Raw genomic sequence first — 72,089 nt, 5'->3', positions numbered from 1 at the left:
AAAGTGTATTTTAAAGTGTATTTTAAAGTGTGGTCACAAGGTGGCGGTATCACACCAGAAAAGCTTAAGAGTGCACTTGAAGTGCCCAAGGGGGGTTATGTCAGAGGAGGAACTGGTGATGGCATCAAGAGGATTCATTTGAAATGCATAAAGGTTTGATGTTAGACTGGTGTGTGTGAGATGTTACAGGGAGGCTGCTGAATAGATCAGGAGAGCAGAGAGAGGGGAGATTTGAGCCCATCCTGGCAGCAAACAGGCCAAGTTGAGCTGAGAGTGGAGGGGGGAGGATAGGGGTGGAGGGGTGAAGCTGAAGGTTTGAGTTTGCAGTGGAGACGTCTGTGGGAAAGTACCTGCAAGGATGTAAGGCAACAGCAAAGCGGGTTGCTGTGACCTCTCCAGAAGATTGTTGGATCCAGGCCTGCAGTGTAAACATGAGAAAAGGCTATCAGCCTCTGTGCTCAGTCTTCCATCCGGTCCCACGTTTTGGCAAAAACAAGGGATGTTGAAACATTCCTCCAGAAGAGATGGGGCGGTTGGGAATGGGGGGGATTTGGCGCCTTGATGGGCAGTGGTGTTATGTAACAAAGTGTCAATACTTAAGTACAGTACTTATCTGTATCCGAGTATCTGTACTTTACTTGAGTATTTATATTGCTTTCAACTTTCACTTTTACTCCACTACATTTCCCAAATAAAATTGAATCACTTTACTTGCAATTGGTTGTGCAATGGAGGAGAGCACATAAAACAAACACATCAAAACATACACAGTAAAAGTAAAGACAATAAATAAAACATACACAGTAAAAGTAAAGACAATAAATAAAACATACACAGTAAAAGTAAAGACAATAAATAAAACATACACAGTAAAAGTAAAGACAATAAATAAAACATACACAGTGAAGTGTAAAGTGCATTAGCGACACCAGCGATGGCTACCTTTTCCTCACACAGGGTGGAGGAGGGAGATGACAGAGGGAATGAAGGAGTGCTTATCACCGTTAGTTTTGATTGGTGGAAGTGTGATGGTGGAAGTAACAATCTGACAGGATGGATTTAGCTTTCTTACATGTTACATGTTACACGTAAAGATCCTGCAGAGTTACCTGAGTAGTGCCAGTCATTTTGTTACAGACATTAACCACCTTAGTTAGCACATTTTTGTGTTTGACCTTGAGACTGAAACCAACAACAGATAAAAGGAAAGTGAGCACAGACTCAATAAAACAGGTAAAAAAAAAGTCAGAATCAGACTCAGAATCAGAAAGACTTGAATGATCCCCGGGGGGAAATTGGGAATCAGGGTCTTGTCGACCTGGAACTGAGCACGTTTCCTGAGACACTGCTGGCTCTTCTTGTAAACCATGTCAGCCATTAGTTATTAGAAATTGGGTAGCCTGCACACAAGCAGGTTTGTCAAATCAGTGCTCCTAGTTTGCTAGTTACGTTCATCATGATGCAACATAACGTTGTTTGCCAAACGCTTTCAAGCTCAAAAAGTAGAAGATTTTCACTCAAGCCCAGGCATGTCTTTTGCTTGCTTTTCCATTAACAGCATTTACTTGTATACTTTCAATACTTAAGTACATTTAATATCAGAAAATTACTTTTCATACTTAGAAAATATCAGGTACTTTAAGACTTGTACTTGAGTCATATTCTAATAGGTGACTGACTTTTACCAAAGTCTTTTTCTGGGAAGATATCTGTACTTTTACTCGAGTATGGCTTTCGAGTACTTCACCACGGTTGGTTTGTTTGAGTGGGTATAGTGTTTGGGTGGGTATAGTGTTTGGGTGGGTATAGTGTTTGGGTGGGTATAGTGTTTGGGTGGGTATAGTGTTTTGGGTGGGTATGGTGATTGGGTGGGTATAGTGTTTAGGTGGGTATAGTGTTTGGGGGGGTATAGTGTTTGGGTTTGTTTGGGTGGGTATAGTGTTTGGGTGGGTATAGTGTTTAGGTGGGTATAGTGTTTGGGTTTGTTTGGGTGGGTATAGTGTTTGAGTGGGTATAGTGTTTGGGTTTGTTTGGGTGGGTATAGTGTTTGGGTGGGTATAGTGTTTGGGTGGGTATAGTGTTTTGGGTTTGTTTGGGTGGGTATAGTGTTTGGGTTTGTTTGGGTGGGTATAGTGTTTGAGTGGGTATAGTGTTTGGATTTGTTTGGGTGGGTATAGTGTTTGGGTGGGTATAGTGTTTGGGTGGGTATAGTGTTTGGGTGGTATAGTGTTTGGGTTTGTTTGGGTGGCTATAGTATTTGGGTGGGTATAGTGTTTGGGTTTGTTTGGGTGGGTATGCACTGTACGTCTCAGGGAGATGCTTGTCTATATCTCGTTGTTGGAGTAATTTAACAATGACAATAAATAAACTTGAACTTGAACTTGAACTTGAACTTGAACTTGAACTTGAACTTGTATAGTGTTTGGGTGGGTATAGTGTTTGGGTTTGTTTGGGTGGGTATAGTGTTTGGGTGGGTATAGTGTTTGAGTGGGTATAGTGTTTGGGTGGGTATAGTGTTTGGGTGGGTATAGTGTTTGGGTGGGTATAATGTTTGGGTGGGTATAGTGTTTGGGTGGTGTCGAGAAGGTCGCCACCGATGAAAGGTCAGCGACCTAAGGTTACGAGGTCAGCTCACTGGGCACCTGATAAGAAGTTTCCTGAGACACTGCTGGCTCTTCTTGTAAACCATGTCAGCCATTAGTTATTAGAAATTGGGTAGCCTGCACACAAGCAGGTTTGTCAAATCAGTGCTCCTAGTTTGCTAGTTACGTTCATCATGATGCAACATAATAACGTTGTTTGCCAAACGCTTTCAAGCTCAAAAAGTAGAAGATTTTCACTCAAGCCCAGGCATGTCTTTTGCTTGCTTTTCCATTAACAGCATTTACTTGTATACTTTCAATACTTAAGTACATTTAATATCAGAAAATTACTTTTCATACTTAGAAAATATCAGGTACTTTAAGACTTGTACTTGAGTCATATTCTAATAGGTGACTGACTTTTACCAAAGTCTTTTTCTGGGAAGACATCTGTACTTTTACTCGAGTATGGCTTTCGAGTACTTCACCACGGTTGGTTTGTTTGGGTGGGTATAGTGTTTGGGTGGGTATAGTGTTTGGGTGGGTACAGTGTTTGGGTGGGTATAGTGTTTGGGTGGGTATAGTGTTTTGGGTGGGTATGGTGTTTGGGTGGGTATAGTGTTTGGGTGGGTACAGTGTTTGGGTGGGTATAGTGTTTGGGTGGGTATAGTGTTTTGGGTGGGTATAGTGTTTAGGTGGGTAAAGTGTTTGGGTGGGTATAGTGTTTGGGTTTGTTTGGGTGGGTATAGTGTTTGGGTGGGTATAGTGTTTAGGTGGGTATAGTGTTTGGGTGGGTATAGTGTTTGGGTTTGTTTGGGTGGGTATAGTGTTTGGGTGGGTATAGTGTTTGGGTTTGTTTGGGTGGGTATAGTGTGGTATAGTGTTTGGGGGGGTATAGTGTTTAGGTGGGTATAGTGTTTGGGGGGGTATAGTGTTTGGGTGGGTATAGTGTTTGGGTGGGTATAGTGTTTGGGTGGGTATAGTGTTTGGGGGGGTATAGTGTTTGGGGGGGTATAGTGTTTGGGTTTGTTTGGGTGGGTATAGTGTTTGAGTGGGTATAGTGTTTAGGTGGGTATAGTGTTTGGGTGGGTATAGTGTTTGGGTTTGTTTGGGTGGGTATAGTGTTTGGGTGGGTATAGTGTTTGGGTTTGTTTGGGTGGGTATAGTGTTTGGGTGGGTATAGTGTTTAGGTGGGTATAGTGTTTGGGTGGGTATAGTGTTTGGGTTTGTTTGGGTGGGTATAGTGTTTGAGTGGGTATAGTGTTTGGGTTTGTTTGGGTGGGTATAGTGTTTGGGTGGGTATAGTGTTTAGGTGGGTATAGTGTTTGGGTGGGTATAGTGTTTGGGTTTGTTTGGGTGGGTATAGTGTTTGAGTGGGTATAGTGTTTGGATTTGTTTGGGTGGGTATAGTGTTTGGGTGGGTATAGTGTTTAGGTGGGTATAGTGTTTGGGTGGGTATAGTGTTTGGGTTTGTTTGGGTGGGTATAGTGTTTGAGTGGGTATAGTGTTTGGATTTGTTTGGGTGGGTATAGTGTTTGGGTGGGTATAGTGTTTGGGTGGTATAGTGTTTGGGTTTGTTTGGGTGGCTATAGTATTTGGGTGGGTATAGTGTTTGGGTTTGTTTGGGTGGGTATAGTGTTTGGGTGGGTATAGTGTTTGGGTTTGTTTGGGTGGGTATAGTGTTTGGGTGGGTATAGTGTTTGGGTGGGTATAGTGTTTTGGGTTTGTTTGGGTGGGTATAGTGTTTGGGTGGGTATAGTGTTTGGGTGGGTATAGTGTTTTGGGTTTGTTTGGGTGGGTATAGTGTTTGGGTGGGTATAGTGTTTGGGTTTGTTTGGGTGGGTATAGTGTTTGAGTGGGTATAGTGTTTGGATTTGTTTGGGTGGGTATAGTGTTTGGGTGGGTATAGTGTTTGGGTGGGTATAGTGTTTTGGGTTTGTTTGGGTGGGTATAGTGTTTGGGTGGGTATAGTGTTTAGGTTTGTTTGGGTGGGTATAGTGTTTGGGTGGGTATAGTGTTTGGGTGGGTATAGTGTTTTGGGTTTGTTTGGGTGGGTATAGTGTTTGGGTGGGTATAGTGTTTGGGTTTGTTTGGGTGGGTATAGTGTTTGAGTGGGTATAGTGTTTGGATTTGTTTGGGTGGGTATAGTGTTTGGGTGGGTATAGTGTTTGGGTGGGTATAGTGTTTTGGGTTTGTTTGGGTGGGTATAGTGTTTGGGTGGGTATAGTGTTTGGGTTTGTTTGGGTGGGTATAGTGTTTGAGTGGGTATAGTGTTTGGATTTGTTTGGGTGGGTATAGTGTTTGGGTGGGTATAGTGTTTGGGTGGTATAGTGTTTGGGTTTGTTTGGGTGGCTATAGTATTTGGGTGGGTATAGTGTTTGGGTTTGTTTGGGTGGGTATAGTGTTTGGGTGGGTATAGTGTTTGGGTTTGTTTGGGTGGGTATAGTGTTTGGGTGGGTATAGTGTTTGGGTGGGTATAGTGTTTAGGTTTGTTTGGGTGGGTATAGTGTTTGGGTGGGTATAGTGTTTGGGTTTGTTTGGGTGGGTATAGTGTTTGGGTGGGTATAGTGTTTGGGTGGGTATAGTGTTTGGGTTTGTTTGGGTGGGTATAGTGTTTAGGTGGGTATAGTGTTTGGGTGGGTATAGTGTTTGGGTTTGTTTGGGTGGGTATGCACTGTACGTCTCAGGGAGATGCTTGTCTATATCTCGTTGTTGGAGTAATTTAACAATGACAATAAATATACTTGAACTTGAACTTGAACTTGAACTTGAACTTGAACTTGAACTTGTATAGTGTTTGGGTGGGTATAGTGTTTGGGTTTGTTTGGGTGGGTATAGTGTTTGGGTGGGTATAGTGTTTGAGTGGGTATAGTGTTTGGGTGGGTATAGTGTTTGGGTGGGTATAGTGTTTGGGTGGGTATAGTGTTTGGGTTTGTTTGGGTGGGTATAGTGTTTGGGTGGGTATAGTGTTTGGGTGGGTATAGTGTTTGGGTGGGTATAGTATTTGGGTTTGTTTGGGTGGGTACAGTGTTTGGGTGGGTATAGTGTTTGGGTGGGTATAGTGTTTGGGTTTGTTTGGGTGGGTATAGTGTTTGGGTGGGTATAGTGTTTGGGTGGGTATAGTGTTTGGGTTTGTTTGGGTGGGTATAGTGTTTGGGTGGGTATAGTGTTTGGGTTTGTTTGGGTGGGTATAGTGTTTGGGTGGGTATAGTGTTTGGGTGGGTATAGTGTTTGGGTTTGTTTGGGTGGGTATAGTGTTTGGGTGGGTATAGTGTTTGGGTTTGTTTGGGTGGGTATAGTGTTTGGGTGGGTATAGTGTTTGGGTTTGTTTGGGTGGGTATAGTGTTTGGGTGGGTATAGTGTTTGGGTGGGTATAGTGTTTGGGTGGGTATAGTATTTGGGTTTGTTTGGGTGGGTACAGTGTTTGGGTGGGTATAGTGTTTGGGTGGGTATAGTGTTTGGGTGGGTATAGTGTTTGGGTGGGTATAGTGTTTGGGTGGGTATAATGTTTGGGTGGGTATAGTGTTTGGGTGGTGTCGAGAAGGTCGCCACCGATGAAAGGTCAGCGACCTAAGGTTACGAGGTCAGCTCACTGGGCACCTGATAAGAACCGCAGGTCACCTGACAAGGGTCGCCATTCCGCTAATCGGACGGATCCTGTACGCCATGTGATTAAAAAGAGATGATCCAAAAGTAGCAAAATGCGAGCACACTCGGAGAGTGAAGAAAGAGGTCCGGTGCACGGCACGGGTACAAATTAAACAAGAATAAGCCAGCACTCAAAAAAGTCCTTTTGAATATTTAATTTACCTCAGTCAGGATAGAACGGCACATACATGTTTCGGCCTGACGGCCTTCCTCAGTGTGGTGCAGTACAAGGCGGAGATGACGTTTATAAAGCATCACACCGGAAACAGCATCAATTATGTAAGATTACAATACACAATTAAATAAACCGGGTAAATGCACTCAAAACAGACGGGGAGAAGCTAGATAAAGACCAGTCAATATCAAACCTCATTGATAAATAGAAAACAAGGAAATATATTACAAACCTAAAAAGAGATGAACAATCCCACAAGAACGGTCGTATGGTAACCAAATGCTTGATGCTAGAAACTAAAATATGAGCGAGTGATTAATGGCGATTAAACAAATGTAATAACCTTTTAAATAATTAACAAAGGTAACATCCTCTTATAACCAATGTATTAAATATATCCTGAGCAAATGTAATAGAAAGAATCAACTGTACTATGAATGAAATTCAGAGAACAAGGTTAAGAGTCAGGCCGTGTGATTAGTCCCAGATATGGGGAAACTGCATGGAGGTATATTCGATTACTGTGTTGTCATGTAAACTGTAAAGACAGTGTCTATAAGGTGTCTTTAAGGTTCTTCCTTCTTACGTGTTTCCTGTGCGACTCATCCCCCTCACGTATGGCACACCCTGCCTTGTTAGCTATGGACTGTACATCCTGCCTTGTTAGTCATGGTCTACTGGGAATGGCTACGTCCTTCCTGTCACTGTTTATAACAGTGTGTGGTGGTTTGATATGTCACTGTTTATAACAGTGTGTGGTGGTTTGATATGTCACTGTTTATAACAGTGTGTGGTGGTTTGATATGTCACTGTTTATAACAGTGTGTGGTGGTCTGACATGTCACTGTTTATAACAGTGTGTGGTGGTCTGACATGTCACTGTTTATAACAGTGTGTGGTGGTTTGATATGTCACTGTTTATAACAGTGTGTGGTGGTTTGACATGTCACTGTTTATAACAGTGTGTGGTGGTTTGATATGTCACTGTTTATAACAGTGTGTGGTGGTCTGACATGTCACTGTTTATAACAGTGTCTGGTGGTCTGACATGTCACTGTTTATAACAGTGTCTGGTGGTCTGACATGTCACTGTTTATAACAGTGTGTGGTGGTCTGACATGTCACTGTTTATAACAGTGTGTGGTGGTCTGACCTGTCACTGTTTATAACAGTGTGTGGTGGTCTGACATGTCACTGTTTATAACAGTGTGTGGTGGTCTGACATGTCACTGTTTATAACAGTGTGTGGTGGTCTGACATGTCACTGTTTATAACAGTGTCTGGTGGTCTGACATGTCACTGTTTATAACAGTGTGTGGTGGTCTGACATGTCACTGTTTATAACAGTGTGTGGTGGTCTGACATGTCACTGTTTATAACAGTGTGTGGTGGTCTGACATGTCACTGTTTATAACAGTGTGTGGTGGTCTGACATGTCACTGTTTATAACAGTGTGTGGTGGTCTGACATGTCACTGTTTATAACAGTGTGTGGTGGTCTGACATGTCACTGTTTATAACAGTGTGTGGTGGTTTGCAGCACCTGTCATCATGCATGCAGTGGAAACATCGCATGAAATGCAAGTCATCTACATGCCTCATAGATTGCAGGCTGTTTATAGCCGCTGTGGGCACTTCGAGAATGTAACAGGTCGCAATGACCTGCTGCCCCCCCGCCGCCGCCCCTCTAGAGTTGCCACATCCCCTGCCCTACTCTGCCTCTGATTGGTTGGGTTTAGGCATGAGGAGCGATGATTAGTTAAGGGAAGGGGAGGACTATCAGGGTAAGCCAATCAGAGGCAGAGTAGGGCGGGTCATGACAAGAAATTTGATGCTCTCCAAAACAACAGCTCCTCAGAGCGTCTTGCTTCGCTGAGGGTGAGTTGTGTGGAAAATACCACTGCATTCTTTTTTTGTTTTCCTGTGAAATTGAGCCGTTTATGTTGTGACATTTATACATGTTTACTGTTAATACTGTTACATTACCCAGCTGTTTTGTGTTGTAACCTTTATACATATTTACTGTTAATACTGTTACATTACCCAGCTGTTTTGTGTTGTAACCTTTATACATATTTACTGTTAATACTGTTACATTACCCAGCTGTTTTGTGTTGTAACCTTTATACATGTTGTTTACTGTTAATACTGTTACATTACCCAGCTGTTTTGTGTTGTAACCTTTATACATGTTGTTTACTGTTAACACATTCACTGCCAGCCGTTTTTCAATACTGTAGTTAGCTTCTGCCAAGTTTTTTTTTTGAGGAGCCGAGGATTCGTTTCTGTTAGGATTTTGTAAACACACAATATCTCAAAAGAACTAATAGAATGTGTGCTTTCTCTGTCTAAAAGAGTTTGTAGAGTTAGTAGTTATGTAAGCATTAGCAGTTGAATACAGCATGGTTGTAGCGTCTGAAAATTTATTCTGTGATAAACGGCTTTTTGTGAAATTCGATAGAACAGTCACTTTAACCATTCATTTTTGGCATCAGTAAGACGTCAGACATCTAAACAATAGTTTTGAACAGTCATTTCCTCCATAACAGCAGGAAACACCCCTCTCCTTCAAACTCCTCCCTCCGTGTGTGTTCTTCTTGGCTGCAGCGGGCGTGTCACAAGCTTGTTTCTGTTGCTGCTGTAACCTCGCGTCACCAGGCTCACTGCTTTGCTGCTACTGTGCCTGTCTGCTGGCGGCCGCTGTGCAAGTCTGGATGTTTCTTGGAGTTTCGGTTGAGAGCTTTGATGAAGCTTTTGCGATTCTGGTCATATTTATGCTGCGTGTTTCAAAGTGTGTTCCACCCGTAATCTATTATGCAAATTTGCAATCCCGCACCGCCAGCAATCAGCGCGAAAACGAAAGCGTTTTCGGCAATCCATTTTCATGAGAATGGCTTCCTCACACTGCTTTTTGCTTGCCTTCCTCTAGTCAGGAGAGCACTGTCGCCACTTAGTGGGTCGGTGGAATGGGTTGTACACGTTCGGTGGCTTCAATATTTATATAAGAGATGTAAAAGGGTTAGATGCACATCCCACGGTCAAAAAAAAAAAATCATTTTTTTGACGTAAAAACACGTCATTGGCAGTCAACCGTTGGATTTTGTTTGACGTAAAAACACGTCATTGGCAGTGAACGTGTTAATACTGTTACATTACCCAGCTGTTTTGTGGTGTAACCTTTATACATGTTTACTGTTAATATACTGTTACATTACACAGCTGTTTTGTGTTGTTTTAACATAGTAAAAAAAGTTTTGTCAACGTTTCCATTTTCTAGGCATTGTCACTTTCTAACATTAGGCACCGTTAGCTACAGCAGGCTGCCCTGTGCCGACGTGTCAATTCTGATATGTTGCCTTGCAGAGCAGAAGGCAGCTCATGTGGGTTGTATTGTCTTCTGCAGGAGTAAATTCTAAATATTCCATTCTAAATATAGCTGAACCGTTTGGTTTGACGAAGTAAAACTATTTTTATACGCATTTTACGAAATGTCCATGGGAAAATAAATGGCGGATGAAAATCTCTGGTACAGTGCTGAAGCAGGATGTTGGCGGTCACTTTGCCTCTCTATTGCAAACATCGCACCACTCTTTATTTTATTATACTTTAAACAGTCCTCTACACTACATTTCATCATTTTTATGTTAACATGACTTTTTGAAACTTCCTTGAACCGTATATGGCAGTTTTACGCTATGCCCAGATGCAACTATTTATGCTAGATTAAAAGATTAATAAAAAAGTTAAACAAACTAGAATCAAAACGCTGAGCTGCAGCACAGCAGTGCTGTAACTTACCAGGTGAGCTATCGTCATCGTCAGTGGAGTTGGGACAGTTTAAAACACGAAACACAATTTATTCGCATTCAAACCTTAATCTCGAAGAATGTAGTGTAGCGTGCACACCAGCAGTAACGTTAAAGGAGAATTCCGTTTTTTTACACCCTGGATCTTATTTCCAGCTTTAAATATAATGTTTAAGTCACCCTGACAACTTTGGTTTGATTTGCATCAGCAGATACGATAATCAGTTCTGAACTGTGACCTGAAAACGAGGAAAACAGGGCATCTGAAATCATTGTATTTATGTCATGTCAAAAGCTTATTTTAAGACACAGCGCCTCAAATGCTTATTATATCATATAGAGAGAACATGAATTAGCGATGTAACATACTGCTGTCAGTCAGCCTGCTCTGTTTGCTGTCCGTCACATAGATAGCAGCTCCTGCTGTATCTACCACTGCTGTTTGTAATCCGTATGACATTATTCCATACGGGTGTCAATTGAATTCAAATGAATCGTCCATCATCTTGAAATCAGATAATATCTGCTAGGCTAGACTAGGCTGCTACACAACAAACTGAGTCAACTATGACCTGCCCAGGATGTGCTCCTCTTCTTCTTCTGTGCTTCTCTTCTTCTTCTGTTACCAAACAGAAGATATAAGATATCTATGATATAATAAGCATATGAGTAGCTGTGTGTCAGAAAATAAGCTTTTGACAAGACATAAATACAAACTAATGCAAACTAGGGGGGAATTCCCCCCTTATGTTCTTCAGATAAGATGGATTTATAGGCTGGGGGGGATCTGTAGACTTTGAGAAGGATTTATAGATTTTGGGGGGAATACAACCAGAGTTCTTAAATGCAAGAGGTGGTGGCACGGTGGCAGTACAGTACACAAATGACATGAACATTTGGACACTTATTCAGCTGGTATCTTGCATGTTGCGTTCAGGCGCACTGTAAAAAAATATATATATATATATATATATATATATATATACTGTATACAATTTTAAGAATCGATTCTTGGGAGTTTGGAATCGATCCAGGAATCATGGCATTAAGAATTGCGATCCTTTCAGAATCGATTTTTTGGAGCACCCCTAACAATTATACTCGAATGTTCGCGATATAGTCATTTACTACATCTCACGTGGCACAAGCCGCGATACATCGAGTATATTCGATATATCGCCCAGCCCTAGTCCCAAGGCATTGGGCTCTGTATGCAGATAATAGTTGTGTAGGGTGCAGCCGCGCTGGAACTACTTTTAAGTAGGGGGTGCTGTAAGGATGGGCAGTGCTGAAGGAAATTTTACGTTTTTTGGACTTTTAGCCATATTTAGAGGAATATTTAATTTTAAATTAACATTAGGATTATAGTGATGTCATTATTCAGTATCTTCTCCTCTTCTCTGCAGCATTACTCAATTTACCCTCAGGAATGAGGGACAGTGGTTATTTTCTTTTTCTTTCATTATATAAAAAATAATAAACATTCCAGTCACCAACATTGGTTTCCATATTCCCATTTCTTTTCACAACTATATTTCAAATATAGTTCAATGTGTTTACTTTATATCAGTAAATTATATTTGCACACAATCAGTGTTGCAACCAGCAGTCACTGTGTGAATTACAGTGGCTTTAGACATAAAATGCATTCAACTAAAACGTCAAAATAAATATCTGAGTGCTCTGAGTGACTTGACATATCCGAGAAAACTTTATTTCTAAATCATTTTAACCTTATAAACTGCTCAACATTCATACCACTAAATACGTTCACATAGCACATGGCTATTAGCTTAACAGGCTAACTCTTAGCACACAAGCTTCATTAGCACTGGGCTATCGACAATTTACATATATAAACCCATTCCCAAAACGACTTGACAATGGACAGTAGTTTACACCTTCACTTAGCTCTTTCCCCCACCCCACATTGACAATTACAATCCCCAAAACACAATAGGACCAAATTCAGTTCACTAAAGCCACGAAAATAATGTAAATAAATGCGGTCGGCCATCTCATCTTGTCCCATCCGCTCCCATTATAAAGCTGTTAGCCAAGATCTGTGAAGATCGAAACGTTGCAAATAAAGAACCATTGATGGAGCCTCAGTGTGCGGACTTTATCTTTTTGTTACACTTTCTAACGTTAGGCACCGTTAGCTACAGCAGGCTGCCCTGTGCCGAGGTGTCAATTCTGATATGCTGCCTTGTAATAAAACACTGAAAATCAAATTTGCATTAGACATGGGGGAAATGGCAGCCATCTTGGAATTGGGGTCAAATCTGACTTCCCTCCACATCTGAAAATAAACCTTATGGTATTCACTCACTATGTGAGAAATGTGTTTCTGTGAAAAAGTGCACGATTGCTGTGCTTATCCGCTGCAGTATTTCAGCCTTTCTCTAAATGAATGTTGGTATTGGCAGTAGAAGCTACAAACACATTTCAATAATGAGAGACTAGTAGAAAGTATAACAAGCTTTAATGATACAACAAATTCATTTTGGCGTATGACTCCATGATATGATGACGCTCTCCTGAGATGATGAGAGGGCGTCGTCAGTGAAGAATAGGATAGGAAATCCCCCATAGGGAATTCTTCAGTCAGGAGTCATGACCGATGGTGGTGGTCAGGGGAGGAGGTGGGGCGAAAACATCTGCTTCAGCGATGATGATCAGCAACTGAGAATGACACATGGCACATACACAGCACATAGCAAACAGAGTAAAACATGGACCCTGATATACTATGCTGATTAGGTGATTGGGATCAGCTGGAGAGGAATACCTTGGGTTGATTGGTTATTTTAATATATCGCTTTTAATATATCCACCTCGGGAGCATTATGCAGTGTGCGGACCTCTATCTTTTTTCTTAAGTTATCTCATTTGGTCCAGCACCTGTTTACTAGGATGTGCGCGCATTCCACTTTTTTCTTGATTGGTTATTGCCACATGTGTGGTAAACTGTGAATGGGTGAGGAGACAGCATCAGAGAAAGGGGGCGAGCCTAACAATGAATGGGTTATACAACCTCAAAGAAAGGGGGCGTGCACTGTGATATGACGAGAACTGGGCGTTGGCTGTTAAGTAGTCTTCATTATTGAAAATAGTCCAAGACATCATTAGTGAAGAAATGATTTGGTAAGGAATATATATGGAGATTCTTGCAATATGCCCTAACTAGTAGCATGCGACATGCGTGAACATAACTTACCCCCCCCCCACCAAAAAAATAAAAAAATAAAATAAAATAAACAATACAAAAAAACAGTTAACACAACTGTAAATGTAATAGACAGCAATACAACATCATATATCGCAGCAGCAGCCATCATAACTGTATAGCAATAATCTCACAGGTTCATCTCACATCTTGTTATGCCTCCGCCGGCGATAGCCAGGCCGAAGGCATTATGGATCCGGGTTGTCCGTCCGTACGTCCGTCCGTACGATGTTCGTTAACGCGATATCTGAGGAACGCCTTGACGGAATTTCATCAAATTTGCCTCAAACATCGACTTAGACTCAAGGATGATCTGATTAGATTTTGGTGGTCAAAGGTCAAGGTCACTGTGACCTCTCAAACGCCATTTTACAGCTTGTTAACGCGATATCTCACGAATGCCTTGACGGAATTTCATCAAATTTGCCTCAAACATCGCCTTAGACTCAAGGATGATCTGATTAGATTTTGGTGGTCAAAGGTCAAAGGTCAAGGTGAGCTCTCAAACGCCATTTTCAAGCTTGTTAACGCGATATCTCAGGAATGCCTTGACGCAATTTAATCAAACTTGTCTCAAACATCGACTTGGACTCAAGGATGAACTGATTACATTTTGGTGGTCAAAGGTCAAAGGTCAAGGTCACTGTGACCTCTCACACACCCAATTTCCAAGCTCTGTAACGCAACATCACAGGAGCGCCTTGACGGAATTTCTTCCAATTTGCCTCAAATGGCGATTTGGACTCAAGAATTAACTAATGGCGGAAGCATAAGTCCGCGTTGCGGTCGTTCTAGTTTAATTGAGTTATTGACATGGGAATAAATGATGAGTAATCCAGAACAACAAAGTGTTGAAAATAGCATGATTATGTTGTAAATGTATGAAATGTATAAATTAACTTTCAAATAAACTTGTTTTTTGTCTTTGTAGATAATATGGCTCAAACCCCATATGAGGCTGTTCTCCTTGAGACTCAGGTCTGCAGCTCTCTGACTCCTAACAGACCTACTGCTCCATCACATCGACTGGACAGCAAGACTCAGGATACAGATAAAGGCAAAAAGCCACAAAAGGAGGAGGCTTCTAGTTCTCTGAATGGAGTGAAAAAGGCAGTGGTCGTCTTGAGCAGACTATCTGAGCAGACCATACGTAGTGCTCTTCATCTACCAATGTCTCAGCTGGACAACAGTGAAGAGGAGGACCTGAGCATCTGTGACTCTGACACACAGTGGGAACCTAAAGATAACTTGAGTTATTCTGATTGGTCCATCTTAAGCTCAGAGACTAAGTCAAACAAGAAGAGAGGAACGCATCGGAAAACTAGAAAGTTCAGCACGAATGATCCAACAAAAACATCTAAACCACGAGCAAACACTGACGCCAAAAGGAACGCCACGACCACATCACAAGGAAACACGGATGTTGTGAAGAAAAGAGCTAGACGAACAACTGCCAGAGTGCAAAAGCCAAACAAAGGTAACCTTCCAGCTCTTTCAGTTTTTGAGTATAGAGTCCACTACAGCCATAGATATTATATTACTATAGATACATCACTACAGCTGTGCCTGAAAACTATTCCTTATGTTTACACATCACTCCTGCTGCTCAACGTGATTTCAGTGTGCAGGACAATTCTGGTCAAATATTAGATATCAATCAATCAATCAATCCATCAATCAGTCAATAAATTGGCCGATACCGATAACCGATATTAACAATGCTGTTATGGTCGATAACCGATATTTGCCGATGCCGATATGATCTGTATAAAAACACGTTATATGATCATCAAATTGTGTACATATGGAAAAACACATGTAAAACAGTGAATTTGAAAAAGTCATGCATTTCTTTATTTCCAAAACATGTGGAAAAGCCCATAAATCATAGATTCACCGCATTGTTTCTTCTCAATGTGAAAATGTTGGCTTATACCGATAACCGATATTAACATTGCAACATCGGACCGATGCCGATATGTTAAAAAATGACTAACGAACAAGGAGGGTGTTAAGTGAAATTCATTCCTATAATACCAGATCTGCCCAATATTCAATTCAGAAACCTATTCCAGGAAGCCAAACCCAAACCTCATTTTGTAACACTGCTATCAACTTTTGGAATAATTGACCTGTTTCAGTGCAAGGCATAAACACTGTGAATGTCTTTAAACGTGCTCTCAAGACTCATCTGAGTAATTGCAACACCTTCGCTGAGATTCCATTTGTATATATCATATATTTTTTGTGTCATCGATAGACAGTTCTTTTTTCTGTTTTTCTTTTATAAAGTACAATTGTGAAGGGGGGCATGGTGGCTCAGTGGTAGAGCTGTCGCCTCACAGCTAGAAGGTCCTGGGTTCGATTCTCACCCGGGACGCTGTGACCGCTGAAGGAATGCGTGCCCGTCCACATGTCCTCGAGTGCCCACCGCCCGGGTGGGGTTGTCAAAAGGGCCTTTCTGTGTGGAGTTTGCATGTTCTCCCCATGCCCCCTGAGGGTTTCCTTCATATAGGAACCCCTCACCAAAACATGCAATATCCTGGTTGCTAATGTGGTTCCTCCTCTGATCGTTAAGGGCGCCTGTTCGGAGGGAGGGGAACTGGTTGGAATAGCGTGAACCTCCCACGTGCTATGTCCTACCGGTGAAGCTTCCCCTGTCAGGTGAAAAGAAGCGGCTGGCTAACTGCCCATGTCTCGGAGGAAGCATGCAGCCAGTTTCGGCTCTCCCCAGATCGGCAGAGGGTGGAGTAGCAACCAGGATAAATAAATTAAATTAGCACTAATGGGGGATAAAAATGGGATAAAAAAATTGGGAAAAAAATTAAATAAATAAAAATAAATAAAGTACAATTGTGTAATACTAAGGTTTTGATATTTGAAGGACCCCAGTGGAAATAAGCAGGCTTCTAGTTTGTAACTTTAAGCTGCTTTACTGGGCTATCCTTGGATCATTTTACTCTTCGATTTACATATTGTGTACTTTTTTTACTACTGTATTAATGTACATTTGTAATGCTTTTATGTATTCTTGATCCGAAATAAACCAAACCAAACCAAACTAACCGATATGATTGCCGATATATTGTGCATCCCTATTGTTTTTATGTATATAGTGCCAAGTCATAATAAGAGCTATCTCAAGGTGCTTTTTAAATATTGCAGGTAGAAGACCAGGGACCCTACAGTATCTTTGCAAAAGCGGTAATTTAGCGTTTGCGCTCGTTTAACGTCGTGTGCAATGCAAATTGGGGGTGTGCACAAGAGCTTGCCTGTTATAATTATACTGGACATAGGCGTGCCACATGCCAAACCAGGCGTTTCAGCGCAAAAATGTGGGATAGATGCCATTATCCTATGGTCAGCAGCGCGCAATTACTTTGCGCTAAGAGCTTTGAAAAGCACCTCTTATGCGCTAAATACCTCGCTGCACTTGAGCGCACCATCATTTCCGTGCTGCACAGCGCAGTTCAAAGAAAGATTCCTTTCGGATATGTCATTACGCACAGCCTTGCCATGCCAGGACATCAAATTCTGTTGCTGAAATTGGGTATTAGCAGATAATTCAGTGAGGCAATCAACTATAACTCACTGAGAAACTTTTATCACATCGTAAAGAGGAAAATGAATTGAGAAAACTGGTTGGACAATGGACATAGGCTATTCACCTTCACCTATCCCATAACCCGGAGGGTCGTTGGCACCACAGACAATCTGTCAATAAGCTCTCTCCATCTCTCTCTGTCCTCGGCTCGAATGAGTCCCCTCTATTACGCATGGAGAGAATTACAGCATATTGCATGCCTCGCTCAAACAGCGATCGCCAGACGGGAAGCTGATTGGTTTTAATTGACGTAATGCCCAGGCATTGCCTGGCCACACCTGTGAATAATTCTGGTACTTAAGACCGTCCAAATCCCGTTTGCGCTGGTATTTTGGGGGCGCAGATGATTTGGCACGGCTCTAATTTGCGCCTGCGGCAGGTGAAGTGAACGTTTCAGCATCCCCGCCGAGAATGGCATCCCCAACATATTTTGGGGGTGTTTTAACTGAGAAAACAGGGAGGTCACGTCTACCCAGACAATTATATCACTTTTAAACAGTTACATTTCTGTATAAATCATTACAATATGCTCCCGTGAGGTGGGGATGCGTTTAGCTGCTGCCGGGCCGGGGTGTATATTTTTGTATACTGTATTATGTTTCTGTTCTATTTAGGGATGTCCGATATTATCGGCCTACCGATATTATCGGCCGATATTAGCATAAAAAAATCGATATCGGAAAATATCGGTATCGGTTTTCATGCCGATTTTTTTTTTTTTTTTTTTTTTTTTTAAATACAGGGGGAGTCTCAGTGAGAGCAATGCTCTCTTTTTCAGGAGTGCCCTGTTCACATTCACACACACATTCATACCTGGAAGCTGACCAGTACAACCACAGTCTGATCTGTTGGCCACTGAGCAGCTCCACTGGAGCCGTTGGGGTTAAGGGCCTTGCTCAAGGGCACCTCAGTGGTGGTAATGAGGGAGGGGCAAGCGCTGCCTTTTCACTTTCCCCACCCAGATTTATCCTGCCGGTCCCGGGGATTGAACCGACGACCTTCTGGTCACAAGCTCGCTTCTCTAACACTTACAACTTTAACACAACATGCATTATATATTAAACTCTTCAGCTACATTAAGCTACATTATGTAACTTGTTACGTGAAATTTTGGTGGAAAAAAAGCCCGCTTATATCGGTATCGGTTGATATCGGTTGATATCGGTATCGGAACTTAAGAGTTGGACATTATCGGATATCGGATATCGGTAAAAAAGCCAATATCGAACATCCCTAGTTGTATTACATGTTTTTATGCTATGGACTCTTGGAAGAATAGTCCAATAGGGCTAAAAGAGATACAAACAAACAAACAAACAAACAAAACCAATAATCATCTGACATCTCACATCTTGTTTATGTTGTTAAATGTATGAAATGTATCAATTAACTTTCAAATGAACTTGTATGTTGTCTTTGTAGATAATATGGCTCAAACCCCATATGAGGCTGTTCTCCCTGAGACTCAGGTCTGCAGCTCTCTGACTCCTAACAGACCTACTGCTCCATCACATCGACTGGACAGCAAGACTCAGGATACAGATAAAGGCAAAAAGCCACAAAAGGAGGAGGCTTCTAGTTCTCTGAATGGAGTGAAAAAGGCAGTGGTCGTCTTGAGCAGACTATCTGAGCAGACCATACGTAGTGCTCTTCATCTACCAATGTCTCAGCTGGACAACAGTGAAGAGGAGGACCTGAGCATCTGTGACTCTGACACACAGTGGGAACCTAAAGATGACTTGAGTGATTCTGATTGGTCCATCTTAAGCTCAGAGACTAAGTCAAACAAGAAGAGAGGAACGCATCGGAAAACTAGAAAGTTCAACACGGATGATCAAACAAAAACATCTAAACCACGAGCAAACATTGATGCCAAAAGGAACGCCACGACCACACCACAAGGAAGCACAAATGTTGTGAAGAAAAGAGCTAAACGAACAACCGCCAGAGTGCAAAAACCAAACAAAGGTAACCTTCCAGCTTTCAGTTTTTGAGCGATAGAGTCCACTACAGCCATAGATATTATATTACTATAGATACATCACTACAGCTGTACCTGAAAACTATTCCTTATGTTTACACATCACTCCTGTCCCCTTGGCTCCATTGTGTCATGGAGATGGATCCAGAAACATTATTTTTGTAGAATATCCCAGCAAATATTTTCATGTAGAATGACCGTCTTCTGCACATCAAACCAATATTCGTCGATTCAGGTTTTATATTATACCGTGATAGTGCGCTAACTTATCCACTGTGCCATCAAATTGTTTCAAAAAGTTTCATTGTGCACTTTGGACATATAAGATTTCAGAGTTGTAGTCGAGTCCGCCTTGGTCGAGTCCAAGTCCAGATCGAGTCATTGGTGAATCGAGTCCGAGTCGAGACCGAGACCGAGGGGGGTCGAGACCGAGTCGAGCCCAAGACCGCAAAATTACAAGTCCATTTCGAGACCAATACCACACCATAGCAATGTGCTATCCAAGGCTACTATTGTATTTATCATCATCATCATCATCATCAGTACTGTAAATGGGAGCTGGGGCTCTGTCTGTTTGTTTCTTTGTTTGTTTCTCTGTCCCACTGTGATGTCATAAATCCCACTGTGACATCATCCGTGATGTCATAAATCCCACTGTGACATCATCAGTGATGTCATAAATCCCAGTGATGTAATAAGTCCCACTGGGACATCATCAGTGATGTCATAAATCCCACCGTTACATCATCAGTGATGTCATAAATCCCACCAATTACATCATCAGTGATGTCATAAATCTGACATCATCAGTGATGCTGGTCTCATTGGCCACACAGCAGCCGAGTTGCAGGGCCAGCTTGGCGAGCTGCAGGGGCAGTTGTTTCTCTGTTTGTTTCTCTGTCCCACTGTGATGTCATAAATCCAAGCCCCCAGGAATAACGCTGGGCTGTGAAGCCATTTGAACATGGTGGCGAAGCTCTGTATTGCAAGTCACGTGACGCCATGCAGCCCAGAAAGCAAAATTCCCATCCACTTGCATGGGGACCCCGGCAGCTGTTAAACCCAGGGGAATTTTTTCCGGGTGTCACTCAAAGTATAAAACGACTCTTTTAATTATCAACTAATTTTTTATGGTTCATTTTTTTCTTCAGAAGCCACTAAGAGCCGTATACGGGGGTATTTTCTTCTTGTAATACAATCCATGGGTGGAAGGGGTGGGAGATGTCATGGAACACGTCATGGCACACATGCGCACTTCGCCTTTAGCCGCATAGTCAGGAAGTAAAACCAGGAAGAAAAAGCCCCCATGATGGCTTCATGCGCCAATGAGCAACCTCCGTCCGAATGCATGGGTGGGCGTGGCACGTCCCCTATCCAGTTCTTTTAATACATCCATGCATAAATCCCACTGATGATGTCACAGTGGGATTTATGACATCACGGATGATGTCATAAATCTGACATCATCAGTAATGCTGGTCTCATTGGCCACACAGCAGCCGAGTTGCGGGCAAGGCTGGCAGCGGCCGAGCTGCAAATGCGAGCTGCAGGGGCAGCTCAGCGAGCTGCAGGATGGGCGACGGCGCGCAGTGGCCGAGCTAGCGAGCCTAGGAATCGAGTGCGCAAGATCTCTAGTTGACTAAAATAGCATATTGTGTGTATTACCTAAAATAGAAGGACGTTTGGAAAGACCTTTCAACAAAATTTACATGTTTTGAGGACAAAATTAATTGAACGTAGACAGCTTATGCTCATAAGAGCAGTTGCACCTTTACCAGGACTAAACCCCCCCAGATTTCTGGCAAAACGGTATTCTACTTGATTTGAAAACTCTGCAGGCAAAATGGCCACCTATATACCCTGTCAGAATTCCTAGCCCATAAACTAACATAACTGAGGAGGATATGTTACTGGTTCGTTAAACTATATTGTATTGAATATTGTATTTACTCCAATGCTCCACGTTAACGTAGTTGGCTCGTGCCTCAGCCAGCCTGTTGTCCTAGAACCCACTCGCTTAGCGCCAGAACACACTTGATTCGGCCAATGCCAACGCCAGTGCCCAGAACTGTCAAATCAAATCATTGACAGAGACGTTCTGGCCCGCCTCCCAGTAGTTTCAGTGTATCAGATATAGATAACCGTAACGTTATAAATATAGCCACCTAATATTCTTACTTATCATGACATTTTAATATAAATTTTATGTCATACTAAAACTACATAGGATAACTCAAGTTGCCGATCCCTGCTCCAGAGGGAGGGAGAGAGAGTGTTGGGGAGAGATACAGAGAGAGAGAGAGAGAGAGGGGGAGTCTCTCCTCAACCCTCTCTCTCTCTCTGCTTGTGTGCGTAGTATCTCTATCCCTCCCAAGGGAGAGAGAAACAGAGTGTATATAATATTTCTAATTAAACAGCTGCATAGTATACCTTTAACTTTCCACCTAACTTCCAAACAGATCCACGAAACACCACGGAACTATTAGATTCAGGGGCCTGTGATCGATATTAGATGATATGTGTGATTTATATGTGAGAGGGGAGCAGATCTCCTCGAGATGCGCTTGGGTGGAAATGGTGACGCAGACGTGGCGTGAAATTTCAAAATAAAATAATAGAAATCATGTTTATTTCTTATGGCGTCATGGTGATTTATATCAATGTTTTCACTGCATCGATGCTATTGGATCGTTGATCATTTAATTGTTATGTGTGATGTGTTCACCTCCATTTGTTGGCAGGATATCTCAAAAAGTTATGAATGGATTGACACAACCCATGGTAGAAAAGCAGGTCATAGTATGGTTTGTGTAAATAGCCAAATTAGAACTGATTAACTCACGGCCACTGGCCAAAATAGGGCGTAGCAATAGGTGTGGCCAATCAGGGCGTAGCAATAGGTGTGGCCAATCACAAAAAGGCACTTAACTTCCAAACAGATTGACCTAACATCACAAAACTTTGTAGAAAGGTTGGCAGAGGTCACTCTACTGAGTCCAGTGCCCTCTAGTGTTTTAAATAAATCTTAAGGAAATCAATTATATAAGAGCACTTTTACTGTTTTTCCATTCACATTAATGACACCTTAATATTTCTTCAGTAGGTTTTAGTCTTCAGAGAACTGCTTGGATCCTACAATCACTGCTTGCAGCTACATTCTTCTTATTAGTATTAGTATTGATTTTGTGGGTGTTCCCTGTCTTCATCTATCTCTGTTTCTCAGAGCTGATTGGCTGGAAGAGACATCTGGCAGAGGAGAGGAACACTGTCAAGATGAATTCTTCAGAGGTGAGAAGAAATTTCACTGTTGTGTCACTGATGTTCCAACACACACACACACACACACACACACACACACACACACACACACACACACACACACACACACACACACACACACACACACACACACACACACACACACACACACACACACACACACAGTGTCTCTGTCCTGATTCTTTCTTTCTATCTTTTTAGAGAGACACCAGTGGACCCAGACGTCACCGCTGTGATCAGTGTGACAAAACATTCATAAGACCTTACCGCTTAATGCGACATCAGAGAGTTCACTCAGGGGAGAAGCCTTACTCCTGTCAGGAGTGTGGGAGCAGCTTCAGTGAGTTAGGTAACCTAAAATCACACCAACGCATTCACACTGGAGTTAAACCCTACAGATGTGACCAATGTGGGAGGAGGTTCAGTCACTTACATAACCTAAAATCACACCAACGCATCCACACTGGAGTTAAACCCTACAGCTGTGACCAATGTGGGAGAAGCTTCAGTCGGTTAGATCACCTAAAAACACACCAACACATTCACACTGGAGTTAAACCCTACAGCTGTGACCAATGTGGGAGCAGCTTCAGTCTGTTAGGTAGCCTAAAAACACACCAACGCATTCACACTGGAGTTAAACCCTACAGCTGTGACCAATGTGGGAGCAGCTTCAGTCTGTTAGGTAGCCTAAAAACACACCAACGCATTCACACTGGAGTTAAACCCTACAGCTGTGACCAATGTGGGAGCAGCTTCAATGAGTTAGGTGACCTAAAAAAACACCAACGCATTCACACTGGAGTTAAACCCTACAGCTGTGACCAATGTGGGAGCAGCTTCAGTATCTTAGGTAAGCTAAAAACACACCAACTCATTCATACTGGAGTTAAACCCTACAGCTGTGACCAATGTGGGAGCAGGTTCAGTCGGTTAGATCACCTAAAAACACACCAACTCATTCACACTGGATTTAAACCCTACTGCTGTGACCAATGTGGGAGCAGGTTCAGTCATTTAAATAGCCTAAAAAGACACCAACACATTCACACTGGAGTTAAACCCTACAGCTGTGACCAATGTGGAAGCAGGTTCAGTGTGTTAGCTTACCTAAAAACACACCAACGCATTCACACTGGAGTTAAACCCTACAGCTGTGACCAATGTGGAAGCAGGTTCAGTGCGTTAGCTTACCTAAAAACACACCAACACATTCACACTGGAGTTAAACCCTTCTTCTGTGTCTGTTGTAAGAAAATGTTCAGACACTCAAGTACTCTGAAGAAACACCGCTGCCTCTAACCTGCTGAAGAGCGCCTCCACTGTTCACAGCAGGAACAAGCTTCTCTCTGTCTAATAGGACATTATGTGATACTTAACTTGTGGCCTGGAGGACCAGATGCAGCCCGCGATAGAGTACAGAGTGGCTCCCCGACCATTTTCTAATTCACAATGAAAACGTTAAGTTTGACTGAGCTCCAGCTCAATTGTCAAATACCACGGCCTGCTCACCGCCCTTCTGTGTACTTAACCTAACTAACCTAACTAACTATCTATCCTGTGTGCACAAATGCTTGGTTAATTTTCTTTTTCGAGAAACCCTTGTTGATTTGTTTGGGAAGAGGGTTTACTCTGAACTGATTTAAGAACTGAATTGAAGTGAACCAACATTATTTTCTAACTGTTATTATTAAGAAGCAAATTGACTGTGGCAAGTATTGCGGAGTGGCAATGCTTGCTTGACCTACAAAAAGCATTTGACACTGTCAATCACCAATTTTATTTTTTATATTTTGCCTTTATTTATACAGGTAAAATCACATTGAGACCGAAGTCTCATTTACAAGTGCGACCTGTTCATACAGCAGCTCACACAACAAGTTACACATGTAAAGACAGCAACAGTACAATCAACCATCAAACCATAATAAGTTAAAAACAACATAAAACATAAAGTCTTACTATGTAAACTGAACTACTATGTAAACTGAAGGCAATAGGAGGCACTGGATTGGATACAGTCATACCTCTCTGACAGAGTACAAAGAGTAGAAGTAGGAGGAGTAACTCTCTGAGCCCAAAAACCTCACCTGTGGGGTCCCCCAAGGAAGGTCCTTTATCATGTTTGTTGTAGGGCATTCACAGACTAGTCGACTAGTAAAACCACTAGTCGACACTGTGCTTAGTAGTCGACTAGTCGTTTTTTTTTTTTTTTTAATCTTTAAGAAAGAACATGAGGTAGAGTAGCGTACTGAGCCTTTTGCTTAATTGGTTTCTGAACGTGTGTTGATTGTATCTCATTTATTTTTATTCTTGATTGATCCATATTGTTTATTTGATGTAAGGTGTTACTTAATGTGTTACTGTGTGTCCTGTTTTTTAAGAACAGGGACCATGTTGGAAATAAGTGTCTGCACTTTTACATGTTTATCCCCTGGATTTTGCTGTCTTTTATATCCATAATAAAATCTATCTATCTATCTATCTATCTATCTATCTATCTATCTATCTATCTATCTATCTATCTATCTATCTATCTATCTATCAACTTTGTTTGTTCATTGTTATTGTGTTTTGTTTATTTGTTTTTAACTCTGAACTCTATTTTTGGTAAATAACATCTAGTTTGGTTGATTATTTAGACTTGCCTGAAAGACATTTTTATTTTGTACGTGGTTTGTACCTCCAATACTGATTTATATTGAGGTTGCCTAGTTTTGCATTGTCGCTCTGATTATTGCTTTGATTATTTGTTTGCATTCTGCTTGCTGGTTAATTCAGATTGATGTTAAGTGAGTTTAGGCAGAGGGTAAAAAGCTTCAACATTAAAAGAGTCACACTAAACTCTAGCTGGCACCCCAAAAATCAACAATATGATACAGAATCTGCTACAGCATTTCCCCCGCTGGTGGAATGCTCTGCCTAGCTCCATGTGATCTGTCGAGTCTCTCTCTGTTTTTAAGAAAATACTCAAGACCCAATTGTTTTATGAATACTTTCAAACTGTTCTATGAACACTTCCCACTGTTGATGATTGGTGATTAATTAATTAATGATTCAATTGTATGATCATAGATCTGTATGTATGAATGAGGTTATGCACTGACAGTAGACTTGCTCTCATTTTTACATTTTATTGTTCTTATTCATGTCTATTGTCTGTATGCCTATTGTCTTTTATTGTATTGTTTGCATCTCACTTTTATTGCTTGTAATGTATGCTGTACGTCGCTTTGGATAAAGGCGTCTGCTAAATGAAATAAAGTAAAGTACAGAAAATGATTCATGTTTGTTAACTGGCCCCTGGCCACCTGTCATTTTGCAAAAGTGGCCCCTGACATAATATGGTTGGATTACTTTAAAATGTAATCTGATACAATTGCTAATTACAAATTATAAATTGTAATCAGTAACGTAATCCAAGTATCACAATATAAAAGTAATGTAATTGATTACTTTTCGTTACTGTTGGATTACTCCATGGTTTTTAGCTTTTATTTATCTGCACCATATGATATCTGAGAAGAGTTGATCTAAATGCCCTCCTATACTCAGAAGAGAGTTTTCATATCTTTACTCTTCATACTCTCGCACCCAGAGGTTTGAATCAAGCATATTATGATATCAAACATTTCCTCAAAACTATATTATTTGAATATGAAAAGGTGTTGACTTTTCCAATCCTATGGAGCTATTTGTAAATATGCTCAATTAATGAATTAGATATATTAGCGTTTCCCCCTGCTTGTTACTTCTTTTCTTTTGAGCCATTTGGTTTTATATAAGGGGGTGAATTACCCCCATTTCATGAATTTAATAGTTTTTAAAATTTTCTATTTGTTATCTTTACATTGTGTACAATCGTGTTGAAATGGATCCCTATTTGTTTATTGCATCTGATAGTATAATCTTTATTTCAGACAAAAGTCCATAGCACATAAATGTATCATACAATAACATACAACATGTTAAAAGGGTAAAAGAGAAATTAATAAAATAAAGTAGAATAGTGCAATAAAAGTACTATAGTGCACTCCTACCTAATCAGTAGCAAGTTGCTGAGCCAGTGCTTGCGCAGCCTGGACGTGACCCGGTAAGAACTCTTTAGGGTTTGTTAGCGCCACTATAATGCTGTTGTTTGACACTTCCAGGCGCTGCATAAAATTGTACATGAGTCGCCTTAACAAAGCCTCACAGGTGGGCACATCAACAGAGGTAAACAGCCTTAACAAAGCCTCACAGGTGGGCACATCAACAGAGGTAAACAGCCTTAACAAAGCCTCACAGGTGGGCACATCAACAGAGGTAAACACATGAGTCACCTTAACAAAGCCTCACAGGTGGGCACATCAACAGAGGTAAACACATGAGTGGCCTTAACAAAGCCTCACAGGTGGGCACATCAACAGAGGTAAACACATGAGTCACCTTAACAAAGCCTCACAGGTGGGCACATCAACAGAGGTAAACACATGAGTCGCCTTAACAAAGCCTCACAGGTGGGCACATCAACAGAGGTAAACACATGAGTCACCTTAACAAAGCCTCACAGGTGGGCACATCAACAGAGGTAAACACATGAGTCGCCTTAACAAAGCCTCACAGGTGGGCACATCAACAGAGGTAAACAGCTTAACAAAGCCTCACAGGTGGGCACATCAACAGAGGTAAACAGCTTAACAAAGCCTCACAGGTGGGCACATCAACAGAGGTAAACAGCTTAACAAAGCCTCACAGGTGGGCACATCAACACAGCTAAACAGCTTAACAAAGCCTCACAGGTGGGCACATCAACAGAGGTAAACAGCTGACTGGCACTATGCCACCTGGGAACACAGAGAAGTAACCTCAGGGCATCATTGTATGCCACTCTAAGCCTTTGCATGCTTTTCACTCTGTGATGGGACCATAGATGAGCCATATACAAGGGGGTGACATATGCTCAGTCTGAACAGTGCACATTTTACATGTACACAACACATAGAACATTTCCTTAAAAGCATATTAGCTTGAGCATATACGACACTGTCGTTGGATGTCACTGTCATCCCTGAGAGGATATGTCCAAGATATTTTAACTCCCTAGACACACCCAGAGCAGCATCTGAGAGATGGAACACTGGGAAAGTGGATTTCTTGTCCTGTCTGGATCTAACAACCATGATGCTGCTTTTTTTGGCATTATATGTCATGTCATGTTCTTTGCCATAGGCTACTGTGAGCATATCCTCAGTAACTGTTGTAACCCTGCAGTATACGGGCTAAGAATGACTACGTCATCTGCATACATGAGATGATGAATAACATTCTCACCAACAATACAACCTGTTTTGCATGCATTTAGCTGACTTGAGAGGTCATCCATATATAAACATTAAATAAAAAAGGAGATAAAATTCCACCTTGACGGACCCCGTTGCACATGAGATGGGGTATATATATATATATATATATATATATATATATATATAATGTTTGCTGGGCTACTAGTATTTAGCCTTTCTGATATGGTTAAATCAGTGATTTTGTTTTATGGAGAAAAAAAGCTGGTAGCCACAGTGGGAAGTGCTACTTGGGAAATGTGGTTTGGTGCATGTGGTACCTTTTAGAGTCAGTGTGTGTAGGGGTCAATGACCCTGCTGCACAGCACACCCCCCCCCCCCTTCCTTCTGTACCTCTGGAGTTTCCACATTCCACACACAGCCGAGGCCATGGCTTCTTGTCCTACTCTGCCTCTGATTGGTTGGGTTTAGGCATGAGGCGGGATGATTGGTGAGTCTTAACCGATCATCCCTCCTCATGCCTAAACCCAACGAATCAGAGGCAGAGTAGGGAAGAAGCATTGGCCTTAAGGGAAGGGAAGGAATATCAGGGTAAGCCAATCAGAGGAGGAGTAGGGCGGGTCTTGACAAGAAAAGTGATGCTCTCCATAATAACGCTCCTCAGAGCCATCTTGCAACGCTGAGGGTGAGTTGTGTAGAAAAAAACTGCTGCATTCTTTCTTTGTTTTCCTGGGAAATTGAGCCGTTTATGTTGTGACATTTATACATGTTTACTGTTAATATACTGTTACATTACCCAGCTGTTTTGTGTTGTTTTAACATAGTAAAAAAAGTTTTGTCAACGTATGCATTTTCTAAGCATTGTCACTTTCTAACATTAGGCACCGTTAGCTACAGCAGGCTGCCCTGTGCCGACATGTCAATTCTGATCATGTTGCCTTGCAGAGCAGAAGGCAGCTCATGTGGGTTGTATTGTCTTCTGCAGGAGTAAATTCTAAATATTCCATTCTAAATATAGCTGAACCGTTTGGTTTGTCGAAGTAAAACTATTTTTATAAGCATTTTACAAAATGTCCATGGGAAAATAAATGGCGGATGAAAATCTCTGGTACAGTGCTGAAGCAGGATGTAGGCAGTAGCCTACTTCGCCTCTTTATTGTAAACATCACACCACTCTTTACTTTTATTATACTTTAAACAGTCCTCTACACTCCATTTCATCATTTTTATGTTAATATGACTTTCTGAAACTTCCTTGAACCGTATATGGCAGTGTTACACTATGTCCAGATGCAACTATTTATGCTAGATTAAAAGATTAATAAAAAAGTTACAAAAGTTAAACAAACTAGAATCAAACTGCTGACCTGCAGCACAGCAGTGCTGTAACTTACCAGGTGAGCCATCATCATCGTCAGTGGAGTCAGGACAGATATGATAATCAGTTCTGAACTGCGATCTGAAAACGAGGAAAACAGGGCATCTGAAATTATTGTATTTACGTCTTGTCAAAAGTAGGGATGGGACTCGTTCATTTTTATTGATATTGATACAATTTTCGAGTCTGCTTAACGAACCGGATCCTTATCAGGTCCACTATCGATACTTTTCTTTTGTATTATTTGGTGGAAAGACATGACAACCTTTTTTTTTTTTTACATAACTGTTTTTTTTATTGCTTAACTGTGAGTCTGTGACTGTTTTATTTCTGAACAGAAGGATTAGCCTTGCCTCCAATAAACAAAAACTGCTGATGCTGTTGTTGCTGTGCATTTATTTGAAAAGGAATAGGGCCCACATGATGACATGCAAATAGTAAAATAATATCAGCAGCACAGACATCAGCACTCAGCAACACCTTTTCCAACAATAAAGAAAATAAATGTTATTCACATAGGCTACTGAGTAACTGTTATCCTTACACCACTATGATTTGTTTCCAGACTTTTCAAGATGTGCTCTGTACTGATACAGAACCAGTGGAAACAACTATTATGAAATAATTGGTTGTATTTCAATTTAAATATTTGCTTTGATTGAAACAAAATTCTTGGCATTAGTATTTTTTTTATAGTCTATAACAAGCTGTTAGGAGTTAAACAGGTCATAATTCCCTCTCTCAATTTTATATTGCTGTGAAAATTATTTCACATTATTATTTTTTTATTTTTTTACGGAATACACTTTGAATATCCACACTGGGTAGAATAGCCTCTATACCTAATATATACAATCAATGCTCTATACCCATGGTCACCTATTAGGCTACATTGCCACCTGCCCTAATATGGTCGGACAACATGTCATGACGTGTCACAGAGCAGAACGCATGGCACAATGAACTATCATCACTGCCTGGGACCGCATATTTTGGGATTATTTTATCAAGTGGATTATGTCAACGAACGGGACTTGCGTGGCGTCCATGGACAATGTATACCTTGGGTGGCATTTGGCTTCAGGTTTCTCTTTCACTTTGGTGAAGTGTAGCCAAGCTTTTGATCATTTAACGCGTTCAGCTATCCTGTCGCTTCCTCCTGTGTCGACTGGTCTGTCACGCAAGTTTGCAAACCAAATGAAATGAATGATCAAATGAACAGTGAACAGGGGGTGGGTCATGTCACACGCGTGATGCACGTGATTCAACCCTTAATTGAATTACAAGTTTTATTACTTAGACAGTGTTATGGAAAAATATAGCCTCAATGAACGAACAGGAGCCAGAGCAGATGTCACAAAGGAGGATACACTCTTAAAAGAAACAAAGTATTTAATCTGCAGATTGAGCAATTTCACTGAGACAGTAACAACGTGTAGTCAGTGAAAGAACTGGACTTCAACATGCAGGGTGAAGTTTTTATATACTGTCAAAGAGGCTGGGTCTCAAAAGAGGAAGACCCCATGTGTTGTAATGCAGATAACAAGATGCACCCACTCATTGGGTGTTACCTTCAACTGTCAACTGTCTTTGGGGTGTGTTTACAAGTGGCTAAAATGTGTATGTGCGTTTCTGCACTCAAACCATTCAGGGTTATCCCAGGTCAAAACAACAACTTAAGGAAGGTGAAAAACATGTTTTTCATAATATCTGATTAAAACAAGGAACCAGCTAACAGACAGGCGCACATCCCAATTTTCAACATAAGTCCTTCTGTTGTCTCATGTATCCGTGTCTTTTTCGATAAAGAAGTGAAACTCTTATGTCTGGGGTAAGCATCTATGTTAGAGTAGAAAACATATTTTCACATCATCATAAGAACACAGACATAATTATTAACAATTTTCCATTACAACAGTCACTCACGTCTGCACTGCACGGCATCACAGGCTTGAGTCAGTGACAGGGCGCTTGACAGCGAATTCAGTGCACAGATCAGAGAGGGGAAAGACTGGCGGGGGGGAATTAATGGACCACTACTCGATAACAGTATCGATAAGGTTGGACCTTATTGATTTTCGGGTTTTGAGAAATTTGTATCGAGTCCCATCCCTAGTCAAAAGCTTTTTTTAAGACACACAGCAGCTCAAATGCTTATTTTATCATAGAAAGAACATGAATTAGCGATGTAACATACTGCTGTCAGCCTGCTCTGTTTGCTGTCCGTTACATAGATAGCAGCTCCCGCTGTATCTCCCGCAGCTGTTTGTAATCCATAATTGAATTCAAATGAATCGTCCATAATCTTGAAATCAGATAATATCTGCTAGGCTAGGCTAGGCTGCTACACAACAAACTGAGTCAACTATGACCTGCCCAGGATGTGCTCCTCTTCTTCTTCTCTGCTTCTCTTCTTCTTCTTTTACCAAACAGAAGATATAAGATATCTATGATATAATAAGCACATGGGTGGAGTTAATGGGGGGCCAGGGGGGCCAGGCCCCCAGTAGCCCCTCCTCTGGAATGGGGGAAAAAACCAGTAAAAACAACTGTAAATGTAATCCACAGTAATGCAACATAATCTATCGCAGCAGCAGCCATCATAACTGTGTACAGCAGGGATACTCAACTTGCTTTGCTCGGGGGCCACTTTCATGAAATGATAAGAGGCCAGGGGCCAGTTAATAAACAAATAATATAATTTTTTCTGTAGCGGATTGTATGTTTTTGGGGTGTCAGGCAGAGTTTAGTCTGACAATGTTGTGCACACCAGATAGTTAGTTAGGTTAAGTACATACATAAGTACCTGGGTAGCGAGCAGACGGCGGTATTTGACAATTCAGTCAAACTTTATTTCATGCTAGTTTTTATTGTGAATTAGATTCTAATTCACAATGAAAACTAACGTGAAATTATTAGAAAATGGCCGGGGGGCCACTCTGCACCCTGTCGCGGGCCGCATCTGGCCCCCGGGCCACAAGTTGAGTATGACTGGTGTACAGCAATAACCATCTGACATCTCAAATCTTGTTTAATTGAGTTATTGACATGGGAATACATGATGAGTAATCCAGAACAACAAAGTGTTGAAAATAGCATGATTATGTTGTTAAATGTATGAAATGTATCAATTAACTTTCAAATAAACTTTTGTTTTTGTCTTTGTAGATAATATGGCTCAAACCCCATATGAGGCTGTTCTCCCTGAGACTCAGGTCTGCAGCTCTCTGACTCCTAACAGACCTACTGCTCCATCACATCGACTGGACAGCAAGACTCAGGATACAGATAAAGGCAAAAAGCCACAAAAGGAGGAGGCTTCTAGTTCTCTGAATGGAGTGAAAAAGGCAGTGGTCGTCTTGAGCAGACTATCTGAGCAGACCATACGTAGTGCTCTTCATCTACCAATGTCTCAGCTGGACAACAGTGAAGAGGAGGACCTGAGCATCTGTGACTCTGACACACAGTGGGAACCTAAAAATGACTTGAGTGATTCTGATTGGTCAATCTTAAGCTCAGAGACTAAGTCAAACAAGAAGAGAGGAACGCATCGGAAAACTAGAAAGTTCACCACGAATGATCCAACAAAAACATCTAAACCACGAGTAAACACTGACGCCAAAAGGAACGCCACGACCACACCACAAGGAAGCACGGATGTTGTGAAGAAAAGAGCTAAACAAACAACTGCCAGAGTGCAAAAACCAAACAAAGGTAACCTTCCAGCTCTTTCAGTTTTTGAGTGATAGAGTCCACTACACCCATAGATATTATATTACTATAGATACATCACTACAGCTGTACCTGAAAATGATTCCTTATGTTTACACATCACTCCTGCTGCTCAACGTGATTTCAGTGGGCAGGACAATTCTGGTCAAATATTAGATATCAATCAATTAATCAATTAATCAACCAATCAATCAGCCAATCAATACTGTAGATTGGCCGATACCGATAACCGATATTAACAATGCTGTTATGGCCGATAACCGATATTTGCCGATGCCGATGATCTGTATAAAAACACGTTATATGATCATCAAATTGTGTACATATGGAAAAACACATGTAAACATAGTGAATTTGAAAAAGTAATGCATTTCTTTATTTCCAAAACATGTGGAAAAGCCCATAAATCATAGATTCACCGCATTGTTTCTTCTCAATGTGAAAATGTTGGCTTATACCGATAACCGATATTAACATTGCAACATCGGACCGATGCCAATATGTTAAATGACTAACCGATATGATTGCCGATATATTGTGCATCCCTATTTTCTATGTATATAGTGCCAAATCAGAATAAGAGCTATCTCAAGGTGCTTTTTAAATAGAGCAGGTAGAAGACCAGGTGACCCTATCTTTGCAAAAGCGGTAATTTAACATTTGCGCTCGTTTAACGCCGCGTGCAATGCAAATTGGGGGCGTCCGTGCACAAGAGCTTCCCTGTTATAATTGTACTGGACATAGGCGTGCCACATGCCAAACAAGGCGTTTCAGCGCAAAAATGTGGGATAGATGGCGTTATCCTATCATCAGCAGCTCGCAATTACTTTGCGCTAAGAGCTTTGAAAAGCACCTCTTATGCGCTAAATACCTTGCTGCGCTTGAGCGCACCATAATTTCCGTGCTGCGCAGCGCAGTGCAAAGAAAAAATCCTTTTGGATATGTCATTATATGCACAGCCTTGCCACGCCAGGACATCAAATTCTGCTGCTAAATTTGGGTATTATCAGATAATTCAGTGAGGCCATCAACTATAACTCACTGATAAACTTTTATCACATCGCAAAGAGGGAAATGAATTAAGAAAACGTGTTGGACACTGGACATAGGCTATTTACTGTCACCTATCCTATAACCCGGAGGGTCGTTGGCACCACAGACGATCTGTCAATAAGCTCTCTCCATCTCTCTCTGTCCTCGGCACGAGTGAGTCCACTCTATTACGCATGGAGAGAATTACAGCATATTGCATGCCTTGCGCAAACAAGGCATGCACAAAGACTGGAATCTGATTGGTTCTGATTGACGTAATGCACAGGCATTGCCTGGTCACACCTGTGAATATTTTAAACAGTTATATTTCTGTATAAATCATTACAATATGCTCCCGTGAGGTGGGGATGCATGCTGCCGGGGCGGCGGTGCAAAACTCGTCATAACACCTCGACATTGGCGCAAGGCAGACTACTATCTTCCCTGCCTTAAGGCACACACAATAGGTGCACAAGCACAAATAGAGAATATTGTTATATTATTGTTATATTATATATTATTGGGATATACTGTACCAAGATAGGGCCCCAGGCTCTTTATTTTAGACCCAACAATTGAAATGTATTAAGTTAACCTACCGTTCAAAAACACTTTGAATACAATTTCAAAACAAAACCTACCGTTCATCAATTATGAACATCATGTATCACTGTTTTGTAGGTAGAGAGATAACAGACTGGCTGTATTGTAGGTGGAGAGATAACAGACTGTGTTGTAGGTAGAGAGATAACAGACTGTCTGTATTGTAGGTAGAGAGATAAGAGACTGTGTTGTAGGTAGAGAGATAACAGACTGTGTTGTAGGTAGAGAGATAACAGACTATCTGCAGAGATGGGCAGTATTTGAAATACTTGTATTTGAAATACGTATTTCAACTACTTTTTTGTATTTTGTCATTTGTATTTGGCTGGGCAGAGAAAAATGAGATGTAATTTGTATCAAGATACTTTCAGATCTTGTATTTTGTGTATTTCAAATACATAAAATACATTTTTCTTTTTATTCTCAAATTGACACATGTAAACATTGACACAGGTTTAAACTAAAGATGGAGAAATTAGTTGTACTAAAAACAACTAAGTGAACTAAACTGAAACCTGATATGAATAAACAGAGAAATTACTTGTACTAAAAAACAACTAACTGGACTGAACTGAAACCTGATTTGAATAGGAGAAATTAGTTGTACTAAAAACAACTAAGTGAACTAAACTGAACTGAAACCTGATATGAAAAGATGGAGAAATAAGGTGTATTGAAAAACAACTAACTGAACTGAAACCTGATGTGAAAAGATGGAGAAATTAGTTGTACTAAAAACAACTAAGTGAACTAAACTGAAACCTGATATGAATAGATGGAGAAATAAGTTGAAAAAACAACTAACTGAACTAAACTGAAACCTGATATGATTCAGAATAGATAGAGAAATAAGTTATACTGAAAAACAACTAACTGAACTAAACTGAAACCTGATATGATTCAGAATAGATAGAGAAATAAGTTGTACTGAAAAACAACTAACTGAACTAAACTGAAAGCTGATGTGAATAGCTGAAGAAATAAGTTGTACTGGAAAAAACTAACTAACTGAACTATACTAAAACCTGATATGAATAGATTGAGAAATAAGTTGTACTGAAAAAAAACCTAACTGAACTAAACTGAAACCTGATTTGAATAGGAGAAATTAGTTGTACTGAAAAACAACTAACTGTCATAAACCTGATTTGAATAGATGGAGAAATTAGTTATACTGAAAAACTATAACTGAACACCAAAGTACCCTAATGAAAATCAAAAATGTCTTTCTGTTGCTACAAGGATGTCTGAGCTTCACTGTGCATAATGATGGCTATGCAGATTTTGACACTAGAATGGTGTTACCACTGCTGATAGTGGAAAGTTGTATTCAGTGAGTGATTGTTCTTTAGTAATTATGTTCTAGATAGCCAGGTTGTTTTGGATTTTGTTTATGAAGCAGAAGGAGGGGAAGTCATTTTAAGGATGTAAGGATTTGAACAAGAGTCCAATTTCATGGAAGGCCTTTTTTGTTTGAGATGCAGTTTCTCATCGTTCCTCTCACCGATTCACAATTTCACAACCTTAGACAGGATGTGCATCAGGGCATTCAATTCCTGAAATGTAACCTTTTCTAGTTGTATAAATATGTTTGCACGTTAAATAAATACTGTGATGACAAGTTACTGACATGGTGGTGAATGTGAAGTTGTTTAAAGGGGACCTACTATGCCTTTTACCTATTTCAGTTATTTATATATTGTGTTATGATGTCAGATATCTATGGCTAAACATAGTCAAAGTTCCAAAACTTGAGGTTAACATGCAGAAATGCTGCCTTTAAGTCAAAAGCCCTCACAGAAGGTGATTAACAGCTGAGCTGAAGGAGAAATTAGTTCTACTGAAAAACAACTAAAACTAAAATGGAAGAACTGCAGTGTGTTAGGGAGTACACATACTGTGACAGAGGACTAAAGAGAGGATTTACTGTCTAAGGAAACCAGAGAATTTAACTTTTGAATAGCTGAAATCAGAGAATTAGGACATTTTCCTTAAAGAAATGTCTCTAAATGATTAATAGATCATCAAAATAGGCAATTAATTTAATATTTGGCAATTCATCTATGAATTGACTAATCGTTGCAGCTCTTTATAAGTTTTTATAAAATGTATTTTCATGTATTTTCAAAATACAAAATACGTATTTGTATCTCAAATACATTTTCAGACAGGTATTTTGTATTTGTATTGTGATACATTTTTTGAGCAAGTATTTGTAATTTGTATCAAAATACTTTATGATGTATTTTCGCCCATCTCTGACTATCTGTATTGTAGGTAGAGAGATAACAGACTGTGTTGTAGGTAGAGAGATAACAGACTGTCTGTATTGTAGGTAGAGAGATAACAGACGGCCTGTATTGTAGGAAGCTTACAGTACAGTATATCCACTACAATAAAATAGACAACACCACTGTGTACACTGTAACTTTACCTGTGGGTATATATAGGCCATTCTATATGTTGCAGGTATTTGTCTTTGTCCATTAGGAATAGGAAATGATGTTGTAGTATTTGAAATATGTTGCATTTGCATTGAGTGTACTGTTATGTAGTTTCATACTTCAGAGTTTAGGACTTGTACATGGTACATTGGTGTGTATGTAGTGTAACTGATTGAATGATTGGGTGGTATGCATTATTATCAGTATAGTGTTGTGTGTGTTATGTCATCAATGTGTGTGAATGTGTTGAATGTATGATTTTTCTATACTTTTGTATACTGTATTCTGTTTCTGTTGTTTGTATTACATGTTTTTTATGCTATGGACTCTTGGAAGAATAGTCCAATAGGGCTAAAAGAGATCCAAACAAACAAACAAACAAACAAACAAACACCAATAATCATCTGACATTTGACATCTTGTTTAATTGAGTTATTGACATGGGAATAAATGATGAGTAATTGTTGAAAATAGGTTTTAGTCTTCAGAGAACTGCTTGGATCCTACAATCACTGCTTGCAGCTACATTCTTCTTATTAGTATTATTATTGATTTTGTGGGTGTTCCCTGTCTTCATCTATCTTTGTATCTCAGAGCTGATTGGCTGGAAGAGACCTCTCGCAGAGGAGAGGAACACTGTCGAGATGAATTCTTCAGAAGAGGTGAGGAGAAAAACATCACTGTTGTGTCACTGATGTTCCAACGCACGCACGCGCACACACACACACACACACACACACACACACACACACACACACACACACACACACACACACACACACACACAGTCTCTGTGTCCTGATTCTTTCTTTATATCTCTTTATAGAAACAGAGAGACACCAGTGGACCCAGACGTCACCGCTGTGATCAGTGTGACAAAACATTCACAAGACTTCATTTGTTAAAGCATCAGAGAGTTCACTCAGGAGAGAAGCCTTACTCCTGTCAGGAGTGTGGAAGCTGTTTCAGTCGGTTAGGTAGCCTAAAAACACACCAACGCATTCACACTGGAGTTAAACCCTACAGCTGTGACCAATGTGGGAGCAGCTTCAGTCTGTTACATCACCTAAGAGGACATCAACGCATTCACACTGGAGTTAAACCCTACAGCTGTGACCAATGTGAGAGCAGGTTCAGTCACTTAAGTACCCTAAAATCACACCAACACATTCACACTGGAGTTAAACCCTACAGCTGTGACCAATGTGGGAGCAGCTTCAGTCTGTTAAGTAACCTAAGAAGTCACCAACACATTCACATTGGAGATAAACCCTACAGCTGTGACCAATGTGGGAGCAGGTTCAGTGAGTTAGGTAGCCTAAAAAGACACCAACGCATTCACACTGGAGTTAAACCCTACAGCTGTGACCAATGTGGGAGCAGGTTCAGTGACTTAGGTAGCCTAAAAAGACACCAACGCATTCACACTGGAGTTAAACCCTACAGCTGTGACCAATGTGGGAGCAGGTTCAGTCGGTTAGGTCACCTAAAAACACACCAACACATTCACACTGGAGTTAAACCCTACAGCTGTGACCAATGTGGGAGCAGCTTCAGTCAGTTAGGTAGCCTAAAATCACACCAACGCATTCACACTGGAGTTAAACCCTACAGCTGTGAGCAATGTGGGAGCAGCTTCAGTCAGTTAGGTAGCCTAAAAACACACCAACGCATTCACACTGGATTTAAACCCTACAGCTGTGACCAATGTGGGAGCAGGTTCAGTCTGTTAGGTCACCTAAAAACACACCAACGTATTCACACTGGAGTTAAACCCTACAGCTGTGACCAATGTGGGAGCAGCTTCAGTGAGTTAGGTAGCCTTAAAAGACACCAACGCATTCACACTGGAGCGAAACCCTACAGCTGTGACCAATGTGGGAGCAGCTTCAGTCAATTAGGTAACCTAAAAAGACACCAACACATTCACACTGGAGTTAAACCCTACAGCTGTGACCAATGTGGAAGCAGCTTCAGTGAGTTAGGTAGCCTAAAAACACATCAACGCATTCACACTGGAGCTAAACCCTACAGCTGTGACAAATGTGGGAGCCGTTTCAGTCAGTTAGGTTACCTAAAAAGACACCAACGCATTCACACTGGAGCTAAACCCTACAGCTGTGACCAATGTGGGAGCAGGTTCAGTCTGTTAGGTAGCCTAACAACACACCAACGCATTCACACTGGAGTTAAACCCTTCTACTGTGTCCGCTGTAAGAAAATGTTCAGACACTCAAGTACTTTGAAGAAACATCACTGCATCTAACCTGCTGAAGAGCGCCTCCACTGTTCAGAATCAGAATCAGAATCAGAATCAGAAAGACTTTAATGATCCCCGGGGGGAAATTGGGACAAGTTACAGTAGCTCGCTCACAGAACACACATAGCATAAAATAGACAGTAGTAAATGCAATATAAGCAAATAAGCAGAAAAACACAACATAGCATAGAATAACTAGTAAATGCGATAGAAGCGAAAAATAAGTAGAATGTCAGTAGCAAAATACAATTCGTAGAGTAAGTATACATTCCGTGTCAATTATCATTATTGCACCCTGGTTGCTTATATGGTTGCTTATATGGTTCCTCCTCTGATCGTTAAGGGCGCCTGTTCAGAGGGAGGGGAACTGGTTGGAATAGCGTGAACCTCCCACGTGCTATGTCCTACCGGTGAAGCTCCCTCGGGCAGGTGAAAAGAAGCGGCTGACTTGACTGCCCATGTCTCGGAGGATGCATGGAATCAGTCTCGGCTCTCCCCAGATCGGCAGAGGATGGAGTAGCAACCAGGATTGAGTAATCAAATGAGCACTAAACGGGGGATAAAAATGGGATAAAAAAAATCGGGAAAAAAAACATAAAAAAAACATAAAAAAAATATATATATATATTGCACCCTGGCCTTATATTAAGTCGGCTTGCCCTATACGGTACACGTGGCTCAGCCATGCTCAGTTAACCTATCGGCTGGCTCAGTCTCAGGGAGACTGAGCGTCTCCGAGGTGCTCTTTTAAGAGAGGCATTAAATAGACCAATGGCCACAGGCAGGAATGATTTCCTGTGCCTCTCCGTATTGCATCTAGGTGGAATCAGTCTCTCACTGAACGTACTCCTGTGTTTGACTAGCACGCCGTGGAGTGGGTGCGAGTCATTGTTCATGATGGAGCGTAGCCTGGACAACATTCTCTTCTCTGACACCGCAGTCAGAGAGCCCAGATCCAGCCCCACAATGTCCCTGGCCTTACGGATCAGTTTGTTGAGTCTGTTGGCATCCGCTGCCTTCAGCCTGCTGCCCCAGCACACAATAGCATACAGGAAGGCACTAGCCACTACCGACTCATAGAACATCCTCAGCATGGTCCGGCAGACGTTGAAGGACCTCAGCCGTCTCAGAAAGTAGAGACGGCTTTGCCCCTTCTTGTAGAGTGCATCAGAGTTCTTAGCCCAGTCTAGTTTATTGTCAATGTACACTCGAAGGTACGCAGTGGGAACAAGCAATATGACATTATGTGATACTCAACTTGCGGCCAGGGGTTAATTTTCTTTTTCGAGAACCCCTTGTTAATTTGTTTGGGAAGAGGGTTTACTCTGAACAGATTTGAGAACTGAATTGAAGTGAACAAACTTATTTTCTAACTTTTATTCTTAAGAAGCAAATTGACTGTGGCAAGTATAGCAGAGTGGCAATGCTTGAGCTACAAAAAGCATTCAACACTGTCAATCACCAAATCTTACTATGTAAACTGAAGGCAATAGGAGGCACTGGATTGGATACAGTCATACCTCTCTGACAGAGTACAAAGAGTAGAAGTAGGAGGAGTAACTCTGAGCCCAAAAACCTCACCTGTGGGGTCCCCCAAGGAAGGTCCTTTATCATGTTTGTTTTACATTAATGACATGGAATCTGCTTGTTCATGTCCTTTATTTCTGTACGCAGATGATTCCACCTTGTTGGTAACCTGAGAGTGCTTAGAATCAGTTAGATCATCATTTAGCAAACAGCTTCATAATGTAGCTTGTGGTTATGCAACAATAAGCTATCCTGCACTTAGGGAAATCTGAATGTATTGTTTTTTGAACAAAACATAAATTAAGGGACCAGCCCAGTTTTTGGGTGGAATGTAATGGTGCTAAGTTACAGGAAAAGTGTTGTGTAACATATCTGGGAAGTCAATTGGATCAGTGTGTGATAAATGGGTTAGGGTGTCCCTCTCTGTCATTGGGAAAATACACTCAAGGACAAAGTATTTGACAAGAATATCTCAATTCCTTGACAAGAAGACCATGAGGCTTTTAGCTATGTCTTTAATTCAAGTCACTATGTATGACTACACCTGTATATCCTGGTACAGTGGTTTAAGGTCGCTTTCACATATAAGCTGTTGAAGTCCACTTTAACCGCGCCAGAGTTTGTTTCCTCAGATAGTGCGCTTCATTTGGGGTGGTGCGAAGGTGCAAATTAACTCTTGGGCGTAACAAACAAACAAACTCTGGTCCGCTTGAAAACGTGGGTCTCGGTTCGCTTCCAAGTGAACCCTGGCGTGGTTCGTTTGTTGTGTGAAAGCAAACTGGACTAAACACAAGAGCACCAGTACATCTGATGCATTCATGCAGTGCATCATGAGTAGAAGACGGTAGAAGGGAGCAAACACTGCGGCGTGCACACGTGTACAGTACCTGCGCGCAGCGCATCGTGATGTACGTCGTCATAACAACAACACATCGTTTCTCAACAGCTGGCAATTGCTGATCTCCTTCGGTACGTAGGCTACTCGCCTCATCTGCAGAATGAAATGTTCAACAGCTCGCTGCCTCATCTGCTGCTCATATTGGGCACATTCTTGTCAAATATTTATTTGATAGTAACACCAAAGTAAAACCAGAAATCCCAATATCGCAGGTGTTGTTGCTCCATGGTTTGTGTTTTGCGGAAGAAGAGAGATTTCCCTTCTCTCTTCTGTCCAATAGATGAGTGACTGTTTGGACCATGTGACATTGTTTAGAAAGTTTGGTGCTTGTGACAAATTGATGTGTGAAAGCGAACCGAACCAAATGAAAAATGCAACAATGTTGCAACTTCACCCCCCGAATCGCACCGAGTCCACCAGCTTCTATGAAAGCGACAGGCTTCAAAAAGCTAAAAACAAACTAATGAGGGTTATTTCTTTCTAAGTCCAAGAATGCACATTTGCCCAATTCATTAGAGTAATTAGCTCACCGTTGAAAGTAGAGTTCAACAGTTAAAATGCATCATGGTGTATAAAATATTGCATGACCTTTGTCCACATTACTTTACTAAGTATTTTCAGTTTGTTCGGGACACTCATGGCCTGAACACGAGAGCTAGTGTAGCGGACTTGAAAATACTTAATTTAAAAAGCAAGGTGGGGAGAAGTAGGCTACATTCCTCTATAGGGGGGGGTGGAACAAGATCCCGAACAAGATTAAGGGGCACTTTACACGAGGACGGTTTCCTATGGAAACGGGGAATTATTGTATCGTTAGTGCCTCCCGTTAAGACGGCGACGGCGAATTCGCGCTTAGGAAACGACACATTTTAAAACCACCCTCCAGAGTGGAATTGTTGGTGACGCTCCCCGCTGAGCGCTCCATGTAATCACTTTGGAACGGCACATTTCAGAAACTCTGACGTGCCTGCACAGGCGACACACGCGATGCCGTGCGCGAGTTGGCAACCAAATAAAACGTCAGTATGAATGAAGTTTGGCAACACTCAGAATTAAGCTACACTGCGGCCAACTTCAGTTACATGTTCATAGCGTTACTGCTGTGAGGAGCCGATGGCTGTACCCGGTCGGCATTTAACGTTAGTTACAAAAGCAGTCGACAGTGTTTTCTCACTGCCAGTAGCAGTAGGGTGACAGATCACAGTCAGCTGGCCAGCGCTGAATGAGGAGCCTCCCGGTCCTCGCTGCTCGTTAAAGATTTCCAATAGGCGTTATTCTGATAAACTGGTCACGTATATATTACATTCTCACCCGACAAATATTAAAACTTTAACAGTTTGGGGGGTTTTTTAGCTTGAAAAAAGCTTTTTGGCAAGTCTAAATGACTGCGGAAAGTGTACTCTACTTCCGCGTTTAAAGTGAAATTACGTCATGCAGTAAGCGTCCTTGTATGGGCAAAGAATAAGGTGATCACACTGCCACCTAGCGACCTGGCATGTACATTACGGCGTTTTAAAAATTCAACAGCGCTCATGTAAACAGGGAGAAGGTGTGAAGGAAAAGGTGTGAAGGAAACGCTATTGTGTCGTTTCTTTCAGAAACTGTCCTCGTGTAAAGGGCCCCTAAGTCTGAGAATTCTTTGAGCGGTTTTAAGAACCTTCTGAAATAATTCCTGCTGAGTAAGCTAGAGGAGCGTACTGAGCCTTTTGTTAACTTGGTTTCTGAACTTGTGTTGCTTGTATCTCTTGTTTCTTTTTATTCCTGATTGATCTGTATGTTTATTTGATGTCATGTGTTACTGTTACTTAATGTGTTACTGTTACTTAATCTGTTACTGTGTGTCCTGTTTTTTAAGACCAGGGACCATGTTGGAAATAAGTGTCTGCGCTTTTACATGTATATCCCTTGGATTTTGCTATATTTTATATCCATAATAAAATCAATCAATCTATCAATCAACTTTTTTTGTTTGTGTGTTGTTTGTTTATTTGTTTTTAACACTGAACTCTATTTTGGGTAAATAACATCTAGTTTGGTTGATTATTTGGACTTGCTTGAAAGACATTTTTATTTTGTACATGGTTTGTACCTCCAATACTGATTTATATTGAGGTTCCCTAGTTTTGCATTGTCGCACTGATTATTGCTTTGACTATTTGTTTGCATTCTGCATAGTGGTTCATTCAGATTGATGCTATGTGAGTTTATGGCATAGTGTAAAAAGCTTCAACATTAAAAGAGTCACACTAAACTCTAGCTGGCACCCCAAAAATCAACAATATGATACAGAAAATGATTCATGTTTATTAACTGGCCCCTGGCCGCCTGTCATTTTGCAAAAGTGGCCCCTGACATAATACGGTTGGGTTACTTTAAAATGCAGCTGAACCCCCCGCAGCAGAGCGCCCCCTGCAGGCAGCTCAGCTCAGGAGTTGTTGGGCAGGCTGAACAGCTTGACGGTGCCTGCCTCTTGGTTGTATTTGCCCTCCTTGTCGTCGCAGGCGTAGTGCCAGCAGCGGCCTCTTGGGGTGCCAGGCCACCGTAAAGGTGGGCGAGTCTCACTGCACCGGCTCCCACAGCTTTTTTTTTTTTTTCTTTTCTTTTTTGGGGCATTTTTTCCTTCATTAGACTGAACATCAGACAGACAGGAAAGGTGGGGAGAGAGAAAGAGGGGATGACATGCAGCAAAGGACCTCGGGTCGGATTCGAACCTGCGTCGGCCGTGCGAAGGAACGAGCCTCCGTGGCACGCATGCCACCAGGTGAGCCACCAGGATGCGCACACCTCCCACAGCTTCTCTCCTGCAAACACAGAGGTGTAAGACAAGGACCCGGGTTCAAACCCCACAACCTGTTGAAGTGTCCACGAGCAAGACACTGACTGCACCCCTACCAGCTCCAGAGGCAAACACTACCTCCCTGTCCTCCCCTCTTTCCTTCTCCCTTCCTCCTCTCCTTCCCTCTCCAATAGAACCTCATAAAAAGATTTAGAAAGAAGAAGAATGAAAATAGACAAGATCAGTCAACAGTAAATCAGCTGTGACAACAGATACAGTAAATATGTATGTCTACTAACTCACTTTGCTTTTTGTTTGACTTTTTACTGTGAATTTTCTTTTCTTTGTCTATTTTGTTTTTCTTGTTTCCATCTTGTTTCTGTTGTATTTTATGCTTTGGACAGATTATTATTATTATTATTATTATTATTATTATTATTATTATTATTATTATTATTATTATTATTATTATTATTATTATTTATTTGGTTTTAAGCTCTTTCAGGGTTTTGCGTCGCTACCTGCACTTTACTTGCTGGTTTGCTGTTTTTTTTTATCCATTTTATAATTATGTGTGCAAAAAAGCAGATGCCACCAGCAATAAAAAAATACTAACAAATTATTAACATGAAGAAAATGATCATTCAGTGAGGACACACCGCAAGACATACTGCAACTTAGTTACCCTTCAAATGTCTCTTTCTTGTCGAAAACAGATCATTTCAACATTGACTTTGTCAAGATGTTGCAGTCCATCCCAATGATAGACTGTCTGATCTTTACTCTATCACAGGGGTGGGCAACATTTTTTCCTTGAGGGCCATACTGACTTACATCAAGTAAGCGAAGGGCCACACATTGGAGATTATACCTGCCAACACACCTGATTTTTGCGGGAGTCCCCCTATTTTTAACCCTCTCTTCCGTTGTGATTGCTAATTGCTTGTCAATCTCCTGATATAATAGTGATACAAATCCAATGGCTGTAGCAGATGAGATTTATTAACATAATTCTGCCTTTTATTGAGTTTTTTGCTTTTTGTGTTTTGTGTTTTGCGTTTTGTTTTTCTTTGAGTCCAACCCTGGGGCCGCATTTTGCCCAAGGCCGCAAGAAATTACTGTTCTACAGTCATTTCTTATGCATGAGATTACTTTTAGCCTTTTAGTCATAAAGATTATTGAAAGATACTATTCCATAGACTGAAATGTTATAATAGAAGTGGAGTATTGGCCAGAATGACATGAACATATAATCAGATAGGAAATCTAATTGATCAGAGCTGGATGTCCCATCATAGAAGGGATTAAAAAGCGATCATTATGTTTATCATGGTCAGTTGGTCGTCACTGCTGCTGCTTCTTCTGTGTGTTGACGGACATTATGTGAACGCTGCTCTCCTGACTGATGCATGAGGCTGTTGTCTAAAGTCTGCCAGGCCACCGTGAACATGGAAGAGCAGTCTGACATGTCACTGTTTATAACAGTGTGTGGTGGAACATGGAAGAGCAGTCTGACATGTCACTGTTTATAACAGTGTGTGGTGGTTTGCAGCACCTGTCATCATGCATGCAGTGGAAACATCGCATGAAATGCAAATCATCTACATGCCTCATCGATTGCAGGCTGTTTATAGCCGCTGTGGGCAGGCCCGTAGCTACCATTGAGGTCATGACCTCGGTATTTTCCACACCAAAAAAAAAATTGGGGGGAAAAAATTTTTTTTTGATTTTTTTGGGGGGGGGAAAATAGCCCCAGTCCCCAGATCTATTAATCTGTCATTGATGTTTTAATGCGACAGTTGATCGGAAATGCAACAATTTCCTTCCTCTCTGTGTGCTATAGAAGGAAGAGAGATAACTCACAACATTCAGATTTTGCATTGAGGCTAGATTGGGGCTAGACTTTGGGGACAGTTCTATTGAAGTGAATGGGTAAGTAACTCCCCTGTAAGTGATGTTTGTGTAGATGGGCCATTGTATTTAATTGAGCAGTATTCTGCCATGTGACCTGTATGCAGAATATAAATTATATTATATGGGGAGACATTTATTTTTTGTATCATTTTAAAGCAACAGCAGAGTAAAGAGGATATTAATCTAACATGATGTATGTAGTTCTTTATAGATCTAGCCTCTTCATTTTGCTCTCAAAGTGCACCAGATTGAAGCATTTTACTTTAAAATGGCCGCCCCTCTAGAGTTTCCACATCCCCTGCCCTACTCTGCCTCTGATTGGTTGGGTTTAGGCATGAGGAGTGAAGGGGGGGACTATCAGGGTAAGCCAATCAGAGGCAGAGTAGGGCGGGTCATGACAAGAAATTTGATGCTCTCCAAAACAACAGCTCCTCAGAGCCGTCTTGCTTCGCTGAGGGTGAGTTGTGTGGAAAATACCACTGCATTTTTTCTTTGTTTTCCTGTGAAATTGAGCCGTTTATGTTGTGACATTTATACATGTTTACTGTTAATACTGTTACATTACCCAGCTGTTTTGTGTTGTAACCTTTATACATATTTACTGTTAATACTGTTACATTATTACCCAGCTGTTTTGTGTTGTAACCTTTATACATATTTACTGTTAATACTGTTACATTACCCAGCTGTTTTGTGTTGTAACCTTTATACATATTGTTTAATACTGTTACATTACCCAGCTGTTTTGTGTTGTAACCTTTATACATGTTGTTTAATACTGTTACATTACCCAGCTGTTTTGTGTTGTAACCTTTATACATGTTGTTTAATACTGTTACATTACCCAGCTGTTTTGTGTTGTAACCTTTATACATATTGTTTAATACTGTTACATTACCCAGCTGTTTTGTGTTGTAACCTTTATACATATTGTTTAATACTGTTACATTACCCAGCTGTTTTGTGTTGTAACCTTTATACATGTTGTTTACTGTTAATACTGTTACATTACCCAGCTGTTTTGTGTTGTAACCTTTATACATGTTTACTGTTAATATACTGTTACATTACCCAGCTGTTTTGTGTTGTTTTAACATAGTAAAAAAAAGTTTTGTCAACGTTTCCATTTTAGAGGCGTCACTTTCTAACATTAGGTACCGTTAGCTACAGCAGGCTGCCCTGTGCCGACGTGTCAATTCTGATATGTTGCCTTGCAGAGCAGAAGGCAGCTCATGTGGGTTGTATTGTCTTCTGCAGGAGTAAATTCTAAATATTCCATTCTAAATATAGCTGAACCGTTTGGTTTGACGAAGTAAAACTATTTTTATAAGCATTTTACGAAATGTCCATGGGAAAATAAATGGCGGATGAAAATCTCTGGTACAGTGCTGAAGCAGGATGTTGGCGGTCACTTTGCCTCTCTATTGCAAACATCGCACCACTCTTTATTTTATTATACTTTAAACAGTCCTCTACACTACATTTCATCATTTTTATGTTAATATGACTTTCTGAAACTTCCTTGAACTGTATATGGCAGTGTTACACTATGTCCAGATGTAACTATTTATGCTAGTTTAAAAGATTAATAAAAAAGTTAAACAAACTAGAATCAAACTGCTGACCTGCAGCAGTAACTTACCAGGTGAGCTATCGTCATCGTCAGTGGAGTCGGGACAGTTTAAAACACGAAACACAATTTATTCTCATTCAAACCTTAATCTCGAAGAATATAGCGTGCACACCAGCAGTAACGTTAAAGGAGAATTCTGTTTTTTTACACCCTGGATCTTATTTCCAGCTTTAAATATGATGTTTAAGTCACCCTGACAACTTTGGTTTGATTAGCATCAACAGATACGATAATCAGTTCTGAACTGTGACCTGAAAACATGGAAAACAGGGCATCTAAAATTATTGTATTTATGTCATGTCAAAAGCTTATTTTAAGACACAGCGGCTCAAATTCTTATTATATCATATAGAGAGAACATGAATTAGCGATGTAACATACTGCTGTCAACCTGCTCTGTTTGCTGTCCGTCACATAGATAGCAGCTCCGGCTGTATCTCCCACTGCTGTTTGTAATCCGTATGACATTATTCCATACGGGCGTCAATTGAATTAAAATGAATCGTCCATAATCTTGAAATCAGATAATATCTGCTAGGCTAGGCTAGGCTGCTATACACAACAAACTGAGTCAACTATGACCTGCCCAGGATGTGCTCCTCTTCTTCTTCTGTGCTTCTCTTCTTCTTCTGTTACCAAACAGAAGATATAAGATATCTATGATATAATAAGCATATGAGTAGCTGTGTGTCAGAAAATAAGCTTTTGACAAGACATAAATACAATAATTTCAGAAGCCCCGTTTTCAGGTCGCAGTTCAAAACTGATTATCATTTCTGTTGATGTTAATCAAACCGAAGTTGTCAGGGTGACTTAAAAATCATACTTAAAGTTGGAAATAAGGTCCAGGGTGTAAAAAAACAGAATTCGCCTTTAATGTTAGGTGCACGGTGCGACTGTTACAGGTCCCAAGTAGGGCTGGGCGATATGGCCTCTAAAGAATATCTAAAGAATAATATATATATAGATAAAGAATATATATAGAATGCGTGACAATTATACTCGAATGTTCGCGATATAGTCATTTACTACATCTCACGTGGCACTAGCCGCGATACATCGAGTATATTCGATATATCGCCCAGCCCTAGTCCCAAGGCATTGGGCTCTGTATGCAGATAATAGTTGTGTAGGGTGCAGCCGCGCTGGAACTACTTTTAAGTAGGGGGTGCTGTAAGGATGGGCAGTGCTGAAGGAAATTTTACGTTTTTTGGACTTTTAGCCATATTTAGAGGAATATTTAATTTTAAATTAACATTAGGATTATAGTGATGTCATTATTCAGTATCTTCTCCTCTTCTCTGCAGCATTACTCAATTTACCCTCAGGAATGAAGGACTGTGGTTATTTTCTTTTTCTTTCATTATATAAAAAATAATAAACATTCCAGTCACCAACATTGGTTTCCATATTCCCATTTCTTTTCACAACTATATTTCAAATATAGTTCAATGTGTTTACTTTATATCAGTAAATTATATTTGCACACAATCAGTGTTGCAACCAGCAGTCACTGTGTGAATTACAGTGGCTTTAGACATAAAATGCATTAAACTAAAACGTCAAAATAAATATCTGAGTGCTCTGAGTGACTTGACATATCCGAGAAAACTTTATTTCTAAATCATTTTAACCTTATAAACTGCTCAACATTCATACCACTAAATACGTTCTCACATAGCACATGCACCAGTATAGGCTATTAGCTTAACAGGCTAACTCTTAGCACACATGCAAGCTTCATTAGCACTGGGCTATCGACAATTTACATAAATAAACCCATTCCCAAAACGACTTGACAATGGACAGTAGTTTAAACTTTACACCTTCACTTAGCTCATTCCCGCACCCCACAATGACAATTACAATCCCCAAAACACAATAGGACCAAATTCAGTTCACTAAAGCAACGAAAATAATGTAAATAAATGCAGTCGGCCATCTCATCTTGTCCCATCTTGTCCCACAGGTGCACGCCTTTTATTCAATCCAACAGTGGTTACACAAGCAAATGAGGAACTGGTTCTACCAGTTCCTGTTATTGTCAGTTGAGCCTTGTGGCTCTGAGTCATGTGTGGTGTGCGTGTGTGGGCGCGCAACAAAGTTTCCACGATTGCTCAATAAGCCCTTTGAACATCCTGTTCTCAGGGTGCAGCATACAAAGTCAGCAATAACACTTCAGCATAATAGACATGGCGGTTGAAACCCCCTGCGGGGTAAACAACATAGCGTGAGAACGCTGCATGGGAACAGACATATGCGTGCAAGCAGATAATCAGTTACATACAAGGACATGCAAATTGAAAAACACATCATTTAATCTCTAACACCAGGACATCAAATTCTGTTGCTGAAATTGGGTATTAGCAGATAATTCAGTGAGGCAATCAACTATAACTCACTGAGAAACTTTTATCACATCGTAAAGAGGAAAATGAATTGAGAAAACTGGTTGGACAATGGACATAGGCTATTCACCTTCACCTATCCCATAACCCGGAGGGTCGTTGGCACCACAAACAATCTGTCAATAAGCTCTCTCCATCTCTCTCTGTCCTCGGCTCGAATGAGTCCCCTCTATTACGCATGGAGAGAATTACAGCATATTGCATGCCTCGCTCAAACAGCGATCGCCAGACGGGAAGCTGATTGGTTTTAATTGACGTAATGCCCAGGCATTGCCTGGCCACACCTGTGAATAATTCTGGTACTTAAGACCGCCCAAATCCCGTTTGCGCTGGTATTTTGGGGGCGCAGATGATTTGGCACGGCTCTAATTTGCGCCTGCGGCAGGTGAAGTGAACGTTTCAGCATCCCCGCCGAGAATGGCATCCCCAACATATTTTGGGGGTGTTTTAACTGAGAAAACAGGGAGGTCACATCTACCCAGACAATTATATCACTTTTAAACAGTTACATTTCTGTATAAATCATTACAATATGCTCCCGTGAGGTGGGGATGCGTTTAGCTGCTGCCGGGCCGGGGTGTATATTTTTGTATACTGTATTATGTTTCTGTTGTATTACATGTTTTTATGCTACAGTATAGACTCTTGGAAGAATAGTCCAATAGGGCTAAAAGAGATACAAACAAACAAACAAACAAACAAACAAACAAACAAACAAACGTCAATAATCATCTCACATCTCACATATTGTTTAATTGAGTTGCTGTATACGCGCTGTATACATGATCAAAGAATCCTCCTAAAACCAGAATAATACTGGAATAACCCAGATGTCTTAATCGGAAAATGCTAAATTCGGAAAAAGGGGAAATTCGGAAAATGCAACTGGAATATGCTGTTTACACGAGCCTTATCAAATTCAGAATATTGTCATTTTCCGAATAATAGTGGAATATTGTGTGCATGTAAACGTAGTCATTGTGTGTGAATGTGTTGAATGTATGCTTTTTCTATATGTTTGTATACTGTATTATGTTCCTGTTGTTTGTATTACATGTTATTTTATGCTATGGACTCTTGGAAGAATAGTCCAATAGAGCTAAAAGAGATACAAACAAACAAACAAAACCAATAATCATCTGACATCTCACATCTTGTTTAGCATGATTATGTTGTTAAATGTATGAAATGCATAAATTAACTTTCAAATGAACTTTTGTTTTTGTCTTTGTAGATAATATGGCTCAAACCCCATATGAGGCTGTTCTCCCTGAGACTCAGGTCTGCAGCTCTCTGACTCCTAACAGACCTACTGCTCCATCACATCGACTGGACAGCAAGACTCAGGATACAGATAAAGGCAAAAAGCCACAAAAGGAGGAGGCTTCTAGTTTTCTGAATGGAGTGAAAAAGGCAGTGGTCGTCTTGAGCAGACTATCTGAGCAGACCATACGTAGTGCTCTTCATCTACCAATGCCTCAGCTGGACAATAGTGAAGAGGAGGACCTGAGCATCTGTGACTCTGACACACAGTGGGAACCTAAAGATGACTTGAGTTATTCTGATTGGTCCATCTTAAGCTCAGAGACTAAGTCAAACAAGAAGAGAGGAACGCATCTGAAAACTAGAAAGTTCACCACGGATGATCCAACAAAAACATCTAAACCACGAGCAAACACTGACGCCAAAAGGAACGGCACGACCACATCACAAGGAAACACGGATGTTGTGAAGAAAAGAGCTAAACGAACAACTGCCAGAGTGCAAAAGACAAACAAAGGTAACCTTCCAGCTTTCAGTTTTTGAGCGATAGAGTCCACTACAGCCATAGATATTATATTACTATAGATACATCACTACAGCTGTACCTGAAAACTATTCCTTATGTTTACACATCACTCCTGTCCCCTTGGCTCCATTGTGTCATGGAAATGGATCCAGAAACATTATTTTTGTAGAATATCCCAGCAAATATTTTCATGTAGAATGACCGTCTTCTGCACATCAAACCCTAACCCTAACCCTAACCCAAACCAATATTCGTCGATTCAGGTTTTATATTATACCGTGATAGTGCTCTAACTTATCCACTGTGCCATAAAATTGTTTCAAAAAGTTTCATTGTGCACTTTGGACATATAAGATTTCAGAGTTAGTCGAGTCCGCCTTGGTCGAGTCCAAGTCCAGATCGAGTCATTGGTGAATCGAGTCCGAGTCGAGACCGAGACCGAGGGGGGTCGAGACCGAGTCGAGCCCAAGACCGCAAAATTACAAGTCCATTTCGAGACCAATACCACACCATAGCAATGTGCTATTCAAGGCTACCATTGTATTTATCATCATCATCATCATCATCATCAGTACTGTAAATGGGAGCTGGGGCTCTGTCTGTTTGTTTCTTTGTTTGTTTCTCTGTCCCACTGTGATGTCATAAATCCCACTGTGACATCATCCGTGATGTCATAAATCCCACTGTTACATCATCAGTGATGTCATAAATCCCACCAATTACATCATCAGTGATGTCATAAATCTGACATCATCAGTGATGCTGCTCTCATTGGCCACACAGCAGCCGAGTTGCAGGGCCAGCTTGGCGAGCTGCAGGGGCAGTTGTTTCTCTATTTGTTTCTCTCAGAGCCGTAGTTTCTCTGTCCCACTGTGATGTCATAAATCCCACTGATGATGTCACAGTGGGATTTATGACATCACGGATGATGTCATAAATCCACTGTGACATCATCAGTGATGTCATAAATCCCACTGATGACATCATCAGTGATGTCATAAATCTGACATCATCAGTAATGCTGGTCTCATTGGCCACACTGCAGCCGAGTTGCGGGCAAGGCTGGCAGCGGCCGAGCTGCAAATGCGAGCTGCAGGGACAGCTCAGCGAGCTGCAGGATGGGCGACGGCGCGCAGTGGCCGAGCTAGCGAGCCTAGGAATCGAGTGCGCAAGATCCCTAGTTGACTAAAATAGCATATTGTGTGTATTACCTAAAATAGAAGGAAGTTTTGAAAGAACTTTCAACAAAATGTACATGTTTTGAGGACAAAATTAATTGAACGTAGACAGCTTATGCTCATAAGAGCAGTTGCACCTTTACCAGGACTAAACCCGCCCAGATTTCTGACAAAACGGTATTCTACTTGATTTGAAAACTCTGCAGGCAAAATGGCCACCTACTGTATATACCCTGTCAGAATTCCTAGCCCATAAACTAACATAACTTGGCCAATAAGTATCTAACATACAAAATAAAACAAACAGTAATGTCTTAATTTGATGTAAATATAATATAATGTAAACTATATTGTAGTGAATATTGTATTTACTCCTAGAACCCACTCGCTTAGCGCCAGAACACACTTGAGTCGGCCAATGCCAATGCCAGTGCCCAGAACTGTCAAATCAAATCATTGACAGAGACGTTCTGGCCCGCCTCCCAGTAGTTTCAGTGTATCAGATATAGATAACCGTAACGTTATATATATAGCCACCTAATATTCTTACTTATCATGACATTTTAATATAAATTTTATGTCTTACTAAAACTACATAGGATAACTCAAGTTGCCGATCCCTGCTCCAGAGCGAGGGAGAGAGAGTGTTGGGGAGAGACACTCTCTCTCTCCCTGGGAAGAGAGAGAGAGAGAGGGGGAGTCTCTCCTCAATCCTCAATCCTCTCTCTCTCTCTCTGCTTGTGTGCGTAGTATCTCCATCCCTCCCAAGGGAGAGAGAAAGAGAGTGTATTTATAATTAAACAGCTGCATAGTATACCTTTAACTTTCCACCTAACTTCCAAACAGATCCACGAAACACCATGGAACTATTAGATTCAGGGGCCTGCGATCGATATTAGATGATATGTGTGATTTATATGTGAGAGGGGAGCAGATCTCCTCTCCCTCTGCATGCATTGTTTGTATGCAGAAAGAGATGCGCTTGGGCGGAAATGGTGACGCAGACGTGGCGTGAAATTTCAAAATAAAATAATAGAAATCATGTTTATTTCTTATGGCGTCATGGTGATTTATATCAATGTTTTCACTGCATCGATGTTATTGGATCATTGATCATTGAATTGTTATGTGTTATGTGTTCACCTCCATTTGTTGGCAAGATATCTCAAAAAGTTATGAATGGATTGACACAACCCATGAAGGTAGAAGAGCAGGTCATAGTATGGTTTGTGTAAATAGGCCAAATTACAACTGATTAACTCACGGCCACTGGCCAAAATAGGGCGTAGCAATAGGTGTGGCCAATCAGGGCGTAGCAATAGGTGTGGCCAATCACAAAAAGGCACTTAACTTCCAAACAGATTGACGTAACATCACAAAACTTTGTAGAAAGGTTGGCAGAGGTCACTCTACTGAGTCCAGTGCCCTCTAGTGTTTTAAATAAATCTTAAGGAAATCAATTATATAAGAGCACTTTTACTGTTTTTCCATTCACATTAATGACACCTTAATATTTCTTCAGTAGGTTTTAGTCTTCAGAGAACTGCTTGGATCCTACAATCACTGCTTGCAGCTACATTCTTCTTATTAGTATTAGTATTGATTTTGTGGGTGTTCCCTGTCTTCATCTATCTCTGTTTCTCAGAGCTGATTGGCTGGAAGAGACATCTGGCAGAGGAGAGGAACACTGTCAAGATGAATTCTTCAGAGGTGAGAAGAAATTTCACTGTTGTATCATTGATGTTCCAACAGACACACACACACACACACACACACACACACACACACACGTGCGCAGACACACACACACACGTGCGCAGACACACACACACACACGCACACGCACACACGCACACGCACGCACACACACACACACACACACACACACACACACACACACACACACACACACACACACATATACATACACACACACACACACGTGCGCAGACACACACACACACACACACGCACACACACACACACACACATATATACACACACACACACACACACACACACACTGCATCCAAACGTTTCCTCTGTGGAATGTGGCTCACTGGGACAGGCTCACCATGGAAGTCAGCATGGTGGAACCAGACTAAATCCAGGATCAAAAACCAATCTGCACGTAGCAGCACAGAATAGATCAAATCAATTAGAATCATTTATATTTATTTTCTGTACAAACAGTTTTAACTTGACAACAAAAACATTCTAAATTGAAGCCCAGCTCACTTCCTGTTGCAGTGTTTGCTAGTACAGTAGAACAAGACTGTCAGGACTCCTAGACAGGGCTGACAATTCCATGGAAACGGTCTATACCAGGGGTGGGCAACTGTTTTTCATGGGGGGCCACATGAGAAACCCAGATTGTTGCCGGGGGCCGAACAAATATTGTCACGCCGTAACCCATGGATGGGCAACTTTGATGATAGAGAGGGCCACAAAAAAATGTCCTCGCTACCAGTTTTTGCTGAGGGCTGAACGGCGCCAGCGCAAAACATTTTGGGCATTTGAAGCCAGGTTTAGAGGAATAACTCATTTTAAATTAACAGTTGTGATGTCATTATTCAGTCTTAACCACCAATATTTGATCCTTTTCTCACTCACTCCTATTTCACCACCCGCTCTCCCTCTTCAGTGCTTGAAATTAACTTTTTTGACCACCTGCTCAAAGCCTGTGTTGAGGGTCACACAAGAACAAAAATGCACTCTTGAAGCTAAATAAATCCAAAACCAACAAGTTAATTATTTAAATTTCTACTTCAATGTAGAACAGTCATTTCTTACACATGAGATTACTTTTAGCCTTTTAGTCATAAATATTATTGAAATATATTCCATATTCCAGACTGAAATGCTATAACAGAAGAGTATTGGCCAGAATGACATGAACATTTGGACACTTATTCAGCGGGTATCTTGCATGTTGCGTTCAGGTGCACTGTAAAAAAAAAAAAAAAAAATTTTTTTTTTTTTTTTTTTTTTTTTTGCAATTCCATCGCGGGCCACACAGGGGGCGCCCGCGGGCCGCATACGGCCCGCGGGCCGTATGTTGCCCATGTATGGTCTATACGGTACCTTATTCACGTTTATTTTCTCAATAAAAGACAGTTAGACCTTTTAACCCATTATATGAGACACTACAACAAACGTTACACTGTACCCCATAACGTTTGAAGTCGGACTAGAGGCAGTAATTTACATTGACAAAATCAAATGATGGATTGAAATAAATGATATCTATCCCTTACAGGATTTTTTATCTTAAAACATATAATTAAGCAATATAGCATGAGAGCAAGTGTGTTGTGGAGAATATATCTTATCCCACGAGGCCGCAGGCCGAGTGGGATAACAGCTTATCAGCGGGATATATTCCACAACACCACGCAGCTCGAGTGCTATATTGCTTTTATAAAACGGTTTCCAAGTATAATAATATAATAATAATAATACTATAAGTCCGACTGGCATGGTATTCTGAGAGTGTCAGTTGAAACACTACTGTAAGGCGGGACCTCTAGCAAGAAGATAGACGTGCGGGTGATTTGATTGGATCGTTCTGGAGACTGAAGTCGACATTGGCCAATCCTGGCGCTTGCTGAGAGCTTTTTGCAAAGCCCGACACCAGAGCCGTATGCCGACACCAAGTAACGTTACGTCTTATTTAGAAATGCGGGGTTAAGAGTGAGGGCGCGCGAGAGAGGGGTTAAGACATTAGCCCACGTCTATTCTTGTACAAAACATCATTTTCTGCGAAGTATTAGTAAATTTATAAGCGAAGATCGATTCACAAGGATCTGAAAGCTGTCTCCGCCATTTTGTTTTTGAGGTACTTTTAGTAAGAGAGTTGCGCCATCATGCGTCCATAATGACTCATTGTAAGGACTAGTGACCCTCCATACAGCAGATCAGGAGAAAGCTGTTTGGCTCGAGCGCAGCGCTGCCTTTTAGTAAGAGAGTTGCCATGGCAACCAATAACCCATGGCCATGGGTTATTGAACTCGGTTACTGGAATTATACAATGGCTGTGAACCAATCAGATTGCTTGATTTGAGACAGCCGTTTTATAATGAACTGTAACATACAGTACAACTGTAGACTAGACCTTTTTAACAACATGAATTAAAATTAAGATTTTTACTTCAGGAAAACACATGCTGAACACTAGATAGAGCTTAACACATGCTGAACACATTACAGGGTTACATTTATTTATCGAGCCCGCAAGATGCCTGTATATCAAAAACACACAGTGGTACAGTAGCTGTCTAGTAATATCAATGTGTCTAGTGTCTAGGTAACTAGTGTAAAATAACATGACCCCCGTGGGTTGGTTTTCCTCCCTCCTCAGTTTTTGAAGTCACCAACCGCCACTGTCTGACACACACACACACACACACACACACACACACACACACACACACACACACACACACACACACACACACACACACACACACACACACACACACACACACACACACACACAGTGTCTCTGTCCTGATTCTTTCTTTCTATCTTTTTATAGAAGGAGAGAGACACCAGTGGACCCAGACGTCACCGCTGTGATCAGTGTGACAAAACATTCACAAGACTTGACCACTTAAAGCAACATCAGAGAGTTCACTCAGGAGAGAAGCCTTACTCCTGTCAGGAGTGTGGGAGCTGTTTCAGTCAGTCAAGTAACCTAAAAAAACACCAACGCATTCACACTGGAGTTAAACCCTACAGTTGTGACCAATGTGGGAGTAGCTTCAGTCATTTAGGTAACCTAAAAAAACACCAACGCATTCACACTGGAGTTAAACCCTACAGCTGTGATGAATGTGGGATCAGCTTCAGTCGGTTAGGTAGCCTGAAGACACACCAACGCATTCACACTGGAGTTAAACCCTACAGCTGTGACCAATGTGGCAGCAGGTTCAGTCAGTTAACTCACCTAAAATCACACCAACACATTCACACTGGAGCTAAACCCTACAGCTGTGACCAATGTGGGAGCAGGTTCAGTCACTCACATCACCTAAAAACACACCAACGCATTCACACTGGAGTTAAACCCTACAGCTGTGAGGAATGTGGGAGCAGGTTCAGTCTGTTAGGTAGCCTAAAAACACACCAGCGCATTCACACTGGAGTTAAACCCTACAGCTGTGACCAATGTGGGAGTAGCTTCAGTCGATTACATCACCTAAAAACACACCAACACATTCACACTGGAGCTAAACCCTACAGCTGTGACCAATGTGGGAGCAGGTTCACTCACTCAAATCACCTAAAAACACACCAACGCATTCACACTGGAGTTAAACCCTACAACTGTGACGAATGTGGAAGCAGGTTCAGTGAGTTAGGTAGCCTAAAAATACACCAACGCACTCACACTGGAGTTAAACCCTACAGCTGTGACCAATGTGGGAGCAGGTTCAGGCAGTTAGGTGACCTAAAAAGTCACCAACGCATTCACACTGGAGTTAAACCCTACAGCTGTGACCAATGTGGAAGCAGCTTCAGTCGGTTAGGTGACCTAAAAACACACCAACGCATTCACACTGGAGTTAAACCCTACAGCTGTGACCAATGTGGAAGCAGCTTCAGTCAGTTAGGTGACCTAAAAACACACCAACGCATTCACACCGGAGTTAAACCCTACAGCTGTGACCAATGTGAGAGCAGCTTCAGTCAGTCAGGTAGCCTAAAAACACACAAACGCATTCACACTGGAGTTAAACCCTACAGCTGTGACCAATGTGGGAGCAGGTTCAGTCGGTTAGGTAGCTTAAAATCACACCAACACATTCACACTGGAGTTAAACCCTACAGCTGTGACCAATGTGGGAGCAGGTTCAGTCGGTTAGGTAGCTTAAAATCACACCAACACATTCACACTGGAGCTAAACCCTACAGCTGTGACCAATGTGGGAGCAGCTTCAGTCAGTTAGGTGACCTAAAAACACACCAACGGATTCACACTGGAGTTAAACCCTACAGCTGTGACCAATGTGGGAGCAGCTTCAGTCAGTTAGCTAACCTAAAAAAACACCAACGCATTCACACTGGGGTTAGACCCTACAGCTGTGACCAATGTGGGAGCAGCTTCAGTCAGTTAGGTAACCTAAAAACACACCAACACATTCACACTGGAGTTAAACCCTACAACTGTGTCTGCTGTAAGAAAATGTTCAGACACTCAAGTACTTTGAAGAAACATCACTGCATCTAACCTGCTGAAGAGCGCCTCCACTGTTCGCAGTGGGAACAAGCTTCTCTCTGTCCAATAGGACATTATGTGATACTCAACTTGCGGCCCGGGGGTTTCTTTTTCGAGAACCCCTTGTTAATTTGTTTGGGAAGAGGGTTTACTCTGAACAGATTTGAGAACTGAATTGAAGTGAACAAACGTATTTTCTAACTTGTATTATTAAGAAGCAAATTGACTGTGGCAAGTATAGCAGAGTGGCAATGCTTGAGCTACAAAAAGCATTCAACACTGTCAATCACCAAATCTTACTATGGAAACTGAAGGCAAAAGGAGGCACTGGATTGGATACAGTCATACCTCTCTGACAGAGTACAAAGAGTAGAAGTAAGAGGAGTAACTCTGAGTCCAAAAACCTCACCTGTGGGGTCCCCCAAGGAAGGTCCTTTATCATGTTTGTTGTACATTAATGACATGGATGCTGCTTGTTCATGTCCTTTACTTCTGTACGCAGATGATTCCACCTTGTTGGTAACCTGAGAGTGTTTAGAATCGGTTAGATCATCACTTAGCAAACAGCTTCATAATGTAGCTCGTGGTTATGCAACAATAAGCTATCCTGCACTTAGGAAAATCTGAATGTATTGTTTTTGGAACAAAGTATAAATTAAGGGACCAACCCAGTTTTTGGGTAGAATGTAATGGTGCTAAGTTACAGGAAAAGTGTTGTGTAACGTATCTGGGAAGTCAATTGGATCAGTGTGTGATGAGTGAGGCTGTGTCCCTCTCTGTCATTGGGAAAATACACTCAAGGACAAAGTATTTGATAAGAATATCTCAATTCCTTGACAAGAAGACCATGAGGCTTTTAGCTATGTCTTTAATTCAAGTCACTATGACTACACCTGTATATCCTGCTACAGTGGTTTAACTAAAGGATCAAAAGACAGGCTTCAAAATGCTCAAAACAAACTAATGAGGGTTATTTCTTTCTCAGTCCAAGAACACACATAGCCCAATTCATTTTAAAGGGTTGAATTAGCTCACCGTTGAAAGTAGAGTTCAACAGTTAAAACTCATCATTGTCTATAAAAGATTGCATGACCTTTGTCCACATTACTTTATTTTCAGTTTGTTTGGGACACTCATGGCCTGAACACGAGAGCTAGTGTAGCAGACTTGAAAATACTTAATTTAAAAAGCAAGGTGGGGAGAAGTACATTCCTCTATAGGGGGGGAGTGGAACAAGATCCCGAACTAGATTAAGTCTGAGAATTCTCTGAGCGGTTTTAAGAACCTTCTGAAAGAATTCCTGCTGAGTAAGCTAGAGGAGCGTACTGAGCCTTTTGTTTACTTGGTTTCTGAACTTTTGTTGCTTGTATCTCTTGTTTCTTTTTATTCTTGATTGATCTGTATGTTTATTTGATGTCATGTGTTAGTTACTTAATGTGTTACGGTTACTTAATGTGTTACTGTGTGTCCTGTTTTTTAAGACCAGGGACCATGTTGGAAATAAGTGTCTGCGCTTTTACATGTATATCTCTTTGATTTTGATGTCTTTTATATCCATAATAAAATCAATCAATCTATCAATTCACTTTTTTTGTTCATTATTATTGTGTGTAGTTTGTTTATTTATTTTTAACTCTGAACTCTATTTTGGGTAAATAACATCTAGTTTGGTTGATTATTTGGACTTGCCTGAAAGACATTTTTATTGTGTACATGGTTTGTACCTCCAATACTGATTTATATTGAGGTTCCCTAGTTTTGCATTGTCGCACTGATTATTGCTTTGATTATTTGTTTGCATTCTGCTTGCTGGTTAATTCAGATTGATGTGAGTTTATGGCAGAGTGTAAAAAGCTTCAACGTTAAAAGAGTCACACTAAACTCTAGCTGGCACCCCAAAAACCAACAATCTGCTACAGAAAATGATTAATGTTTATTAACTGGCCCCTGGCCGCCTGTCATTTTGCAAAAGTGGCAGCTGACATAATACGCTTGGGTTACTTTAAAATGCAGCTGAACCCCCCGCAGCAGAGCGCCCCCTGCAGGCAGCTCAGTTTAGGAGTTGTTGGGCAGGCTGAACAGCTTGACGGTGCCTGCCTCTTGGTTGTATTTGTCCTCCTTGTCGTCGCAGGCGTAGTGCCAGCAGCGGCCTCTTGGGGTGCCAGGCCACCGTAAAGGTGGGCGAGTCTCACTGCACCGGCTCCCACAGCTTTTTTTTTTTCTTTCTTTTTTGGGGCATTTTTTCCTTCATTAGACAGAACATCAGGCAGACAGGAAAGGTGGGGAGAGAGAAAGAGCTCGGGGATGACATGCAGCAAAGGACCTCGGGTCGGATTCGAAACCTGCGTCGGCCACAGGTTTGACTGCAAACACACAGACCAGACCACAGGAGCTGTGAGACAAGGACCCGGGTTCAAACCCCACAACCTGTTGAAGTGTCCATGAGCAAGAAACTGACTGCACCCCTACCAGCTCCAGAGGCAAACACTACCTCCCTGTCCTCCCCTCTTTCCTTCTCCCTTCCTCCTCTCTTTCCCTCTCCAATACAACCTCATAAAAAGATTTAGAAAGAAGAATGAAAATAGACAAGATCAGTCAACAGTAAATCAGCTGTGACAACAGATACAGTAAAAATGTATGTCGACTAACTCATCAGCTGTGACAACAGATACAGTAAATATGTATGTCTACTAACTCATCAGCAGATATATACAGTAACTGTCTACTAACTCATTCTGCTTTTTGTTTGACTTTTTACTGTGAATTTTCTTTTCTTTGTCTATTTTGTTTTTCTTGTTTCCATCTTGTTTCTGTTGTATTTTATGCTTTGGACAGATTATTATTATTATTATTATTATTTTGCTTTTCTGAGGTAGAGACCCATAATAAGCTCTTTCAGGGTTTTGCGTCTATACCTGCACTTTACTTGCTGGTTTGCTGTTTTTTTTTATCCGTTTTATAATTATGTGTGCAAAAAAAGCAGATGCCACCAGCATTAAACATTATAAACAAATACTAAGAAATATTATTAACATAAATAAGGCAGCAAGAAATGACTGTAGAGTCATTTCTTACGCATGAGATTACTTTTAGCCTTTTAGTCATAAAGATTATTGAAATATACTATTCCATAGACTGAAATGTTATAACAGAAGTGGAGTATTGGCCAGAATGACATGAACATTTGGACACTTATTCAGCAGGTATCTTGCATGTTGCGTTCAGCAGTGTTATTTCTGTTGGGGGAATATTCTAAAATCGGCCATAAGGGTCATCTATAGCCTGTTAGTGAAATGACAGGGTTTAATTCACTTTGGAGTTTTCAGTGTTGCCAACAGGGGGCAGTGTGACATGCTGCGCTTCTCGAACGGACCCTCTTTGTTCTTTACCAGCAGAGCTCGTTGGCTTCCTCATTCTGATGAGCGCCGAGCGGCGCTGCAAGTAAACACAGCACCTTGCCCTGTCTCACTCTTTATCCTGTTTATACAGGTTGGTGAAGTATTAACACTTATACAACTGCACATACACGTTGCTTAACAGTTAAACTAAGTAGTAGATCGATTTTGCAAGTGTAATGACTGCATTTAGATGGTTTTGTGAACAAGTAGAAAAACTTTTTGTTTGTATTGTGGGTGATCCAAAATGGCGCCGGCTGTAAACTTTTCATTACAAAACAGGGTAAAATCCAAATAGGTCTTTAGGTTTTGGTCAAGCATGATTGTTTTGGGAACACAACTGTTTTAGTGAATATGTTTTGATATTAGTTTGAAATTATAAGCACTGTTAAAAGTTATGTTTTGCAAGTCAGCTCATACATTCTAATGGTACAGCCATAGTATAAATGTCTATTGCTAGTAGGCCTACTTTTTAATTTTGTTTATTTATTTTGCACTAGGAGAGGTTAAAACCTAGAAATTCTGTATTTGTTAGTATCCTAAAATGTAGGAATGTAGTGGTAAATTAAACCTTAGCTCAGTTAATAGACTGAATGAGGATTTATTCATGCCTTATATTAGTACACTGATTGAACTCAGGAAATGGAACATGGAAAATGTTTGTTTTATTTTGAAGGTGAAGAAGATTGTGACTATAGCCTGTTTGATTATATTTTTGGATATTATGAAAATGTGAATTGTTACAGTAACATTGAAATATGGAAACAAAATACACAGAGAAAGAAAAAAGATATTTTGCACAATCTAAAATAAATTCTGATGAGTGGAGCTGCAAGTAAACGCAGCACCTTGTCCGTGTCTCACTCTTTATCCTGTTTATAGACGGTTTTCACCAGAGCGCAACCCCACAGCACTTCCTTTTTCTCAGCATTCGGCAAACTGCAGAAATATTCACTCGACATCGTTACTTTTGTTTTCGCCGGTCAGCTGTATAGACGGTTTGCATGGAATGGTCAGTCCTGCACTTGAATGTTTTTTTTTCTTTTATGTCCATAGCAAACACTGCAACAGGAAGTGAGCGGGGGTTCAATTTAGAATGTTTTTGTTGTCAAGTTAAAACCGTCTATACAGGGACGTTATCTGTTTATTTGGGATCTCAGTCCGAGACCTGTAACAAAATGCGTGAATTAACTTTCAAATAAACTTTTTTTTGTCTTTGTAGACAAATATGGCTCAAACCCCATGTGAGGCTGTTCTCCCTGAGACTCAGGTCTGCAGCTCTCTGACTCCTAACAGACCTACTGCTCCATCACATCGACTGGACAGCAAGACTCAGGATACAGATAAAGGCAAAAAGCCACAAAAGGAGGAGGCTTCTAGTTTTCTGAATGGAGTGAAAAAGGCAGTGGTCGTCTTGAGCAGACTATCTGAGCAGACCATACGTAGTGCTCTTCATCTACCAATGTCTCAGCTGGACAACAGTGAAGAGGAGGACCTGAGCATCTGTGACTCTGACACACAGTGGGAACCTAAAGATGACTTGAGTGATTCTGATTGGTCCATCTTAAGCTCAGAGACTAAGTCAAACAAGAAGAGAGGAACGCATCTGAAAACTAGAAAGTTCAGCACGGATGATCCAACAAAAACATCTAAACCACGAGCAAACACTGACGCCAAAAGGAACGCCACGACCACACCACAAGGAAACACTGATGTTGTGAAGAAAAGAGCTAAACGAACAACCGCCAGAGTGCAAAAGACAAACAAAGGTAACCTTCCAGCTTTCAGTTTTTGAGCGATAGAGTCCACTACAGCCATAGATATTATATTAGATGCATCACTACAGCTGTACCTGAAAACTATTCCTTATGTTTACACATCACTCCTGTCCCCTTGGCTCCATTGTGTCATGGAAATGGATCCAGAAACAGTATTTTTGTAGAATATCCCAGCAAATATTTTCATGTAGAATGACCGTCTTCTGCACATCAAACCAATATTCGTCGATTCAGGGTCTATATTATACCATGATAGTGCTCTAACTTATTAGTAGGGCACCTCAGAGGGGTCCACGCGCACCCCCCTTATTTTGTTTCTATTCTGGATTTTTGGCTCCATAGGACGTCTAAAATAAAGATTTTGATGATCCCAAGAGAAAAACCTGTCCAAAATGGGTTTTTCCCCTCAATGTTTTATTACCTATGACACCCGCGGGATTGCCGGTAGGAACGGCGGTGAGACTGTCTTTCAGAGACTGTGACACGCTCAAATTTCGAGCTTGGGAAAAGGTAGGGATATCATTTGAAAGGAGACAACCTTAGGTTTCCAATGGGACCAAGCTTGTCATGCTAGCTTGTCGGAAAGGGGGCTAAATAACTAATGATTCAAAGTCAGACAAAACTTTGGCGAGGGAAATGGTAAATGGCCTGCATTTATATAGCGCCTTTATCCAAAGCGCTTTACAATCAGTAGATAGTCTACATTCACCCATTCATACACCGATGGCGGCAGGCTGCCACCATCGGGAGCAAGGAGGGTTAAGTGTCTTGCCCAAGGACACAGCGACAGCAGCTGGGAGGGAGCGGGGATCGAACCGCCAACCCTTGCGTCATTGGCCGACCCGCTCTACCTCCTGAGCTAAAGCCGCCCCGCCGGAAAAATGGCCATCACCATTTTCCAAATGGTCCCTTGACCTGTCTTCCAACCTCCTGTCCAGCTGTCTTCCAACTTCCAAACAGATTGACGTAACATCACAAAACTTTATAGAAAGGTTGGCAGAGGTCACTCTACTGAGTTCAGTGCCCTCTAGTGTTTTAAATCAATCTTAAAGGGATAGTTCGGTTTGTTTGAAGTGGGGTCCTATCAGCTAGTGAGATACACTAACTTAATTAGGTACAGTGTTCAGGAGTGAGTGCGCATTGTCGAACGAGACCGCGCACTCAGCGCAGCAGCCAAACCAGCCTTTTCTCTAAGTACGGGGGGTCAACAACTAAAACGTAATTTAGCCACCTAAAACAACGCCCACCTAAACAAATCGACATCCGTGTACATGCACGCTCTATTTTGACAATTTTCAGCGCTTTACTTTTCCGCAAAACAGCAGTTTCATTCGGCACTGCTTTTTCTCCCAACCGTACAATTACCGTATTCCTCCGCTAAAAGCCAGCACAGAGCACAGAGCCGCGGTTTACAAAACAGGAAGGCTTAAGAGAGATAAAACACTGACTTACTTTAGAGACAACAAGTCACCCAGCCTCTCTGGTCTGGGACGTTTTTCCACAATTTATCCTGGGAATGGTGAAAAAGTTCTGCAGGGCACCCTGGCATCTAGGCAGCAGGCTCATCTCTCTGCCTGTTCACTCTGGAAAAAGTTCCTCTTCTGTATTCTCTCTGGTTCATAATTGTATCCACCAAGGTGTATGGCATATCATCCTCGCTATCAAAAGCACTCATATTTTCGTTTGTGTATTCTATTTGTTGTCTTCACTAACAAGCTGGGAGAAATAACACAAACAGCTGATCTGTGGAGTAATCCAGCACCGCAGCTCTGTGCAGGCTTTTAGCAGAGGAATACGGTAGTTGTACGGTTGGGAGAAAAAGCAGTGCCGAATGAAACTGCTGTTTTGCGGAAAAGTAAAGCGCTGAAAATTGTCAAAATAGAGCGTGCCTGTACACGGATATCGATTTGTTTAGATGGGCGTTGTTTTAGGTGGCTAAATTACGTTTTTTTGTTTAGTTGTTGACCCCCAGGACTTAGAGAGAAAAAGCTGGTGATGCTGCTGCTCTGGGTGCCGGATTTCATTCGACGCTGCGCCCCGCTTCAAGAACACTGTACCTAATTAAGTTAGTGTATCTGACTAGCTGATAGGACCCCACTTCAAACAAACCGAACTATCCCTTTAAGGAAATCAATTATATAAGAGCACTTTTACTGTTTTTCCATTCACATTAATGACACCTTCATATTTCTTCAGTAGGTTTTAGTCTTCAGAGAACTGCTTGGATCCTACAATCACTGCTTGCAGCTACATTCTTCTTATTAGTATTATTATTGTTTTTGTGGGTGTTCCCTGTCTTCATCTATCTCTGTTTCTCAGAGCTGATTGGCTGGAAGAGACATCTGGCAGAGGAGAGGAACACTGTCAAGATGAATTCTTCAGAAGAGGTGAGGAAAAAAACATCACTGTTGTGTCACTGATGTTACACACACACACACACACACACACACACACACAGCATCCAAACGTTCCCTTTGTGGAATGTCGCTCACTGGGACAGGCTCACCATGGAAGTCAGCATGGTGGAACCAGACTAAATCCAGGATCAAAAACCAATCTGCACGTAGCAGCACAGAATAGATCAAATCAGTTAGAATCATTTCTATTTCTTTTCTGTAGAGACAGTTTTAACTTGACAACAAAAACATTCTAAATTGAAGCCCATGCTCACTTCCTGTTGCAGTGTTTGCTAGTACAGTAGAACAAGACTGTCAGGACTCCTAGACAGGGCTGACAATTCCATGGAAACGGCCTATACGGTACCTTATTCACGTTTATTTTCTCAATAAAAGACAGTTAGACCTTTTAACCCATTATATGAGACCCTACAACAAACGTTACACTGTACTCATAACGTTTGAAGTCGGACTAGAGGCAGTAATTTACATAGACAAAATCAAATGATGGATTGAAATAAATGATATCTATCCCTTACAGGATTTTTATCTTAAAACATATAATGAACTGTAACATACAGTACAACTGTAGACTAGACCTTTTTAACAACATGAAATGAAATTACGTTTTTTACTTCAGGAAAACACATGCTGAACACTAAATAGAGCTTAACACATGCTGAACACATTACAGGGTTACATTTATTTATCGAGCCCGCAAGATGCCTGTATATCAAAAACACACAGTGGTACAGTAGCTGTCCAGTAATATCGATGTGTCTAGTGTCTAGGTAACTAGTAAATGGTAAATGGTAAATGGCCTGCATTTATATAGCGCTTTTATCCAAAGCGCTTTACAGTCAGTAGGTACATTCACACACCGATGGCGGCAGGTTACCACGTAGGGTGCTGGCACACCAACGGGAGCAATTTGGGGTTCAGTGTCTTGCCCAAGGACACTTCGACATGCAGACTGGAGGAGCCGGGAATCGAACCACCAACCTCTTTTATCCAAAGCGATTAGTGGACGACCCGCTCTACCTCCTGAGCTACAGCCGCCCCAACTAGTGTAAAATAACATGACCCCCCTGGGTTAGTTTCCCTCCCTCCCTCCTCAGTAGCACACACACACACACACACACACACACACACACACACACACACACACACACACACACACAGTGTCTCTGTCCTGATTCTTTCTTTCTATCTTTTTATAGAAACAGAGAGACACCAGTGGACCCAGACGTCACCGCTGTGATCAGTGTGACAAAACATTCATAAGACTTGACTACTTAAAGCTACATCAGAGAGTTCACTCAGGAGAGAAGCCTTACTCCTGTCAGCAGTGTGGGAGCTGTTTCAGTCACTCAAGTAACCTAAAAACACACCAATGCATTCACACTGGAGTTAAACCCTACAGCTGTGACCAATGTGGGAGCAGGTTCAGTCGGTTAGATAGCCTAAAAACACACCAACGCATTCACACTGGAGTTAAACCCTACAGCTGTGACCAATGTGGGAGCAGGTTCAGTCACTCACATCACCTAACAATGCACCAACGCATTCACACTGGAGCTAAACCCTACAGCTGTGACCAATGTGGGAGCAGGTTCAGTCTGTTAGGTAGCCTAAAAACACACCAACGCATCCACACTGGAGTTAAACCCTACAGCTGTGACCAATGTGGGAGCAGGTTCAGTCTGTTAGGTAGCCTAAAAACACACCAACGCATCCACACTGGAGTTAAACCCTACAGCTGTGACCAATGTGGGAGCAGGTTCAGTCGGTTAGGTAGCCTAAAAACACACCAACGCATTCACACTGGAGTTAAACCCTACTGCTGTGGCCAATGTGGGAGCAGGTTCAGTCGGTTAGGTAGCCTAAAAACACACCAACGCATTCACACTGGAGCTAAACCCTACAGCTGTGACCAATGTGGGAGCAGGTTCAGTCTGTTAGGTAGCCTAAAAAGACACCAACGCATCCACACTGGTGTTAAACCCTACAGCTGTGACCAATGTGGGAGCAGGTTCAGTCGGTTAGGTAGCCTAACAACACACCAACACATTCACACTGGAGTTAAACCCTACAGCTGTGACCAATGTGGGAGCAGGTTCAGTTGGTTATATCACCTAAAGTCACACCAACGCATTCACACTGGAGCTAAACCCTACTACTGTGTCCGCTGTAAGAAAATGTTCAGACACTCAAGTACTTTGAAGAAACACCGCTGCATCTAACGTGCTGAAGAGCGCCTCCACTGTTTGCAGTGGGAACAAGCTTGTCTCTGTCCAATAGGACATTATGTGATACTCAACTTGCGGCCCGGGGGTTAATTTTCTTTTTCGAGAACCCCTTGTTAATTTGTTTGGGAAGAGGGTTTACTCTGAACAGACTTGAGAACTGAATTGAAGTGAACAAACTTATTTTCTAACTTTTATTATTAAGAAGCAAATTGACTGTGGCAAGTATAGCGGCATGGCAATGCTTGACCTACAAAAAACATTCAACACTGTCAATCTCCAAATCTTACTATGTAAACTGAAGTCAATAGGAGGCACTGGATTGGATACAGTCATACCTCTCTGACAGAGTACAAAGAGTAGAAGTAGGAGGAGTAACTCTGAGCCCAAAAACCTCACCTGTGGGGTCCCCCAAGGAAGGTCCTTTATCATGTTTGTTGTACATTAATGACATGGAATCTGCTTGTTCATGTCCTTTATTTCTGTACGCAGATGATTCCACCTTGTTGGTAACTGGAGAGTGTTTAGAATCAGTTAGATCATCACTTAGCAAACAGCTTCATAATGTAGCTTGTGGTTATGCAACAATAAGCTATCCTGCACATAGGAAAACTTGAATGTATTGTTTTTTGAACAAAGTATAAATTAAGGGACCAACCCAGTTTTTGGGTAGAATGTAATGGTGCTAAGTTACAGGAAAAGTGTTGTGTAACATATCTGGGAAGTCAATTGGATCAATGTGTGATGAGTGAGGCTGTGTCCCTCTCTGTCATTGGGAAAATACACTCAAGGAAAAAGTATTTGACAAGAATATCTCAATTCCTTGACAAGAAGACCATGAGGCTTTTAGCTATGTCTTTAATTCAAGTCACTATGACTACACCTGTATATCCTGGTACAGTGGTTTAACTAAAAGATCAAAAGACAGGCTTCAAAACGCTCAAAACAAACTAATGAGGGTTATTTCTTTCTCAGTCCAAGAACGCACATTAGCCCAATTCATTTTAAAGGGTTGAATTAGCTCACCGTTGAAAGTAGAGTTCAACAGTTAAAACTCATCATGGTCTATGAAATATTGCATGACTTTTGTCCACATTACTTTATTTTCAGTTTGTTTGGGACACTCATGGCCTGAACACGAGAGCTAGTGTAGCGGACTTGAAGAACCTTCTGAAAACATTCCTGCTGAGTAAGCTAGAGTAGCGTACTGAGCCTTTTGTTCTCTTGTTTCTTTTTATTCTTGATTGATCTCTATGTTTATTTGATGTCATGTGTTAGTTACTTAATGTGTTACTGTTACTTAATGTGTTACTGTTACTTAATGTGTTACTGTGTGTCCTGTTTTTTAAGACCAGGGACCTGCATGTTGGAAATAAGTGTCTCACTTTTACATGTATATCTCTTGGATTTTGATGTGTCTTTTATATCCATAATAAAATCAAAATCAATCAATCAATCAATCTTTTTTTTGTTCATTGTTATTAACTCTGAAATCTATTTTGGGTAAATAACATCTAGTTTGGTTGATTATTTGGACTTGCCTGAAAGACATTACGTGGTTTGTACCTCCAATACTGATTTATATTGAGGTTCCCTAGTTTTGCATTGTCGCACTGATTATTGCTTTGATTATTTGTTTGCATTCTGCTTGCTGGTTAATTCAGATTGATGCTATGTGAGTTTATGGCAGAGGGTAAAAAGCTTCAACATTAAAAGAGTCGCACTAAACTCTAGCTGGCACCCCAAAAATTAAATATGATACAGAAAATGATTTATGTTTATTAACTGGCCCCTGGCTGCCTGTCATTTTGCAAAAGTGGCCGGTGACATAATACGGTTGGGTTACTTTAAAATGCAGCTGAACCCCCAGCAGCAGAGCGCCCCCTGCAGGCAGCTCAGCTCAGGAGTTGTTGGGCAGGCTGAACAGCTTGACGGTGCCTGCTGCCTCTTGGTCGTATTTGCCCTCCTTGTCGTCGCAGGCGTAGTGCCAGCAGCGGCCTCTTGGGGTGCCAGGCCACTGTAAAGGTGGGCGAGTCTCACTGCACCGGCTCCCACAGCTTTTTTTGTTTTTGTTTTGGGGCATTTTTGCCTTCATTAGACAGGACATCAGGCAGACAGGAAAGGTGGGGAGAGACAAAGAGGGGATGGCATGCAGCAAAGCACCTCGCGTCGGATTCGAACCTGCGTCGGCCACAGGTTCGACTGCAAACACACAGACCAGACCACAGGAGCTGTAAGACAAGGACCCGGGTTCAAACCCCACAACCTGTTGAAGTGTCCATGAGCAAGACACTGACTGTACCCCTACCAGCTCCAGAGGCAAACACTACCTCCCTGTCCTCCCCTCTTTCCTTCTCGCTTCCTCCTCTCCTTCCCTCTCCAATACAACCTCATGAAAAGATTTAGAAAGAAGAATGAAAATAGACAAGATCAGTCAACAGTAAATCAGCTGTGACAACAGATACAGTAAAAATGTATGTCTACTAACTCATCAGCTGTGACAACAGATACAGTAAAAATGTATGTCTACTAACTCATCAGCTGTGACAACAGATACAGTAAATATGTATGTCTACTAACTCATCAGCTGTGACAACAGATACAGTAAATATGTAGCCTATGTCTACTAACTCATCAGCTGTGACAACAGATACAGTAAATATGTATGTCTACTAACTCATCAGCTGTGACAACAGATACAGTAAATATGTATGTCTACTAACTCATCAACTGTGACAACAGATACAGTAAATATGTATGTCTACTAACTCATCAGCTGTGACAACAGATACAGTAAATATGTATGTCTACTAACTCATCAGCTGTGACAACAGATACAGTAAATATGTATGTCTCATCAGCTGTGACAACAGATACAGTAAATATGTATGTCTACT

General features: G+C 41.2%; 1 protein-coding gene across 1 annotated transcript; it reads left to right on the top strand.

Annotated features, from left to right (window-relative positions):
* The first annotated feature begins 14,608 nt into the window (after positions 1 to 14,608).
* LOC310790674 (uncharacterized protein) lies at positions 14,609 to 60,952 on the top strand. Its single transcript, XM_083652405.1, has 5 exons — positions 14,609 to 14,916; positions 18,466 to 19,011; positions 22,248 to 22,312; positions 22,505 to 22,687; positions 59,313 to 60,952. Exons 1-5 carry the CDS (start codon positions 14,610 to 14,612, stop codon positions 59,367 to 59,369), a joined length of 1,158 nt encoding a protein of 385 aa, XP_083508531.1. The 5' UTR covers position 14,609; the 3' UTR covers positions 59,370 to 60,952.
* Positions 60,953 to 72,089: the final 11,137 nt, after the last annotated feature.

The sequence above is a fragment of the Poromitra crassiceps genome (genome assembly GCF_964638095.1).
Source record: "Poromitra crassiceps genome assembly, chromosome: 15".
NCBI lineage: Eukaryota > Metazoa > Chordata > Actinopteri > Beryciformes > Melamphaidae > Poromitra > Poromitra crassiceps.
This window is presented reverse-complemented; position numbering and strand designations above follow the sequence as displayed.

Coding starts and splice junctions, on each gene's coding strand:
- LOC310790674 (XM_083652405.1), top strand. CDS start 14,610: ATGTCTCAGCTGGACAACAGTGAAGAGGAGGACCTGAGCATCTGTGAC. Junction 19,012..22,247: donor AGTGCAAAAACCAAACAAAG/GTAACCTTCCAG, acceptor TCTGTTTCTCAG/AGCTGATTGGCTGGAAGAGA. Junction 22,313..22,504: donor TCAAGATGAATTCTTCAGAG/GTGAGAAGAAAT, acceptor CTATCTTTTTAG/AGAGACACCAGTGGACCCAG.